This window comes from Emys orbicularis, chromosome 4 (assembly GCF_028017835.1).
Source record: "Emys orbicularis isolate rEmyOrb1 chromosome 4, rEmyOrb1.hap1, whole genome shotgun sequence".
Taxonomy (NCBI): domain Eukaryota; kingdom Metazoa; phylum Chordata; order Testudines; family Emydidae; genus Emys; species Emys orbicularis.
The window spans coordinates 111482919-111554245 of NC_088686.1; the positions used below are offsets into that span (position 1 = coordinate 111482919).

The window sequence follows — 71327 nt, forward strand, 5'->3', positions numbered from 1 at the left end:
TCATCTCTACTTTAGACTTAACCAAAGGGTACTGGCAAGTACCACTAGATGAACCCGCTTAGGAAAGGTCAGCCTTCATCACCCAGGCAGGGGTGTATGAATTCAATGTACTCCCGTTCGGGTTGCAAAATGCACCCGCCACCTTCCAAAGACTTGTAGATGGTCTCCTAGCGGGATTGGGAGAATCTGCAGTTGCCTACCTCGATGATGTGGCCATTTTTTCTGATTCATGGACAGAACACCTGGAGCACCTGGAAAAAGTCTTTGAGCGCATCCGGCAGGCAGGACTAACTGTTAAGGCTAAAAAGTGTCAAATAGGCCAAAACAGAGTGACTTACCTGGGGCACCAGGTGGGTCAAGGAACTATAAATCCCCTACAGGCCAAAGTGGATGCTATCCAAAAGTGGCCGGTTCCAAAGTCAAAGAAACAGGTCCAATCCTTCTTAGGCTTGGCCGGATATTATAGGCGATTTGTACCACACTACAGCCAAATCGCCACCCTGCTGACAGACCTAATCAGAAAGAAACAGCCAAATGCAGTTCAGTGGACTGATGAGTGTCAAAAGGCCTTTCACCAGCTTAAGGCAACACTCATGTCTGACCCTGTGCTAAGGGACCCAGACTTTGACAAACCGTTCCTAGTAACCACAAATGCGTCCAAGCGGGGCGTGGGAGCAATTTTAATGCAGGAAGAACCGGATCAAAAATTCCATCCTGTCGTGTTTCTCAGCAAGAAACTGTCTGAGAGGGAAAGCCACTGGTCAATCAGTGAAAAGGAATGCTACGCCATTGTGTACGCACTGGAAAAGCTACGCCCATATGTTTGGGGACGGCGTTTCCAACTACAAACAGACCATGCTGCGCTACAGTGGCTTCATACCGCCAAGGGGAATAACAAAAAACTTCTTCGGTGGAGTTTAGCTCTCCAAGATTTTGATTTTAAAATACAAGACATTTCGGGAGCTTCTAACAAAGTGGCTGATGCACTCTCCTGGGAAAGTTTCCCAGAGTCAACTGGTTAAAAATTGTTCTTGGAATGGAACATATTGTTAGTTTTTATATAATCAGTAGTATGTCTAAAGGTACATGTGTCTTATTAACTCTGTTTTCTCCTAGAGCTCCAGGAAGAAATCACAGCCAGTGTGGAACCGGACGTCCAACACTATCTGTGATTTGGGGGGCATGTCATAACTATAAAGGGAAGGGTAACAGCTCTCCTGTGTACAGTACTATAAAATCCCTCCTGGCCAGAGACTCCAAAATCCTTTTACCTGTAAAGGGTTAAGAAGCTCGGGTAACCTGGCTGACACCTGACCCAAAGGACCAATAAGGGGACAAGATACTTTCAAATCTTGGGGGGGAAAGGCTTTTGTTTGTGCTCTTTGTTTGGTTGTTGTTCGCTCTTGGGACTGAGAGGGACCAGACATCAATCCAGGTTCTCCACATCTTTCTAAACAAGTCTCTCATATTTCAAATTTGTAAGTAAACAGCCAGGCAAGGCGTGTTAGTTTTTATCTTTGTTTTCTCAACTTGTAAATGTACCTTTTACTAGAGTGTTTATCTCTGTTTGCTGTATTTTGAACCTGAGGCTAGAGGGGATCCTCTGAGCTCTTTAAGTTTGATTACCCTGTAAAGTTATTTTCCATACTGATTTTACAGAGATGATTTTTACCTTTTTTCTTTAATTAAAAGCCTTCTTTTTAAGAACCTGATTGATTTTTCCTTGTTTTTAGATCCAAGGGGGTTGGATCTGTATTCACCAGGAGTTGGTGAAAGGAAGGAGGGGGGATGGTTAATTTCTCCTTGTTTTAAGATCCCAGGGGGGTTGGAACTGTATTCACCAGGAGTTGGTGGAAGGAAGGAGGGGGGATGGTTAATTTATCCTTGTTTTAAGATCCAAGGGGTTTGGATCTGTATTCACCAGGGAATTGGTGAATGTCTCTCAAGGCTACCCAGGGAAGGGAATTAGCTTTGGGATGGTGGCAGCGGACCAGATCTAAGCTGGTAGTTAAGCTTAGAAGTTTTCATGCAGGCCCCCACATTTGTACCCTAAAGTTCAAAGTGGGGAAGCAGCCTTGACAACTCCATATACACAACTTTCAAAAAATACTGTTTGCCTGGCACTGCTAATGACTCCTCTTCTTCCCTGCCACCACCACCAGTCTACCAGGGCTATGCTGGGAACACACTCTATATAGCATCAGCACTGAGTACACGTCTTGTAATCAGCTCTCTATTCTTACAGTGCATATTTTCCCATGGGATGTAGAGGAAGTCTCCATGTTTGAGTGAAGCGAGTCTGGGCAAAGCGCTGAAGAATATAAACTAGACAAAGCACAATCTGGCCCTGGACTAGATGATCTAGCAGGGCCTTTTCCAACTCAAAGCACAGGTGTAAACCAGGTTAGCTCCACTGACTTCTGTGCAGAAGCTAGGCTGACTTACAGTAGCTGAGGATCTGCTCCTAGAAGGCTGTGACAGAGCCAGAAGTCTAGGGATGGTGGAGAGGTTGGTGCACTAGGGGACGTATCTTTTCATGTGCTGTATTTTTATACCTGCCTACTGTATTTTCCACGCCATGCATCTGATGAAGTAGGTTCTAGCCCACGAAAGCTTATGCCCAAATAAATTTGTTAGTCTCTAAGTGTGCCACAAGGACTCCTCATTGGTTTTTTTTAGGGGACGTGGAAGAGAGAGGTTCTCCCTTGCCCTGCACCTTGTGTTATCAGTTGTCCCCCCCCCACGCAAAGGTGGGTTTCAAATGCTACTAAATCAGAATGGTAACTATTGCATCCACTTTTCCCTGGGCCTGTAGCAGTACAAGAATCTGGCCCAGGTTATTTTGGGCCAGTAGCAGCACAAGGTCATGAAGACTAGGACCAGGAGTGAGCCAAAGCAGAGGCCCAGGATGAGGTGAAGGGGAACGCTGGGTCAACTTCCGCAGTAAACAATCCTCGTCTGGGATTGTATTGCAGTTGAGAGGGCTGCCTGTTCCATAGCCTCACGTATGATGTTGATTCAAGGTGACAGGCTCAGCAATTTGCTATTGAGAAATTTTTGTGATGTCAATGGACGCTTTATGCTTTTACAGCCTGAGATCCTTTTATGCAGATGGGACTAATGCTTGGCTTCCTCCATTATCTGATAAACTGTATGTATTCTAAGCCACAGAGACTTCCTTGTCTAACTCCCCCCTCTGCGAGGCAGCTGCTCCATGGAAACCCAGGTGTGGTCATTCAAACACACAGATTCAGCCAAAGTACAGTAGCACCAAGAGATATTAATAGAGACCAGAGGAGATAGATGAAAACAAAGTCCAGAAGACAACTTGTCTGCCTGACTTCAGTGCGGCTGCCTGGGTGTAAATGAATTGGATTTTGCCCCAAATTTGCACCCCAGCTTTTCAATACATGTAAGATTCTGTTTTGCCTTATGATGATGATGAGCGTCTTAAAACAGAGTTCTGCTTTCAGCTACACTGGTATCAATTGGAGTAACCCCACTGAAGCCAGCAGTGTCAGTGAAAGTACAATTTGGCTGCAAGTTTATAAATCAGGAGTGGGTGGGGTTGTGTATTGCTGTCAGGTCTCTAGAAAAACAGACTTATCTTGATGAAACCCTGATACCATAGGAAGCGGAACAAGTGGAATAAACCAGAAGTCATGCTCCACTAATGCCTTGCCCATGATGCATAACTCTCGATGCCATTTGACAAAAGCCAGGTTACTTAATAGTACCAGTCAGTGTCGCTGGCACTAACATGGGAAAACTGAGAGCAGCATGCATTTTACCTTGATAGATAATTGGATTCAGCCACAGACAGAATTGGTGTCGCTCCCTGGAAGTCAACAGAGTGACATTGATTTACACCAGCTGAGAATCTGGCCCAAAGAGTCGATCCCTTTACTCAAGACTTTCTGCTTCCACAGTCTGGAAGCACCTTGTTCCTTGGGGATTGCCAATGGCTGACACAAGTATTGGCTGTGATCGGCCGTAAAGGAAGCAGTGGTATAGTCACCTCTCCACACTGAAGAAAGGTTCATGGCAGTATAAAGGGGGTGCTAGAGGAGGACTATAAGGAGAAGGAAAAACCAAGCTTCTGTGAAGCCAAATCATAAAACATAGCAGGAAGTCTGTGGGTTTTTAACATATCCCATGGCAGCTGGTTCCCTGCCCCTCTGGGAGGATCTGATCTGCTTTCAGGCTGGCTACTGTACTAAGCCAGTTCAGTTTGGTTCTGATGATGTTAGATTATTCTGCTTTCCTCCTATAAAGGGCAGAGAGAACCTGCTGGGGCAAGGGATCACTTTGATTTATTGTGGGTTTAAATGTAGCTGCTGGAGCCAGTGGGGACCAACCCCTACCCTGGGATAGGATTACAAAAGGCCAATACCCATGCCTGGTGATGAGCCAAGAAATAAAGATGACAATCTTATCCGTACTCCTGGATGCCACAGCTTTATTGCAGAGAAATGTGTGGTCCATTTGGCTTAGCATGATAGTGATCAGAGAGCCATAAAAAACCCACCTTGATCATTATCTAAATATGAAACAAGGAGTCTTCTTCTAACTCATGGCCCAGGTCTCCTCTCATTGGCCCAGGTGTGACTCCCACTGAAGAGAGTCGTATACCAGTGTCCCTGTGGATTTGGGAAAGGGCTCTGTGAAAGAGAGTTTACCCTCTTCTGCCCCACCAATAGATCAGATCAATGAACAAATCAAGTGCAATACAGTTCCCAAAGCAGAGGACTATTTTACAGTAGTTGCAGGCAGCAGCACATGCTGAAATCCTCTGCAAATTAATAGGTTTAATCCTTCATTGTGGTTTTTATGGTTAGGAAAATGCTGGATAAGGCCTAGGTCCTGCAAACACACTTGCTTTGCCCTATTGACTTCATTGGGACTATTCCCACGCATAAACTTAAGCATGTGCCTAAATGTCGACAGGACTGGGACCTGGCTTTGGACTCGCTAAGCCACAGTGGGTCACATGCCTATTCTAAATTGCACCAGTGAAAATCAGGAGTAACGGCATTGATATCACAGCAGTGTACCCGCGAGAAGAATCAAGTCTTAAATTAAAAACAATAAAGAATAAAATACTCCATTAAAGTGTTACCAGTTTGCGCAAATAAACATTCCTGACGTAGGGAGGACACGACTAAGCTATGCTACCAACAGGAAATGTGTAATGGTCTTTCCCACTACGCTTGTTTCTATGCTCTCTAGCTCCTCTGGGCAGAGTGAGAGCGGAATGAGCTTGCAGTGAAGGGGGAGGCTGTTAATTTTGCCTGGGGAGTGAATGAGGCTCATTGAGTCTCAGTGGGAAGCTCTGTGCTTGCCTTAATTTTGTGCCACTAAATGGTGGTGCCTCAGTGGTGTAACTAGCACTGGGATTTAAATGAGCCTCCAAAGCAAACCTCTGTGGCAATTGCTTGTTTCATGTCAAAACCAATTAAAACAGACTCTAGTCTCTGCATCATTTTGAAGCAAAACCTGAAGTTGTCACTGGGAACTTCCCCACTAATTAACTTGGGAGGGGTTCATCTGTAGGGAAAGCCCTGGGAAACTCACATCTATTCAGCCGTTTCAAGGGAGGCTTAAGAGTGGCTAGATCACTTCCAATGAGTTCTCCTGATTGCGCCTCAGAAGAACTGGAGTGAGGGGGCAGAAGTATTTTTGGGGCCCCCTGGCTGAAGTAAGACCTGGGAGTAGTGCCGGTGGCCTAATGGCTAAGGCACTGGCCTCTGAAGCTAGGAACTGAGGATTGGACTCTCCTCTGGAATAAGATACTTGATTTAAATCAATATCTGCTCTGAAGGAGATGGTCTAGCTTAACCCCAAGTTATTGGGCCCAGTGCAGGCATTACTGAGTGAAGTTTTATGGCCTGTGCTATGAAGATCAGACTAAATAATCACGATGGTCCCAGCTGGCCTTAAAATCTATTTACTCTACACTTGAACGCAGGAGGGGATCACAGAGAGTATGTTCATGAAATCTGCCAGCCACCATTGTTTGCTAGCAGGCCTGTCTCTCTCACAACACAAAGAACCTGGGACCCTTATTCAGAAAAGTGGCTTCAAATTACCCACAGTTTCCAGACTGGCAAAACTCACTTTGCCGAGCCTATAACAAAATGTCGTCTCCTGTGTCTGCATCCTGGTCAGGTTTGAGGTTCCCATCCGTTGCTTGGAGCTGAGCTCTGTCTAGAATGAAGGACACCACTGGGTCACCGTGCTGACTTCCCTGCTCATCCTCCTCATCGTCCTCATTCTTATCCTCATCGCTATCAACTTCCTCTTCCACCTGGTCTTCAATCACTACAACATCATCCTTGGTGTCTGGATCAATTTCATCCTTAAACCACACAGCTTTGTATCCATCGTCCGCTGTCTTCCTGTCCTTTGTGAGGATAGATTTCACTTCTTTATCGCTGTCGGTGTCCTTTCCCTCTTTGTTCTCTTCCCCGCCCTTGATGGCGGCGGAAGCTGATGCAATGCTGCTCTCCACTGCGGGCTCCGGAGGAAGGAAGCCGTCTGACTGCTGCTGCACGACAGGAGTACCGTTCTCCGAAGTGTCGCTTCTTAGCGACTCGTCGTCTTTCGTGCTCCAAAGAGGATTTTTATCATCTTGGTAGCCTTGGTTACTTAAATCCTCAATGGGATCCTGGGGGAATGGCAAGAGCAGAAATGTCTCATGATTATAGGGGGAAGAAATGAAATGGAAAAAAACCACGTGAGCTTGAAATGCTTGGGCACAGCTCTGCGGACATCAATGGAATTGCCCCCTGATGTCAGCTGAGGATCAGGCTGTCGAGGGGGCCCAGACAGGAGGCATGCGATACCCTGGTGGTAACTTTGAGCTGTAATTTTCCCTCCCTTCCTTTCTACCATCAGAAAAGTTGAATCAAACAGTCTATGGCAGGAGTGCCAAAACTTACTGACCCTCCGAGCCACATATGACGATCTTCAAAAGCTCGAGAGCCAGGGGCGCCTGCGGGGGCTCAGGGCTTCAGCCCCACTCCTGCAGAAGTGCAGAGCCCCAGCAGGTGCATCCCACTGGGCAGAAGCCCTGAGACCCCCCCTCCCCACTGGGCAGAAGCCCCTACCCCACCACCCCGCTGCAAGGCAGAAGTCCCAAGCTCCCCCCACCCCACTCTGGCAGGTGGAAAATGGGAGGGAGGATGTGGAGGGCTCCGTGAGCTGCACTTTAATAGTATAAGAGCCTCATGTGGCTGATGAGCCACAGTTTGGCCACCCCTGCCCTACGGAAAAGGACAGGTTCAGAACAGCTCGCTTTGTTTAAGGATGGGTGGGCAGGATGCAAGACAGTCCAGTGAACTAATCAACAGCAGCCTCACCGCCATGACGACTCCCCTCTTCCATCAGATCTTGAGGGAGAGTGGGTTTTTTGTTTGTTTTTTAAATTGCTCCTAACCCAAGGTAGCCTGGTTAATAGGAAATTTATTAATGGCAGCGTGATTGTCCAGTAGCACCATTACTCCATTTAGGCGTTACTAGCATTTGCTGGGGCTCATTTGTTCCTATGGAAGCCATGACTTGAGTCAACATGTCTCATCTCAGAGGTTTGAAGCAATTACCTGAGCTGCAGGCACTTGATGAGTCTCTCCGTACCACCCCTGGAGTCACAGGACACCCATAAGAAGTGTATCTAATACTTTGCACTTCTAAGGCACCTTCCATCTAAGGGTCTTGCTTTACAAACGTTAGTGAATCTAGCCTCCCGACACTCCTGTAACTAGGGTGACCAGATGTCCCGATTTTATAGGGACAGTCCCGATTTTTGGGTCTTTTTCTTATATAGGCTCCTATTACCTCCCACCCCCACCACCCGTCCCGATTTTTCATACTTGCTATCTGGTCACCCTACCTGTAACAGAAGTATTAGCGCCATTTTGCAGATGGAGATAATGGAAGCCCAAAGAGATTAAAGCCAACATTTTCAAAAGAGGCCACTGATTTTTAGGGTCCTCCATTTCTGGGTGCCTGACTTCTCGATATCTGGGGCCTGACTTCTCAAGTTCTAAGCACTTGTGGCTCCCATTGAGTTCCCACCCCATCTCTTTGAATCCACCTATTGTCTGGCCTCTGATTCTTTGATTCTCTGGGGCCCGGGTCATCCCGCGGTTCTATCTGTACAGTGCCTAGCCCAGGGGCTGAAGCCTCGAAGTGCTATGGCAATACAAATCATCATGACAGTAACCTTATGTGATGTTTGGCTTCCCAAAAATGGAGGCCTGCAAACTCAGTGCTACTCTTAAACTTTGGCCCATGTGATTTGTCACTGTCACACAGCAGGACATAGACCGTGGCTATCCCAGCACCCTGGTTCTTTCTTTAACCCCAAGACACATAGGTGCCGACTCCATGGGTGGAGCACCCATGGAAAAAAAATAGTGGATGCTCAGCACCCACCAGCCACAGCTGATGGGGGGGGCGGGCGGTGGCAGCGGCGGCACCAATCAGCTGATGGGGGGGGAGGGGGAGAGCGGTGGGGGGGGAGGGGGCCTCGAGGAGGGGGCAGGAAGAGGCAGAGAAGGGCAGAATGGAGGTGGAGCATCCCCAGGGAAAAGTAAAAGTTGGCGCCTATGCCAAGACATCATTTCCTAGCTCTAAGGCAACCCTGAAATGAACTAGTTACAAATTAACCACTTACTTCGCCTCTCTTTTTTCCAACCAGACGCTCAATTGTGTTTCTACACTGCTTGCGGACAACGAATCCAAGTCCGAGTAAGGCGATTAGCAGAAATACCGCCAATGTGGCGCCTACAGCAGCCATGTCCTGTGCAGTGTAGCGCAAGTTAGCTCTCTCATCTTTTGTGCCTACGAGGAAAACAAACGGATGTTACACTTCTAAGAATCATTCATACGTGGCCTTTAACGCAAGATTTGATTGTAGGAGGAGAAGACAAAATCACTTTTCTAAGATCAAGGAAAAAGCTCTCCTGCAGAGTGCAAGGGGTGGAATGGACCCATTTAATCTGACAGGGTGTATTGCAGTGCCGTGCTTGAGGCATCGGTTTTTGGAAGGACCCCGAATGGGACTTCAGAACTTTCAATCAATAAAAAGAGGAGGGAACTTACAAAGGTGAATTTCCCATTTAAACGAATGGGGAATTTTTCCTGAGAAAGAATTGCTGGACTGGGACAGGAGTGTTGTGTTGACATTTTGCTTATCACATTTAAACCCAAAAGCGTCCTTTCCTTAACCATGGTTCCTCATCATGGACCTTGAATGAGGTGGGAGCTGAGGTGCCCAATGCTGTGGGGATCGATACCTGTGGCTTAGCAAAATGTCTGTGGCACATTCTGTACAGGGCCGAACAAAAGTTTACACCCATGGTGGGAAGGCAGATGGTGGCTGGAGTTTATTACTTTAAGTTTCAAATGATTAAAAGGCAAGTAGGATCCATTCTCATCCCAGTACCTTCTTATTACTGCCTAGACTGTGTAACTGAATGAGCAAATAAACAGTGGTGTTTCCCAGAGCAGACCTGTGTGACAATTTTTGCATCACAAATTTCCACCAGCAAAAGAAAACCCTTTTTTGTTTTCTTGTGGAAAATGAGGCATCCTTTGTGCAGCGTTCTAGCCCAGAGATTCAGGGCCAAGTAAAAACAGGGAATAAAAAATTACCAGAATAGCATTCCGATCTCTGTTACATGGCTGCAATTTGCACTGACGTCAGTGGGATCTGAGAAGCACCATCTACCCTCTTGTCTATTAAAGGCGGACTTATTGTGCCATAATACAGCTGCCATGCTGATAAAAGCCATGATACTGGCCAGTGTGCTTGTTGCAGTAAAGTGTCTTGGGAGTTGCTTTAAATTGCACTATTTTAAAGTGTGTTTAATCTTTTGTTGATGACAGCATCTCACTCTGATTCTTCATAGAATCATAGACCATCAGGGTTGGAAGGGACCTCAGGAGGTCATCTAGTCCAACCCTCTGCTCAAAGCAGGACCATTCCCCAGACAGATTTTTGCCCCAGATCCCTAAATCCCTAAATGGCCCCCTCAAGGATTGAACTCACAACCCTGGGTTTAGCAGGTCAATGCACAAACCACTGAGCTATCCCTGCCCCCTATATATATCTTATATTCCACGCCTATGGCAAATTGCCAGCTTTTCCTGGCTGTAAGTTTGGGTTACGCTTTCAGCACTCAGCAGGTACAAGAAGCCTAAGGATCAACATCAAAACTGAAATACAGTACTGTACTGCCAGAGGATTCGTCTATTTAGCTTGCCTCTAGGGGTATTTGTTTCTTATTCCATCCTCATTTTGAATTATAAACCAATTTCTTTCAAGTTTCATGATAATTAATAGTGTGTTTTGCCCTTTTGCTGGCATGTTTTATTTGTGGACTTTGAATATTACCTGGGCTGGTGACAGCTCCAACAGTTTATTATTAACGTGACAGTGAAGGACTGGCACTTATATGAAATTTTACTACTTAATTGTGTTTGATACCATGATTAGTGATGGGAAATGCAGCCTGCAGAACTGATGCAAGACTCCACTCTTTCTGATGTCAGTGGCTGTTAAGTTATCCCTTTGGTGCACATGTCCTAGAAATTAAAGTGCACTTCAGCATCCACCTCCCATAAGTTGAGTATTATTAAAATGTACTGTAACTTTTCCACTGACTTCTTCAATGGGCTTTGGCTCACACCCTTAAAGTACACTCCAGTCCTTAGCATACAAATCCCTTGACACCAAAGAACAGCCTTGGGGACAGGAATCAAAGCAATTAGACACAGAACAGGCCTATTGGCTCATTCCTCCTTGCCTTTGCTAGTGCTGATTTGGCCCTCTGAAATATACTGTGTATACAGGAAAATAGGGCAATAGTTCTATCACTTTAAGTACCCCAAGCCAACATATTTTTAGTACCGTGGTGAAACCATTTCATTGCCTAGTTACCAGTATGTTATTTGTTTAAAAATTTGGCCCTTAGTGTCTATTTATCAAAGTCACATCTATGTTTGGGTGCCCCAGTTTCTGATGTTTCAATCTCAGGTACTTTAGGTACCAAGATTTGAAAATGTTGGCCTAATTTTGGCACATAATAACTTGCCGGGGTGGGGAGGGGGAAGGTATGTGTTTGTTTTTCCCTCAGAGAGACTGAAGCACCTGCAACTCCCTCTGAAGTCATTGGGAGCTGGAGGTGCTTAGCATTTTTGAAAATAAGGCCCCATCAGTCTAACTGTGGGCATCCAGAAATGGAGGTACCCATTCTGGCCTGGATCTTGGAGAAAAGCACAGGTTGGAGGAGGGAAAAAATTGGAGAACCTGTTTGTGTGCACGTGGCTAGAATGCTAGCTGCAGCACCTCTGCAAATAGTTCTCTTACTAAAGAGCCAGTTTAGTTTTAGAAACATGAACTCCTCTCATGTTGCTACCCAGAATGCAGTACGTGAAACCATGGTGACAGCGGTCAATCTAGTGAGACCCATAGCAAGGAAGAGAGTATGATTAACAGGCAAACCAAGCAGCACCTAGAAATGGAGCAATCAGGTAGCATAGAGGGACTGGGAAGGCTGGATTTCCACACACAAATCTTTGCCTGAGCAGGGAAGCAGTGGAAGCAATAATTGAGTTCTATACAGAGCTGACCATGGAAAATAACTACGAGAAAAAGAAAATAAAGCTTTTTTTACTACCTCTTTGGTGATAAGACATGAGTGAGACATTGGAACAGCTGATGAAAGTGTTTGTGTACTGTGGTCTCAAGCAGAATGAGACTGTAGAGACAGGTGATTGTTTATTTTTTACCCAACACCAAGAAGCCGAAAAGAGAATAGATGCTTACACTACAGAGCTGAGAACTCTGGCATCCACATGTAACTTTGGAACCATAATTTAGAGACAGAGTCGTTTGCGGGACACCTGATTCCAGTTTACAGGAGAGATTGTGAAGGGAAAACAGTCTACCCCTAGAGAAAGGCTTCCAAATAGCAAGAGCATCTGAACTGTCCAGGGAAAAGATCAAAACAGTGATGGCCATTAGTGCAGAACAAATACACAGACTCAGAAAGCAGGACAGAGACGGACGGATTGAGAACGTAGGCATCATTGTCCAACGTATGTACAGCGCAAAGCAACATAACAAGGAAAAAAGCAGTTGCCCAGCCAATGGGCAGTGTTGTAAGGAGTGTGGGAAACAGAACCACTTTGTCCCAGAGCTGCAGCTCCCCTGGAAAGAAAGAAGCAGCAGTACATGCAGTGATTTGTGGAGGTAGAGGCTTCCAATGAAGAAAAGTACATCTGCAGTGTGACTTCAGCAACTCCAAAGACTGTCTGTCTATGTGCACTACCGAAGAAGGCTTCAGCCATTCAGCTGCTGTATTTGCGACTATGCTATTAGCTCAATGACCAATTCGATTCCAGCTGGATTGTGGAGCCAGCAGCAATGTAATCCCAGCAACAGTGAAACAGCAATATTAGATGGGAGAAATGTGGTTTCATTGTACATCACCAGGACTTGGTCATTCTGAGAACAGGAGGCTGTTGATAAGAAAACTTCTCTTGTTTCGTGGGTATCACTTGGAGTCTATAGTAGTTGATGCACAGTAGCACCAGCTGCTGCTAGGAAGCAGGGCAGTGTAAGCCATGGATTTGATTGTAGTACAACGCTAGAATATCCTCCACATGAGAGAGGAGGAAGAACAGTCAGTAGGGCCCTGTCCAGCATTTTAACAGAATATAAAGCCATATCTGAAGATGGGCACCTAAAGGGCAAGCTGAAGTTAGAAAACCATCCCCACATGCTGCCTGTGAGATCTCTTAAACAGAGTTTTAGCCCTGAGGAATCCACTGACAGAGCAACTGGCAAGTCTGAAAAGAAGCAAGACTGCACAGAGGCATCATTTCACCAGTTGAAACTAGCACAAAGTGGATCAACAGCCTAGTAGTGGTGAGAGACTCTTCAGGTAAACTGAGGATTTGCAGAACCACTTAACAGAGCATTGAAAAGAAGTCATTATCCAGTTGAGGATCTGCTACCTGACTTATTCAGGGCAAAAGTCTTCATACTTTGTGATGTTTAGAATGGGTTCTGGCCACTGAGATAGATGAGCCATTCAGCCCCCTGACAGTGCTGGCATGAAGCTATGATCTGACAGATTCTGTACTGTGGTCCTATGTGTATATATATATATATATAATCCCTATTAGTTCTTCACTCTAAAACACGGAAAACCAAAAAATGAGAAACTGAATTTTTTTCAGAAAACTGAAAATCTCTGAAAGTGAAAACTTTGAATAAATTTCTTGTGGGGGGGGGAAAAATCAAATAAACCCAAAAATTGTTCCGTTTCCAAAACCAGCAGAATTGAATTTTTTTCACAAAAACATTTGCCAGTTTTCAAACAGCTCTATTAAAAACACAGACTACATTATTAGTAGGGAGCAATATAGATAATATAATACAAAATCTTAAAAATTCAAAATGAAAAGTTTCAAAACAAAAAAAATGAAAACATTTTTATTTCAAAAAATGTCAAAACGTCCCATTTTGACAATGTCGGAACCGTTTTTTCTAATTTTTTTCTTCCGAAATTTAAATTCTGGCAAAACGTATCTGATTTTGCAAAGTGATTTTTGACAGAATATGGTTCCATCAAAATTTCTCTGACCAGCTCTGGTCAGCAGCAATGAAGTGCTACCCTCCTGAGTACTGGTAGAATTGTGAGTTGGAGAGGGGTCTCTGAGCCACAATGCCCTTCACGGCTGCATCTGGGGTGGAGCACCTTACACTTAACTGCCTTCAAAGGGCTGTTCCTAAAGTCCCAATCTATTTAGCATGTTTCATCTGAAAAAATTCCAAAGCAATTCACAAACTATATAGACACAGGAGTCCCTTTCCCCAGCATTGAGATGCAGCCACCTCGGGAATGCAGCAGTTTAACAGCACGGGGCAATACCGTGCAACATTTGAGAACAGGAAGTGAAGAAGAATGCTGTAACCAGTAAAAGCTGTACTGGGATTTTAGTTAGGCACTAAAAAGTAATTATCCAGATTGGGCTTTCCCCAGGACATCGGGGCTTAGCCCCCCTCCTCTTGCAAAAAGTGCCATGGGACCTTGATGACACCAAGTGGTCAGAGCCTTGCTGTGCACCCCAAAAAAGTGCTCTCTCCAGTAGTGCAGTGTTCCCCAATAGCATACTGCTATGTTGAGGAATATTGATCCCAAAGGGTGAGTGCATCCTACTGAGTCACCAATACTGCAGCAGTTCTTGAGACTTCCTTGGAAACCTCTCCCATTCGTAAGAAGGACAAATCAGAAACAGACAGCGATAATGAAACTGAATTTGCTGAGCACAGAGATATGGGGGGTGGGAGGGGGGGAAAACGCCTTGATTCTGAGTAGGGTACACATCTATCTACCTGTCTGATGACTGTTTGTGAAGGATGTTTGAGAAGACACGGGGTCTGATGGCCTCGGAGATCTGCTTGCTACTGGAGTTGATGTAAGATGAGGACTGGGCCCGCCAGATGGGGAAGATGGCAGAGCAGTGGATTGAACAGTTCCACCTGGGTTTGTTCCTGTTATGGGGAATTTGGTGGTTCTGGATTCTGAAGGCCCCACTGGATGCATGCTGGATACTCTGCTGGTAGAAGACTTTGTGGTAGCAGGCTTCGCTGTGGTTACAAGAGGAGGGATAAGTGAGCCGGAGGGAGTACCTGTCACAGGCTTTCCAGTGGGCCCAGGTGTGCCAGCATTGTTGGTTGTCATGTTCACTGAAGAAGTGGATTTTGTGGGTCCAGAATTGGCTGTAGAGGCCGTGTTAGTTACTCCAGGTGGTGAAGCTGATGATGAACCAGAAGGTTTTGGAGTGGTGGTTCCTGTCCCAGCAGCAGCAGAGGTGGTGGTGGTGCTAGGGGTAGGAAGAGTAGTTGTACCTGGAGACCCAACAGGTACCCGAGGTGGTGTTGGTTAACTTTTTAGCTACAATTTCATGTTACTTTATTTTTGACAATGGCAAAACATTTTATTCATCTGAACAGAGCAAAAGTAAAGCAGGTGGTGATTGATACAACAAGCCATACAGTTTCAATATAAATAACAGAGAAAGGTGTGTGTTCAACCGGCTGGAGGAGAAGGAGCTAAAATTTCTCCCTCCTTGCAACTCTTTAAAAGTGGAATTATGTTAATGGGCAGGCAGAATTTTAAACCTACTCAAGTCCAGGACTGGCATGAATCTTAAGAATCAGCAGAAGACTCGCGGAGCCATATTTTAAAAGGGCCTCCAAAACGCACCAGCAATATTTGTGAGTGCAGGCAAATCTGCATTCATAAGGGGACTCCTCCTGCATGCGATTATCTGTTTTTGCACATGCGAATACCTGTCTGCATGTGAAGCTGCAGGTGTTTGCCCACACAGATGGGTGTGTCCTCAAATAGCAGGGACATGTTTCAGGAAAACCTTTTACCACTTGGCCTTTCATACCTTTCTGTCATGTCTAAGCACCATTTTGCTGGTGTTGTCCAAACATTGTTATAGTGGTGAGGTAATGCAGGATATCAACTGCAACATTCTGCAAAGTGTAGTAGGATATAAACCAAGAAGGCTGTTTGGCAAGGTGGCCTGGGGTTTCTGACCCACTCCGTGTGCTTAATGTGCAATATTGGTCTGCCTTCATGCAGACTACAAGCTCACCAAGTTTCAGATCTGATTGACTTGTAAATTCTATCCAACAGCAATTGCTAGCGAGTATGAAAGGCACAAACTACCTTGTTCCAAAGAGGTTCCGTGATGGCCAGGGGGCCACATGAAGAGTTCTATGCATTGCCCTGTGGCTACCCTATTCTGCATTAGTCACAGCTCCTTATTAGTAAGAGCTAAAGATCCCAGAAGTTAATGTTCCCTCTTGACCTGAGCGGGAGGCTGCTGGGATCAAGAAGAAGCGCTATATGCTGGGACCTCTTGGCTTCCCTTCTCTTTTTAAAGATAAGAGCAGCTGCCATCTGCTCCTTTAAGCAAACTAGGAAAAACCTGTTAGCAAGGTACCCTTGTGACTCTCACTTGCACCAACATTCAGCATCCCTCTTCATTCTGACCAATAAAATGAAGCAGTACATGATCCTAGCTCTAGTCACGTGGATAAAATACATGGGAAAAGGAAAGTGAGCTGGCAAAGGCTAAATCCCTCGCACTTTGGGTCGGGGAGGTTGAGAGTACACAATGGCTGTTGTGAGTGTTTTAAGGATACACTTGGAGTGCTTTATCCTGCTCTAGCTGGAGGATAGAATAGAGCCTCCCGTGGGATATCAATGGGCTTTGAATTGGGACCATAGTCTCTAATGTGTGATCTGTGTTCTCTAGATTGCCTGGGGCAATGTAAAATAACTCTTTGAGAACCATAAAACAATGGGATGCCCAACGTACCTGTGGAAGGTGTGACCTCCACAGTGATCACAGTGTTTGCCTCCTGCAGACTCTCCTCATCGGTAGCAGTAGCCTATGCAGACATGAGAAGGAGATGATATTGGTTGCTTGCTACATTCATTCATTCATTCATTCATTCTCCAAACATCCCCTGAAGTAAAAGTACTCTGTACACTCCCACAGCACCTCCCGCTTGAGGCACTCGGAGCTCTGTACATATTCTGTAACAATCCTTGCAGCATCCTTTGCAACTGTGAAGTGGGGAAGCATTTTCTTTGCCATTTTACAGATGGGGGCTCTGAAGCATGAAGGGGTAAAGTAACTTGCCCAAATTCACGCAGGAAGTCTGGCAGATCTGGAATCAGAACTCAGATCTCCTGAGTTCCAGTCCTGTGCTTTAAACACCAGACCATATTTCCTCCAGAAATGCAGCAGGGAACAATCCTGCACTAGCAGAAGGATGCACAATGTGACAAAAAAGGCCTATCCTTTAAGAAGACCCAAAGGCATAAGTCACCTTTCTTGCTCAGAGAGGGAAAAAACAAAAGGCTTTATCAGAGGGTTTCAGAGTCCAGAGGCTATATTCCCTACAGCTGGTGCATATACCAAACCACCAAAAGTCTTTATCTCTCATCAGTCCCTTTGGACATAGCTCCCAGTTAAGTCATTGGTGACTTTGTGTGTCTACGGAAGGCAGATTCTTAATTTTAAGAAACATTGCCCCTCTTTGTGTAAACCCTTCTGTGTGCAAGATCGTTCGGAAAAAGCCAGCTCAGAGGAAAAATCCTACACAAAAGAGAGCTCTTAACATTGTTACAACAATCGCAAATAACTTAAAATATTAAGTGCCAGATCCTCAGCTGTTGGAACATGGCACAGCTCCACTGATGCTGATTTACACCCATTAAGGATGAGTCCCTTAGTATTTCATCTTCCCAACAAGAGCTGGTCCGTATCCTAAATGGGAACCTGGTAGATACGAACGGTGTTACTTGCACAGTCAACCTTTTAGCTGGGTCCTAAAGTCTTCCAAGAAGACACATTTTCTTTTCTTTTCTTTTCATTAAATTCTGTGCATATGTAACATCAGGTTTGCAATGATTAGTAGACAGCGGAGCTCGTTGAAATCTTTCTGTCAATTTTTTTCCTGTGAAAAACTGGATTTTTGATTAAACACAAATTTTGTGGAAAATGTCTGATTTCTTTGAAACTTATTAACTTTTCATTGGAAAACTGAAAATGTTCTGGTTTTTAGGGTTTTGTTTTGTTTTAAATGAAAAGTTGAAATTTTCTACCGAAAAATTCTGAAAAACGTGTGTGTGTGTGTGTGTGTGTGTGTGTGTGTGTGTGTGTTTTCATTAAAATTTTCCATGGGCGAGAAGGAAAACCCATTTCTTGACCAGCTCTAGCAGATTGTCCTGGATTTTGCAGGCTTCTCAGGCATGTTGGCTCTATGATCGCTGTTACCTTGACCTCCCTATTGCCCCAGATGTTGTCTCATCATATGTTTCTGTTGTAAGGTCTCTGGGGCAGGGACTGCCATTTTTATGATGTGTCTAGCTCTGATCGGGGACCCCAGATACTCTGGGAGCTACTGTAATACAAATAACTATCCTCTGCCTATCAGGAAAGCTGACATACCAACACTGTTATAGTCGCGGCTGACTGCAGCATTGTGTTTGTCAGGACAAGTCCATCTCTGGTTATGGTGAAATCGCTGCTGTTTTGAATGTTGTACATGATTTGAGGGTTGAGTTTCTGAAAAATTAGATAAAGTGAGTTAAGCATCTGCATTGGCTGTCTGTGTTTTCCCCCAAATTGTTGCCCATAACAATGAGGGAAATTCTTACTCCTATAAAAATGGTTCCCTCAGGGTGAAATTCGCTCCCATGCAAAGAACCAGCACAACTTAATCCTGTTGGGAAGGTTTAAATGGGACAAAAATGTTGCATAAGCCTCACGCTGGGCTTCTGGACTGGGGTGATTGTTGCTGGGTCTATAAAATGTTGTTCCACTGTTGGGTCCTGTTCCTGTCACAGGCTGGCTGGTCCTTTAAAGCAAGCTAGGCTTAGCAGCTGAGCTATCCCACAGCCTCACTGGTGATGCAGTGAATTAGTGATCCCAGCTGTGTGTGATGGAACTAGGGTGACCAGATAGTTAAGTGTGAAAAATTGGGACAGGGGGTGGAGGGTAATTGGCACCTATATAAGAAAAAGCCCCAAATATCAGGACTGTCCCTATAAAATCGAGACATCTGGTCACCCTAGATGGAGCTTAATTACAGTGACAGACCTCAGCTGCAGGGCCTCAGAACGAGGTCCATTTAAATGGAGCTGTGAATTCAGCCTTGAGAGGAGACCTGCACAAGGGGAAGTTGCCTCTCTGGGAAGGGCCTGGGGGAGTCAAGCTGGAAGGCCCACAGGGAGTAGGGTAGGTTCCTATGGGGGACCCTAAGATAGGGTCTGCAAAGAGCAGGGAGATCTCTGTGGGGAGGTGGGGGTGGGGAGGAACCTGCTGGAAGGAAGTAGCATAGGAGAAACTCTGTAGAGGGGCCGAGGGAAGGGGCCAAGAATGTCAGTGGAGCCCGAGTGGGTATTTATTTGGACTTGCAGAGGAAAGGGGCTGAACTTAAGAGGAGACCTGGCTGGAGGGCCAGGCCATGGAAGACTTGGAGAGAGAGAGAGGCCATGGCAGGCCTGAAGAAATGGTCAACAAAGGGTTCAAAAGAGACAAAGCCCACCCTGTGCAATGCTGCATCCAGGCCTCAGGGAGTGCTCCTGAGGTGAGGGTGCACCATAACAGGTACCCATCCTGTGTTCCTGGCTGCCCTTACACCAATTAAAACGGTCAGTCTCCTCTCTTTACCCAGTATCAATCACTCCATTGCAGACAGATAAATACCTATCCTCCCTTGCTCCTATCAGTAATGTCCCCCTCAAGCTGAGCCCTCCTTCAGTGTCTGAGCAAATGATGGGCCTTGCAGTGAGACTGAAAGGCTATGAGATCCAGACTCAGGATTTCTGGGCTTCCCTGTCACAGTGGATGCCATCAGCAGCTTTCAATAGGCTTGATCCAGTTGCCTCTCAAGTCAGTGGCAAACCCTTCCCTCCCATCCCCGACCCCCAATCTAGATCCACACATGAAGTATGTAGAGCAACAGACCAGACCCTTCCAGTTCCTTACATTAGGGAAGTCGTCATCGGCTGCAAAGATCTTCAGGGGTATTGAAGGTGCTTTAGAGTCCATGACCAGACTGAGAGTGGCCAGCCCGGCAGACACCGTCCCTGTGTACCTGGAGTTTTCAAAGTATGGTGCGTGGCTACTTTTAGTGATGACCTTGATCTCTACTGTGGTGAAGGAGTATCTCAGTGCATTGTTGGCCTGGGTGGCCTATAGCGAAAGGAGACAATACAGACACACAACTATTCCTGTTGTTGGTGAAACACAAGAGGACGTGGGGCCAGATCCAAAGCCCATTCATGTCAAAGGGATTCTTTCTATTGATCAAATGAGCTTTGGATCAGGCCCATGATGGGAGGCTGGGATAGAACTAAGTTAACATTTAGAGCAGGGGACTGATGGTTAGAACTGCTGTGTTCTAGTCCAGTCTCTGCCACTGGCTTTCTCTGTGACCTTGAACAAGTTTCTTAACCTTCCTGTGCCTAAAATTTTCCCACCTATCACACGGGAGGTGCTTGAGGCTTAATTTATATATGTAAAGTGCCTTCAATTCTTCAATGCCAAGGGCTACAGAAGTGCAAAATATTACTAGGGTAGGATGATCTGAACCAGCAAACACCGCTATGCTGCATAACACCAAGAGGTTCCACCAGCAGCTGTGTTTACAGCCTGATAATCTAGAGTTTTGCACATATTTTCTCCCAAAAATGGTTTAAAACTCATAACTTTCCTTCGATTATATTCTAGTTGGAAAATGAGCTTGTTCATATGGGCTGATTAAATAACTGCTTTTGTGCACACACAGATCATGCCCAAGTCCTCCAGCACTAGTCCTTTCTGTTAAGTTATGATAATTTTAACCCAAATGGATGGCTCTTTGGTTACGGTTGCTTCCTACGTCCTGATTTGAGGGCACAATCCAGTCATCTTTACACAGGTCAAAATTCCCACTGAAAATCCCAGCAGGAATTCTGCTTGTAGGAATGAGGCAGGATAACACCCGTTTCCAGACACCCGCCGCACACTGGATTCTTCAAGAAGAAAGCGTGTGCTTAATTACTCTTCATCACAAGCCAAAGCGCTGTGGTTTCCTTGACTCCTAGCACATGTAAAGTCACTGTCCTCCTGGGAGGCCAGAACTCTGGAGCTGAGACCTGGGGTTCTGGAATGTCAACAGACTTACCATGACATGCAACATGAACGTGTCTGTAGTATTTGCTGCTTTGTTCATAGTTATATTCCCTGTATCACTGTTCAATAAGAATACATCGTCCTTGTTTCCTAAAGAAAATGGGAAGGTTAATTAGGACTAGTATTGACCACAAGAGATGCTTTAGTAAACGTATCTAGAGCTTTCAGAGATTTTGCTGTGGCTCATGTGTTTTGCACCTTGGCTACGGCAACCCATGACATCATCTCCTTATTGCCCTTGCCAGGCTTTAGGACTGGACACACATAACATGGACACAATGCTACCTCAAAGTGTGGATTCGGCCTGATGAGAACAACAGGAAGACACATGCAAGCCTGATGAAGGAGGTAGGAGAGCAACACTTCTTATTTATTTCTATCGCAGTAGCACTTAGTGGCCCCAACTGATGTATGAGCCCGTCTGTGCTAGTACATACATAGAAAGAGCCAGTCCCTACCTCAGAGAGCTTACAATCTAACAGGACAAAGGAGGTGCTCTCCTCATTTTACCGATGGGGGGGAACTGAAGAACAGAGAGACTAAGTGACATGGCTAGGGTCACCCAGGAAGTTTGAGGGGCTGAGCCAGGAGTTGAATCTGGATCTCCTGGGTCCCAGTCCAGTGCCTTAGTGACAACACATGCCTTGGGAAGGAATGAAGAGATTTTTTTACAGCACTGTCAGCATCATGTTCCCTACTCCGTTCTGTATTGCCATATGGGTATGCAGATAGGCCACGCCTTACAGAACAAATAAAGAAGATCAGAGAACTAACAGTCTGTCTGATATGGATGAATTGTATTTGTCAATCAACTGACCCCTTTTAAAAAAAACAAAAAACAATAAAACTGACTGAAATAATGTGCTATTCGATCATCGAGAAATCAGCTGATTATAGTCAAGCCTTATCTTTTGAAATCAAGACTAACACACAGAATCCCAGTCAGAGCTTTTTGCAATGTACAGTGGTGCGAATACAAAATTCTTGACTAAAAATGAAAATGAAGAGGGTTTCAGGAATTTTTGGTTCAGGCAGGTTGAAGACTAGCTGGAATCGGTGTGACTGGAATGGAAAAAGTCAGCCCCAGCCATTAGGATAAAGATCTGTTTCAACTGAGAGAAAAGAGGCCCCCCAACAAACACTCTGCACTGAGCTCTGGTTGTAGAGATGTGCTGCTCCCTTTCTCCCTGTCTCTACAGTCTAAAGAGACAAGAAACCTATGAGGTTCCCACTATGTGTCCGTACAGCACCTCGCATAATGGAGGCCCTGATTCTATCCTGTTGGGGCCTCTAGACATTACAGGAACACAGGCAATTAATTGCGATAATTATTTTTCTGATCTAGAGCTATATTGCTGTGACTATATATTAATTCTGAGGTTTCCCCCCACTGGTGGGGGAAACTTGGCAATATTACCGATGAAAATGAATGTTTGGGAAGATAGGAACTTTGCTTACCGCCAACAATGCTATACACTATTTTTTCATTCAAAGTGTAGTCAGGGTCGATGGCAGAGAGGGGCCCAGGTTTTAGGATCAGCGGTTCAGTCTGCAACAACAAGGCAAGACTCTTAAAATCAAAACACTAGATGCCTGCAGAACTTTCCAATCCAAGTGATACTTGGCTCACGTGCACTCTGTTACTGGAAAACACAATGCATATTGCCAGGGGTTGACTATTGCAGAACAGAGATGATAGAGAATAGGATTTGGGGTTGTGTAGCTCCTTCCTTGCTCTAGGTATGCATCAAAAGCAATGGACTCTCTGTTGTTGGGAATTTTCAGTCTCAGTGGTTGACCCAGACTTGCCACTGCACTGACTTATTTATGACTGGAGTCAAAAGTCTGCTCATGACTAAGTGATACAGCCGGTACTGGGCATGGCTCTTAGGGGAGAGGGTGACTTATTGTCATAGAATATCAGGGTTGGAAGGGACCTCAGGAGGTCATCTAGTCCAACCTACTGCTCAAAGCAGGACCAATCCCCAGACAGATTTCCCAGCCTCCCCAACATGCATTATTCTGCTGAACATAGTCTCAAATGGTCACTGAGGAAAACAAACCATGTTTGACTGTAACCATCTTCCGTGTGGGGTGTGAAGACATGAAAAGAGCTGTCTCATGGAACAGAGCTGAGCAAACCCCACAAAGGGTCCAGTCCTGCAGCCCGTCCTCGGGCAAGAGAGAGACCAATGTGTACAAGTATCTGATTCAGAACAGATTTTCCAAACGCCTCATGAATTGAGCTGGTCAATGCTAGACAGGGGTTCAGAGTTGACGTTCTAGCATCGTTATTATCGTCCCTCGCTATTGAGAGGGAACTGCTGGAGCTCGCATTACAAAGCCTTCATTTCCCAAAGGGCTTTTTGAGCAACTGTTTTGCTAAGCACATCCACACTGACTCTATGCCAATGCTCTCATCTGTCTTATGATGATAATACCATGCTGTAATCTCAAGCAACAAGCACGTCTGGTGGAGTATGGTGATGGCGTAGATACGGGGTGCATCACATGGGTGCAGCAGGAGCAGGGCCGGCTCCAGGCACCAGCTGAGCAAGCTGGTGCTTGGGGCGGCAGATTGTTGGAGGCGGCATTCTGCCCAATCGTAGGGCGGCACGGCTGCTTTTTTGTGTGTTTGTTTTGTTCTTGTTCCGCTCCGGCCGCCCTGTAGGGGGCGGTGGCGCGGAGAACCAGAGCGCCCTGCAGGGTAGTCCTCTTCCTTCCCTCCCCGCCGACCGGAGCGGAGCCCTCGCGGCAGGCGGCAGGAGGCGGCGCAGCGGGAGGGGCCGCGTGGCAGCGCCCCTGCTGTAGCCCTGGCCGCCCCCTTCTCTCTCTCTCCCGCCCGCTCCCTCCTCCTCTCCCCCCCCAGCCGGTCCCCCTGCACCTGCGCTTTTTTTTTTTTTCTTTTTTTTTGCTTGGGGCGGCCAAAAAGCCAGAGCTGGCCCTGAGCAGGAGGCATCTCTCCTAAGCAGACAAACAACTTTTTCAGAGAAAGGGCCCTGTATCGAGGGCTGGATTGAAGCCCTAGGCACACCCTGACATTGGGGCTGTTCCCATGGCTTACACCCCAGTAGAAGGGTGAACTAGAGGGGTGGTGAAAGGCAATGAAAGGCATGGCGGCAGGATGCCTGCCAAATATGGCAAGCCCCTTCCCCAAGGAGTGGGCCTGGTCTGCTCCCTGACGGTGGCTGCAGGACCAGTTGGCTTCCTCCCCGACGACTGTGCTGCAGACTTATGCCTGGCTGATGTTTTCAAGCTTTTCTGCACACGATGGGAGCTAGGAACATAATAATATAAAGCTGAGGTTTCAACATCACGTGAATCCGGGAATCAGGGCCTTAGGCCTCTGCTCTGATCGGGCCTGGACCATATCTGTGGTGCTAAAGACCTGTCCTGGGATACAGACTGAAAGCATACAGTCCTGTGTTCGCTGCCTACCGTTTTCTCTGAGATGTTGACCCTTCCAATGTAGCCACTGCTGATGCAAACTTTCTTGTCCGCGTTAATGAAAGTACATGGTTGGAACCAGGGCGGTTTGGTGTCGGCTTGTTGGATGTCTATGTTTATTGTTGCAGTGGCTGTATTACCATTTGGTGCCCCGTCCTATACAGAAAATCAGAACATTCCTGTTAGATGCAAGGCATATTTCCAACCTTAGAACCCCCTTCCCTGGAGTCCCTGCAAAATGTAATGGGCCAGATCCTTAGCTGATGTAAACCAGTGTATCTTCATCAATTTTTCAATGGAGCTATGCTAGCTTATACTAGCTGAGAATCTAGACCTGCAACTATTGTTAGTATGACAATTACACCTATATTGGCGGATAGAATACACACCAGGATGTAGCAGCTGTGAATAATGAGATGTTTTGCTCACTTATAAAACTCACCCTTGCATACAAGATTAACTGCATAAATGTATATTTATCATAGTCCAGGGTTTTGCGCAAGTAAATGCTTGGGTTATTAATTCCGTGTATGTTAAAGTAGTCAGTTGCTTCCTGAAAAACAAGGGGGGGGGGGGGAAGAGAATGATAGCTGTCTCAATCACATACACATACTCTGAAATACTGTTAGCTGCTTAACATATATAACATCCAAGGCTGGGTATTTATAGGAGAGATACATGCATAGTTCAACTGTTAATGATTTGAACTGTTTGGTCTCTTGCTAGTAAAATGGAATCATCTCTGGCATCTCAGTATGGATCGTTAGAGGAATTTTGAACATTCTTCTCTCAAAATGATCATAGGGCTGAATTCAGATTTAAATCAGTGTAACAGAGCAAAACTTGGCACATCGCCTTCTACTGTAGTCAGAAATAACGGGCTTGGCTTTGCTCTCACTTGCACCAGCGCCTTTCATAGTGTTCTTCCTGATTTATACCATTCTGAGCTAGACTCTGGTCTGATGGGTAAAATTGTGAGCTCATTTACACCTGTTCAGCTCCATTACAATCCGGGAGGTTGCACAAGTGTAACTGATGCAGAACTTTGACCCCCGTCTGCCCTGGACGTGATTCTCTTATTTTTTTGTTTGAAAAAAAGTTTTTTGTCAATTCCTTTGTTAATTAAAACTTAAATCAAATCAAACAAAATGACAAAACACCACCCTTTATACTCCAGATTGGCATCAGTTTAACGGAATATAAATTATCCATTGGTCTTTCAACAAAATCCTTAAAGATGAAGACTGCTCTTGTGGCTAAGGCCCCGGACTGGGGCTCAGGGGATCTGGATTCAGTTTCTGGCTTTGCCCCAGACTTCCTGTGTGACCTGGGGCAAATCCCTTAATCTCGCTGTGGCTCAGTTCCCTGTCTGTAAAACTGGGATAATCGTACTTCCTTTCCCACTCTGTCTGCTGACCTATTGAGATTCTAAGCTCTTCAGGGCAGGGTCTCTCTCCTTACTATGTTTGTAGTACAGCCTAGTACAATTGTTCCCCAACCTGGTCTAGGTTTCTAGGGGCTACTGTAATGTTGAAATTGAATAGGTGCTTTGGTAATATATTTTTTTTTAAGTGTGAATTTTTGAAGAATTCAGTATCTAAAACATGGATTTCTCTGTTCCACTAGTGCCCTCCTTGCTCTGTCCTTGCCTTAGCTTTCTGGAAATCCCACATGTACTCCAGCAGTTGAATAACCAACTCTTGTTGAAAGTCCCACTTGCCTCCTGTCTCAAAGTTGGTGCCAGTGTAAATCACTAACAAAGAGTTCTATGTTTTTGCAATGAACATACTCACCGGGGTGATCGCTGTAAGTTCATATTGCACGTTGTCCTGGTCAGCATCGCTAGCAGTTACGGTGTCCTCGGGTATAATGATCGTATTCACTTTTGTATCCTGAAAACAAATATGCATGATTATTTTTTCCATTTTGGCAAATGGTCACCTGCTGGATATAGTGTCCTCACTGGTAAATCCTTCCTAGTCTCCTTGTGCTGTATGGGTCAGTGCTCTGGAATTAGAGAGAATCCTCCCACTGCCACCTCTGACCAAGTTTAATTGACATGGTGGTAAAAATGCGGGATGCTCCCAGAGCATTGTCTACACTAGGGTCTTTACCGGTACTGGTGTTGCTGAACTGAGATGGCGCCAGAAGTGTGTATTCTAAAATTCCCTGGTGTAGATGTGACAGCTGCCATCTTGGCTGACACACTAGGGACTTAACCAGAGCTAAAAGCAGGAGCTGCTATAGCTTGAGCTAAAGACCCAAGATTTCCAAGCTGTGGCTGCAACAGGTTCCTCTCCTCTGATCGGTGTGACCAAGAGGGGCAGGCCTCGTGAGAGGACCTGAAGTGTTTTGAAACCTGCCAGGGTCTCTACATGGAAGATGGGTGACACCTGGTGAGCTAAGCCTGCATATAAACTGTCTGGTTTTTTTAGGATACGTCTTCTCCGTGCAGTGCTTTTGTTCTGACTAAATAGTACTTTGCTTTATGAAGACTGGCTGGTTGCTGGTGAACCTTGTCCTTGCCCCTGAGAGAGCAGGACTGCAGGTGCTGAACTAAAGTCAGTTCTGCTGAGGTGAATTAATTGCAGAAATCTGCAGCCTAAGTCTGAAGGGAGAGGATAGTGAGATCGTGCCCCAAGAAAGTCGACCACTAGAGGCCTGAAACTTGGGTGGGATCCCTCAAGGCGGCCAGTAAGAGGTCAGAGGTGCAGTTACCTTAGGAAATGTGACAGTCAGCACAGAGGGGGACCTGTAACATGTACTGAGAAGTGGGTTTCATAGACAAAGCCCCTGGAGAGCTGCACATGTAAGGGGTGCCACTGTTGGCTGCAGTTTGCTTTTTTCTGTGTGCTTTGATTTTGGCTAAATAGGTTAAGAACTGATTTCAGAAGTACTGAGCACCTACAACAAAACAGCTGAAGTCAACAGAAGCAGCAATGGTTCAGCACTTCTGACAGTCAGGTTTAAAATGACTTTGACTGTACGGGCAATAATTCTAACCTGAAATGTCAAGGAAGTATTGTCTTCACCTCATGCACGTCCTCTAATTTTCGTGGACGAGAACAGGTTGCATACATGCTGATAAATCACTTTCCTCTTGCCAAGATTAGAGTCCCACATGAATTGGAATTATCTGATCTGTAATCTTCCCTTTATTATGACAACACTTTAATAAAACCCTTACCTCAGGAACCTTTACAGTGATATTTGTTTCCTTGAATACCGGGCTGTTATCATTCAAATTGCCAACTTGTACTACAACAATCACAGAATTGACCTGGTGGGGAGGTAGGAAGAGGGGAGAAAAATAACAAAAAAGTAAGACCGTTAGGAGCGGCACTGGCTGGTAGGCATGAGACAGTGTGAGGATCAGAATTGGATCTGGACTACATGTGCATTTGGGCTGTAGGCTGAATGAAGGCTTGGGTTTGAATTTGGATATGATGGCACTGAAATCTCATGGGCAGTGGGGGTTTTTTTGCTCTTTCCAGGAGAAGACAACCATGAGAATGAGCAGTTTCTCACAGAGGGTATGTGTTGGGAATAGTTAACATCCAAGCCAAGTGTGGTGTTCTGTTTCTAGTTTCCATCTAGCAATAATATGGCAGCATATTAGAAATTATACTCACCTCTATACCCCCTTTCCAGCAAAGCAGGTTTACTAGTAATGCATCTGCTGTCTGTGTTTTAAAAACAGAAACAAAAAATCTGTCATTTTAAAAAACATCCATTGTGGCACCAACATTCTTCTCAGGTGTGGCTCACTCCAGTCCTGAGGCAGCAAAGTAATTGAGCTCCTGCTTTTGTGCATTTTAAGCACGAGCTTAAATCCAGTTGGGATTTAGGGACAAGTCTTATTTGAACTCAATGGAATTTAAGTTTATGCTTAAAATAAAGCTAGTGAAGCTAATAAAGCTAGTGCTTTGCTTCAGCTGTGTTTACACTTTTTTTTTTTTTTTAAGATATTTTTCTTTCTTCCTTTTACAGGCCTTCAATTAGCTTCTGATCTCCGTTACACTGGTGTCAATGTGAAATCATACCATTGACTTCAGTGGAGTTACTCTAGATTTACACAGATGCAGATAGGATTGGAGACTCTCCGCATGCATGACGCTAGGGCTTGTCTACACTACCTGCCGGATCGGTGGGCAGCGATCAATCCAGCGGGGGTCAATTTATCGCGTCTAGTCTAGACACAATAAATCGACTGCCGAGCGCTCTCCTGTCGACTCTGGTACTCCACTAGGGTGAGAGGCTCAGGCAGAGTCGACGGGAGAGCATCAGCCGTTGACTTACCACAGTGAAGACACCGCGGTAAGTAGATCTAAGTACATATTCACGTAGCTGAAGTTGCGTAACTTAGATCGATCCCCCACCTAGTGTAGACCAGGCCAAAAGTGGGGCAGTGAGAGAGTTCTTTGAGGCTGTTGCTCAGCGAGGTTTCTGTTTATACAGATACCAATGAGCCCAGCCCCTTTCTTCATGGCTACGTCTGTTCCCATAGCCAACACTCTGTCTACCTGACTGCAGAATTAACATCCACCCTGCTATAGTGCCCCTTCATTGCTCCCGCATTACAGTGAGTCTAGCTGGAAATTCTGCAGCAGATCCAGGTAAATTAAACCGAGGTTAATATTGAACAGTGAGTACAATGTCCCCCACAGGGTCTGTTTTTACAGGAAATCTTTCATTGTTCGATATGCTGCAGATTTGTATATTGGGAAAAGCAGGACTGCATTGCAGAAACTATTGAGAGGGTGGGAAGGAGCTGGAGGCTTTTGTTGCTGGGGACAGTTTAGGATTGGCACATTTGCTGGCTATTAAAATAATCGGCAGTGAAATAGTTAACAATGCTGCCATTTAAATTGCCATTAAATTTCCAAATTAGAACTCTACTAAGGTGAACAGAATCATCTCGCAGCTCTAGACTGTCGTCATTTTGTGTATGTATGTGTATGATAGTAAACCAGGCATGGGGAGTATCCGAACTCTATTGAAGTGTATTTACAAGTCTCTTCTTTAAAACCTGCACCATGTTCTCCAGCACACCTTATGGACCTCCTGGAATAGACTTCAGGGGTGGGGAACATAAGAACAGACATACTGGCCAGACCAGTGGTCCATCTAGATGAGTAGCCTGTCTTCTGACAATGGCTGGTGCCATATGCTTCAGAGGGAATGAACAGAAAGGGAAGTTATCTGTTCCCAGCTTCTGGCAGTTACAGGTTTAGGGACACCCAGAGCATGAGGTTGAGTCCTTGACCATCTTGGCTAATGGACATTGATGGATCTATCCTCCATGAACTTATCTAGTTCTTTTTTGAACCCATTTGTACATTTAGCCTTCACAAAATCCTCTAGCAAGGAGTTCCACAAGCTGACTGTGCATTGTATGAAGAAGTACTTCTTTGTTTTAAACCTGATGCCTGTTAATTTCATTGGGTGACTCCTGGTTCTTGTGTTAAGTGAAGGGGTAAATAACACTTTTTTTCTCCACACCAGTCACAATTTTATAGACCTCTATCATATCCCCCCTTAGTCGTCTCTTTTCTAAACTGAACAGTTCAAGTCCATTTCATCTCTCCTCATACAGAAGCCGTTCCATCCCCTAATCATGTTTGTTGCCCTTCTTTGTACTTTTCCCAACTCTAATGTATCTTTTTGAGGTGGGGTGGGTGAATAGAACTGAATGCAGTATTCAAGGTATTGGTGTACCATGGATTTATACAGCAGCATTATGATATTTCCTGTCTTATTATCTCTGCACCTGTAGGCTTTCCCTCAGCAATCAGCGGTGGCTCCAGGCACCAGCGCTCCAAGCGCGTGCCTGGGGCGGCGGGGGGTGCCCTGCTGGTCCCTGCAAGGGCGGCAGTCAGGCAACCTTCAGCGGCATGCCTGTGGGAGGTCCGCGGATTCGGCGGCAATTCAGCGGCGGGTATGCCAAAGCCGAAGGACCGGTGGACCTCCCGCAGGCATGCCGCCAAATCCGCGGGACCAGGGACCTCCCGCAGGCAAGCCGCCGAATCCGCGGGACCAGGGACCTCCCGCAGGCAAGCCGCCGAATCCGCAGGACCAGGGACCTCCCGCAGGCAAGCCGCCGAAGGCAGCCTGACAGCCGTGCTTGGGGCAGCAAAAAAGCTAGAGCCGCCCCTGCCAGCACTCACTTGAAAAAGAGAGAGTTAGTGGGGGGAAAAAGGTTGAATTTACACATACAAGTTCCCTGTTCAGGATACCAAACGTCAGTAAAATAGAAAAGGTGACGCCATTTTAAAAGCCAGCTGTGCTGTGACCGTCAGAGGTATTAGATCATGTCTCTTTCAGGTGACCTGTACTCTAGGAAGAGTGTTTTACAATATTAACTCTTCTGCTAATTGTCTCTTTTTTCCAAATAAAAACTTACCTCATAATCCAAGGAATCGGTTAGAATCAATTCTGTGCCATTAATGGCAAACCATCTGGAGTCGGATGAGCTCTCAATTGTTACTGTGACACCAGGCTTCATTGTAATGGTGGTAACAACAGCCCCCCACAGATTATTCTCATTTATTGTTGGTGTCTCATTTCCTACAGAACATTCTGGAAAAAGCACACAATCATTTGTGTCAGCGTTGGCACAAAATTGTCAGCCAGTTCTCTTTGGATGTTGGAACCGTCAGACTGGATCAGACTCATGGACCAACTAGGTCAGTATCCTGTTGCTGGCAGTGACTAGCACCAGCTGCTTCAGAGGATGGTGTGAAACCCTCTGCAATAGGCTGTTATGGAATAACCTGCTCATAGGGAAAATTTCCTCTGTGCTCGTAGGACTCAACAAATGCGGACTTACCTGTGGTGCTCTGTGCGTGAACTTGTGTTAAGGGCAGCAGCAGAAGGAGCGCAGCAGCAGGGAACTGATTAGAAACCGCCATGCGGGAAGCAGAAGGAAGCCCACGTCTTTGGGCAAATGTAATCCACCACTTTTTTCTCCGTATTGTCACTGAAGCATGCTCACCCATTCACTGCCCCAGGAAGAAAAGAACACTGCATGTCTGGAGCAGACGCCCACTTGCTGCACTTCAACCTTTGCCTCCCTGCTTTATTGTTTAACTTATTTATGACTTATTTACTGGTTTCTGTTTTCAGACTGCAATAAGCGGTGAATTCCACATTCTTCTTGGCTCTGGAGCTCTGTATTTGTAACTGCGTTAGGATTTGGTGTTGAATACCCCCAAATAAACATAGTGGGGTTATGGGCTTTGGCACCTGTTAAGTTGACTGTCACTTCCAGTGCTCCTCAGTGGCAGGTGCGATTGTAATCACCAGAGTGCATGCTGGAGTGTCGTACTGAGCCAATGATTTGGAGCAGAGCTGCACTTCAGATGTACCATAGAGACTCTCTGCTTCATGGTAGGGTGACCAGATGTCCCGTTTTTAAAGGGACAGTCCTGTTTTTTGGGACTTTCTCTTATATAGGCGCCTATTACCCCTCACTCCCTGTCCAGTTTTTTCCCGTTGCTATCTGGTCACCCTACTTCATGGGGACGTTTCATGGTAGAAATAAATGGGCTTAAGCAAATCTTCCATGTCAGATCTCAACTCACTACAGGCCAGCACTGTCCAATGCAGCCCACACCACGTCTGTGCTCAGCTCCATAGCAAGCCGTGTTCTCCAGCACAGCCTCCTGCTTCTCGTTACAATGTGTTGCATAGCTCTCTAGAATGTTTAATTACAGTGAAAGACCTTGGTAGTGCAATGGACTGGGAGCCGTAACTCCTGCTTTGTTTGGACTAGCAGGACGCCTCTGTTCTCCTACTAGCTCTACCGCTTCTTTCTTTGGTCGCCTGGAGCAAATCTGCTCCTCTGTCCCTCCTCCCCCCCCACACACACACATTTGTAAAATGTTCATAAAACTTATCTACCTCAGAGGGATGTTAGAAGGCCTAAATTTTCAAAAGTGACAGTTATTTTTGGCTGCCCGACCTGAGACGCCTTTGAGGGAGGCTGATTTTCAGAGAGCTGGTGCTCAGCACTTTGTGAAAATCAGCGGTCTTTAAACTGTTTCAAGCTGGGCGCCCAGAATTGCTGATCGCTTTTGCAAATGCTGCAGGCTGCCATATCTGCAAAGTATTTTGCGATCCTGCGCTGGAGAATCCTGGCACTGGAGAATTCAGAGTATTTGAATTCTATTATAGGACGTTTCTCTTTGTCTCTCTTTAAAACTACTGGAGTGTGAATAGGTCAGTGACTGCTGTCGATCCCCATATGATCACGCACCATGTCAGAGTATAACGAGTGATGGAGTTACTAACAAAGATGCTATTTAGTGAGAAGATTGCACAATAGAGGAATATGTGCTTTAAAATCTCATTTGTGTAAAGAGGCTCGCTCTGCATTATGGTAACACTAGGGTTACCATATTTTGAGTGTCCAAAAAGAGGACACTCCAGGGGGCCCTGGCCCCGCCCCCAGCCCCGCCCACGCCCCAACTCCACCCCTTCCCCAAAGTCCCCGCCCCAACTCCGCCCCCTCCCCTGCTTCCCGCGAACATTTGATTCGCGGGAAGCCTGAAGCAGGAAGCAAGCAGCAGGTAAGCTGGGGGGGATGGGGGGAGGAGGCGTGGCCCAGTCTGGTCCCCTCCGGCGGCCGGCCCCGGCCCCGGCCCCAGCGTCTCCAGCCTGGCTCGGCTCAGGCCCTGGGGTGCCGGCCCCGGGCCAGCACCGCCAGCCCCCAGCCCAGCACTGCCGGCCTCCGGCCCGACCCCAGCCCGCGGCCCAGTGTGGCCCCGGCCCAGCACCCCCGGCCCCAGCCCAGCGCACCCCCGGCCGCCCAGCACCGCCGGCCCCCGGCCCGGTCCCCGGCCGCCCAGCACCGCCGGCCCCCCCGGCCGCCCGGCACCGCCGGCCCCCGGCCCAGCGGCACCGGATTTTCCCGGACATGTTCGGCTTTTTGGGATTTCCCCCCGGACGGGGATTTGAGTCCCAAAAAGCCGGACATGTCCGGGAAAATCCGGACGTATGGTAACCCTAGGTAACACCCTGTTAAATAGAGACCTGATATTACTGTATGATGTTTCTGTGAACAAAAGCTCACTGTTGTAATCACTATTGTTTTGTCTCTTATTTACTTGGCAAGGATTTGTAAACCTAAAACTTTCTAAATAGGTTTAAAAAAATCTTATTAAAAGGATCTTGAAGTTAAAGGGTGAATGACTGGAGGCTGTAGCAGAAGAATGCATGGACTATTGATTTACTGCAGTGGTTCTGAACCAGGGGTACACGTACCTCTGGGGGTACGCAGAAGTTTTCCAGGGGGTACATCATCTCATCTAGATATTTGCCCAGTTTTACAACAGGCTACATAAAAAGCACTAGCGATGTCAGTAGAAACTAAAATTTCATACAGATGACTTGTTTATACTGCTCTATGTACTATACACTGAAATGTAAGTACAATATTTATATTCTAAACGATTTATTTTATAATTATATTGTAAAAATGAGAGTCATCAGTGTTTCAGTAATAGTGTGTTGTGACACTTTTGTATTTTTGTGTCTGATTTTGTAAGCAAGTAGTTTTTAAGTGAGGGGTAACTTGGGGGTACACAAGACAAATCAGACTCCTGAAAGGGGTACAGTAGTCTGGAAAGGTTGAGCGCCACTGATTTTACTGCCCTTGAAGAGAGGACTGGTCTTGTGGCTAAAGCATTGGACTGGGAAAATGAGAGAGGATGGCTCTCTGTTTAAGGCCTGGACTGGCACTCAGGAAATCGGGGTTTTAACTCCCTGCTCTGTCAGAGTCCCTGGGTGACCCTGGGCAAGTCACTTAAACTCTCTGTGCCTCAGTTCTCCATCTGTAAAATGTGGATAATAAACCTTTTTTGTCATGTCTATTTAAATTGTAAGCTCCTAATGGTAGGGGCTGTTTCTTACTATGTGTATGTACAGCACCTAGCACATTGAGGCCCTCATTTCAGGCCTGGTCTACACTAAAAAGTTAGGTCAACCCAGCTACATCACTCAGGTGTGAAAAATCCACACTCCTGAGTGACGTAGTTAAGCCAACCTAACCCCGGGTGTAGACAATCTTCTGTCAACTTCTCACGGAGGCGGATTACCTACGCCGATGAGCGAAGCCCTCCTGTCAGCGTAATTAGTGTCTACATTGAAGTGCTACAGCGGTGAAGCTGCAGCATTTCAAGTACAAGCCCTTAGGTGAAATCTTGAGGTACTACCATAATACAAATAAAACAGCTTCTAGCTTTTCTTCCCTGCCTTTCCTTTGGATTTTCATCGGACTGCTTGTGACATTACCAGGGTACAATCTGGACTGTGGAACAGCCTGGGATGCCTTTTACACTGCTTCTCTGTGAGAGCAAACACTGCTGGTCAGCTCACGCACAGCTCCAGCATGTAAATTACTCCCAGCTATTCTGTCTGAGTGCTATGGGCAGCTACTCATGTATTACACTTGAGAGCAACACCAGCAAATTCCCAGCCCCAGACATTCCCCCAGAAATGTGCGTTTTGTACAGCCCAGCCCTCTCCCAGAAAACACAAGCTCATATAAATCCATCATTTCATTAATAGAAAATGATATGCACAAATTCTGTTATCTCAAATGGGATTTCCCCAAACACTTCAGTCCAAACACACTGGTTTAGATAAAATAATAAAGCAAGTTTATTAACTACAGACAGACTTTAAGTGGTTACAAGAAATGAGGCATAAAAGTCAGAATTGGTTACAAAGAAATTAAAGGTAAAACGCAGCTAATACCTAACTTAACAAGCTAAGTGAATTCAAAGCAAAAGATCTCTCAGCACATGCTTCAGCAGTCTTACTGGCTGAATTCGTTTCAGACAGGATCCCTCCCTCCGTCCAAAGCTGTTACTTTGTTCCCTAGGTATTGTGGTTGCCGAGGATGGAGAGAAAGGGAGGAATATTTTTGGGGCACTTGTTCCCCATTCTTATTCCCTTCTTTGAGAATCATCTCCAGCTGGGGTTCAGGAGACAAAGTGTAAATTTCTCACTTATGCTGTTTTTCCTGCCGAGGAATGGCCACTTAACCAGGCGATGGTCCGTTTGATTTTGTTGATCCCTGGCTGAGGCATCAGTTTGCCTTTTGTCTCTGAGGAACTGGTTTGTGGCTGCTTCCCCAGATTTGGAATATGTCTCAGTAATGTCATACAGGAGAATTTTTTATAACTTGACCTACAATGTTGCCACACTTATTTTACCAGGGCAATAATGACCAGTGAATTATCCATTTTCAAATGATACCTCACAAGGCATACTTTGTACAAAAGTCACCATAGTCTTGAAAAGGGGGTGAAATTGTGGTTACAGACTGTCACACTGCACATGGCAAAGTTTTCCTAAGAGGAATTTTACAGCAGTGTTTTGTGGCTTGTGCTTGAAGATCAGCAAAGCTTTTATTATACCCAGTATTTTGCATTCTCATGACAAGCCGTTGTCCTCAAGCCTTAATTCCTTTTGATGTTTCTTTGTGTGGCGCACATGTTGGCTAAAGATGTTTAAAAGGATTGATTGCTGTAAGTGAGCCGGTCACGCAGCAGACTGGATTCTCTGTGGGATGCTAGGTATTTACTTCACAAGACAAGGCTGCCACTTTCAGGATAGAGGTCTTGGGGGCTGCAGAGAATATGGTGGCTTTTGTTAGTAAGGTATGATTCACTTATGAGAATCATTAATAGAAAAAAATTCACTGAGAATGAGACTAGATGAGTGTGAAAATAGGCTTAAACTCAGTAACAGAATGGTGAGGTAACAAAGTACCTTACAAAGCGAGGAATTTGAGAGCTCGCTGTGAAATGGTTGATCGATTGTTCATTTGAAGCTTGTTACTTTCCTGACTCTTTGCAATTTGTATCTTAGAATGATATCTATGACTAAACCATTATTATGTCCCCTCTGCAATCAGGGTCCCATTGTGCTGGGCACTGTGCATACACACACACACAATGACATATTCTCAGGGCCAGATTAACCTTTTGTGAGCCCCGGCAGCTGGACCGTGGCCCCTCCCCCACACTCCACCTGCGTTCTGCCCTGAGGCCCCACCCCCACTTAGCCTCTTCCCCCAAAGCCCCACCCAGCACTTGCACGGTGGGGAAGGGGCGGAAAGGAGTGAGCGGTGGGTGTGGCCTCGGGGGGGGGGAGAGGCTGAGCAGGGGCAGGGCCTTTGGGCAGAGCAGGGGGTGGGCCTGGCGCCATTGAACCCGGTACTGGATACTCTGACCTGAAGAGTTCACGTTCTAAACAAAGTGGGAGAAAGGGAGGATTATCTTCACCTCCCATGTTAAACACGGGGAAATAAGGTGCAGAGATGAGGTGTGGGGGCTGGTTGAAAATCTTTGTCTCAATACACTTTTTCCATGCAAAACTGGAATTATGATTAAACAAAACCTTTGGAAAGTGGCTGCTTTCTCCAAATTTCTGATTTGTTTTTCAGCACTTTTGTGGTTTTATGGAAATTCAAAACTTTCAGCTAAAATTTGAACAAAACTTCTTGTTTTAATCAATCTTCCATGGGGGGTGGGAACTCATTTCCCAATGACTTCTAAGGGTCTGTCTTCACTTACGACTTGGCTACACTTGCGAGTTACAGTGAATTAAAGGAGCCCCCTAGCGGGCGGACTAGCTCACTACCCGTCCACACTGGCAAGGCACGTAGAGCACTCTGACTCCATGGCTAGAGCGCTCCTGGTGCTCCACCTCAGCGAGTAAAATAACGTTTTATGTGCTCCCACTGGAGCGCCCCAGCATCAGTGTGAACGAGGTGTTGCATTACTGCGCTCTGATCAGCCTCCGGAAACGTCCCATAATCCCCTTAAATCAAGTGACCACTCTTGTCATTGTTTTGGATATGCCCTTTGAAAGCTCCGTTTCTGACAGTCGGCTGCTTATCTGCTCTGAGACAAAGCAACCATTACTGTGGAATGCTGTGTGTGAGAGAGAGAGAGAGGCGGGGGGGAATGGGAGGTCTGCTGCTGTCTGAACTTACAAGACAGCATGCTGACATGCTCTCAGCCCCCCAAAAACCCACTCTCTCTCCCCCCACATACACACAACACACTCCCTGTCACACTCCACCCTCCCCACCCCCCATTTGAAAAGCACGTTGCAGCCATTTGCATGCTGGGATAGCTACCGCACTGCTCTCTGTGGCCGTTGCAAGAGCTGCTAACGTGGCCACGCCAGTGCACTGTCAGTGTGGACAGACTGCAGCGCTTTCCCTACTGCACTCTACAAAGGCTGGTTTAACTCAAAGCGCTCTACATCTGCAAGTGTAGCCATGCCCTGAGAGTTAATCTGGGCTCTTACTTGGGTGTCACCCTTAGCCTGTCTCCCTTCCACACACGTGGCGCTCACTGGAGTTTAGTGGTGCTTTCAGCCCAGACTGGCTGACTTTCCTAGGGCTTTAGGCTAAAACCTGAATGCTGCTTTATCTCTGGCTGGTAACCTGTCCACACTGCAGTGCAGATGCAGGCTAAATCCCTGAGTGCTGATAGTCCTCCAGTGCCTTCCTACAAATCCCCCCATGTTCCAGAAGGACAAACTCTCTCCTACAATTCACTGGGGAAGAATCAGAGTGGATCAGTTTACTGCAGCGCAGAGAACTATGGGATGTGTCCCCAGAAACCATAGTGACACATGTGGGTGGGCGCAGCACCAGTGAGGGGATGGTAGCTTGGGTAAGGGTTTGCAGTGGGGCTGCTTAAGGGTCTGTTTTTGCTACCCAGGCTTAAGTGACTTCCTCAAGGTCATACAAGTAGTCTGTGATGTGAACCCAGGTTTCCAGAGTCCCAGTCAAGTGGCTTAACTGCTGGAACATCCTTCTTCTATAACTCTGACTAAGGAGAGTATACGCTGTACTAAAACAATAATCAGTTTAGCCACAAGCGGTGGACTTTCTTCTTGCTGAAAAGACCAGGATCTCTGCAGTCTTTTATTAAATGCAGAGAATAGGATTTAAGTGGTTCCAGGTGGTAACAGACAGAACAAAGTAAGTCACCAAGCAAAATAAAATAAAATGCGCAAATCTATGTCTAATCAAACTAAATACAGATAAGTTCCTCACCAGTTCCAGAATGCTCCCTTTTACAGGCTAATCTCCTTTTAGCCTGGGTCCAGCAATCACTCACACTCCCTGTAGTTACTGTCCTTTGTTCCAGTTTCCTTCAAGTATCCTGGGGGGGTGGAGAGGCTCCTTCCTTAGCCAGCTGAAGACAAAATGGAGGGGTCTCCCATGGGTTTAAATAGACGTTCTCTTGTGGGTGGAGACCCCCTCCTCACTCCTATGCAAAGTCCAGCTCCAAGATGGAGTTCTGGAGTCACCTGGGCAAGTCACATGTCCCTGCATGACCAGGGTCGGCTCTACGTTTTTTGCCGCCCCAAGCAAAAAAAAATTTGGCTGCCCCCCGTCCCAGCCCTGGGCTCCTCGCCGCACCCCCCTGCTGCCCCAGCCTTGGGCTCTCCCCACCCACTCACCCACACCGCCTGCCGCCCCAGCTCTGGGCTCCCTCATTCCCCCCCACCATTGCCCCCCACACACACCTCCTGCTGCCCCAGCCCTGGGCTCTCTCCCCCCCTCCCCAACCTGCACCCTCCTTCCGCCGCAGCCCTGGGTCACTGGTAACTCGCTCCCAGGGCAGGTCATTCAGCAGGAGTTTTAGATGTGCACAGAACACAGACAGGACTGGTTCCCGCATGGTTACAGAACTGCAGTAAAGTGGAACAATTTTCAACTTGTGTGATTGGAGGATATCTGGATGCATATTATAAGACTGTCCTACATAAACGAGGAAAAGTTGAGGTGCCTTTATTATTCTTTTCTTCCACTCTTTCTTTCTATGGGGAATTTGCCAATGCAATATCACTGTCTTCCTTTTAAACAAACAAACAAAAAGGCAATGGCTGTTGAAAATAGCAATTCCAGTCCTAATAACCATTGGGAAGCATTTCTTGCTCAATTTTATCCTACTTTTTCTACAGCAAGTTACAGTGGATCAGTATATTTGATTTGGGAGAAATGAAGTAACAGCTGCCCAAACTGAGCTTGAGCACTCCTGAATTTTGAGGTGTTCAAATCTGGAAGGCAGGTGCTGGGGGGCGGGGGGGGAAGGGGGCTGTGGCTCCACGGGGAAGCACGGCAGCATATATGCAGCAGTGTGTCTGGCGCTGCACGGAGCCAGACATGCTGGTCTGAGTGGAACGGTAAGGGGGCTGGGGGGTTGGATGGGGCGGAGGTTCGGGGGGGCAGGCAGGGGCAGGGAGAAGGGGGGGTTAGATGGGTCAGGGGTTGGGGGGGCAGTCAGGGGACAGGCAGCGGTTGGATAGGCATGGGAGTCCTGGGGATTTGTCAGGGGACAGGTAGGGGGTAGGGTCCTAGGGGGGAAGTTGGGGCGGTCTCAGGAGGGGGCAGTTGGGGACAAGGAGAAGGGAGGCTTAGATAGGGGTGGGGTCCTGGGGGGCAGTTAGGGGCAGGGGTCCCGGGAGGGGGTGATCAGGGGACAGGGTGCAGGGGGGGTTGGATAGGTTGGGGTTTCTGTGGGGGGCAGTCGGAGGGAGTGGATGGGGGCAGGGTGGGGCTACCCTCCCTCCCTGTGGAGTGTCCTAATTTTTGAATGTTCAGATATGGTATCCCTACCCTTCAGAGTGCAGCTCTCCATTCACAGCAGGCTGCAGCATGAGGTCTCAGCTACCTCACTCCCTCTCCCTCTTTCCTGTTGGTAGTGGCCAAGAGAATGCTGGGAAATGTAGTTCTTTCCCTGCTCCAGGGCTGGCTCTATAGGCAGGGAGCTAACCAAGGAACTACAGCTCCCAGGGCCCCCTGTTGGTTCTCAGCTCCCATGCTGGATCCCTGCTGCCCCTGCAAATAGGCTGCCTCAAGCACGTGCTTGCTTTGCTGGTGCCTAGAGCCGTCCCTGTGCATGACTCAGTCTTTACAGGCCGAAGCCATTGTCCACATGGTATCTTGTATGTCTCCAGGAAGACTTCTTATGTGGATTGGAGCATTCCAAGGTGCATTGTTCCCCAAGTGTTTCCTGATCAGGTACTTAACCTTGCAAATTCCTTCCTAAAGAAGCTGACCAAATGCCTCACAAAGCTTACTTAGAAACCAAGCAAGCATACAGCCCATATTCTTAACCTCAAGTAGAAAATGATATATATATACAAATAGGATGAATAGATACAGTAAACCATAACCTTTACAGAGATATGTTACATGGCACAGGCAGCACAAAACATATTCCAGCTATGTCATACATACATATATAAGCACCCCCCCATAAAGCCTTATGGGGTACACTGTCACAGTCACTTCTTATTTCTGCAATGGAGTTTGAAAGCAATTTCTCATAATGGGGTTTTCAATACAGAAGGGAGTGTGGGAAATCTAATCTGAAACTCTCTTCTCGATATGCACCCCACTTGGCAAACCTTATGGGCATTCTTCTGTCTTGAGGATTATTTTTTGGTGGGGAGGGTTGAGTAATACATGCTTTTTTGCCTTGTGTTTTGCATGGAGTCCTCTGCTTCTTTACATGCTCCTGTTGGTGATTTCCAATCTAACAACAATTCTGAAGCTGCTATTTGCTTCTTCCATCTTAATCCTTGTTCTACGCTTGGCAATATAACAGCACATCATTTTTACATCATTTTTCTTTCTTTTCCTCTCTCTCTTAGTAGGTGCCTGCATCATCCAAAACTCAGCTTGTCTTCTGGTGGGAGACAGAGTCATATAAAGAGGAATGTAACCTCGTTCCCTTTGAATGGGTGCAGAATGACAATGCCTTGTATTCACTGCTCTTCACCTGGGCCAAAATGTTCAAACTTGGGGACCTAAAGTTAGGCCTTGTCTGCACTTGGGGATAACCCTGATTCGTACATCGGTAGCCAGCACTAGTGCTGACCCTTAAATGTAGATCTAATCAGGATAATCCTTGTAATCAGGGTAAACTCCAATAAGCTCAGCTGGTCCAAACCCCAGCTACACTGAGGCACCTTCCTCACCAGGAATGTAATCATCTCTTAACTTTGCTTTTTAGCCACTGAGTTAGCTGGCACCGTGGGGCAGTGCAAGTCCCATTCAGCATCATGTCTAGCTGGCACAATGCAGAATGTGACTTGACTGACTGGTCACCGCAGACAAGGGCAAGGTTAGCATTGTGCCAGCTAACTCCATTGTTAAAGCACGTTTAAACATGATTACATTTCCTGGTGAAAACAAGCTCTTAGGGGTTAACACTAGAACAGTTGCTGGACTCTGGCTGAATTCAGGCTATGTCTGAATATAGGCAAGCTTTGAAGAGTCCAATTCCATGTTTTAGGCACTTAATTAAACATTTAGGGCTGAATTTCAATGGGATTTGGGCACCTAATTCACTTACGCTGCTCTGAAAATCCCAATCAAGGTGCTGTCAAAGCCAGGTTTGAAAATTTTAGCCATGCTGCTTTTAGTGGTTTAATCACATAAAAATTCTTCCAAAGATTCCTTTGAGATTTTTCTAATGTTTTTGTAATAGAAAGTTATAACAGCATGGTTTCCCACATGCTGCAATAAAAGGAAGCTGGCCTGTGAGACGTGGAAATGGTTCTTTAGTGCTACATTAAGGGAAAGGACACATGTTTGTGTAAGACTAACTGCTTTGTAAATGTCTCTGAAAGAAAAATGAATAGTAGTTTTCTGATGAGCTACATCATAAACACTCTTGTAGGCAACAAGGAATGATCTTTACAGTATGGTCTTTAGCTGCCTAATGTTTAGAGATGATAGTTGAATTTAGTACTTTTGCATTAGAAGTAGATCACCTGATCTTTACCAGGAAAGAGCATCAAAACCATGCAGTGTGACATAAGCAGCATGCACAAACTTGAGTATTAAGAATGAATTTCTGCTTTTCGGTTGGCTACAGTGCCTGTTTCTAACTGCTAGAAGACCAGTACCTGTAAACAGAAGGGCAGAATGGATTGGAAATTGATCCATACATAGCTGCCATCAGTGTAGTATAGTTCTCAGGGAGATCTTTGTCACAAAACCCACCACCCATCTGATGTTTTCTGCTTAAACAAAAGCACTGATCTCTTTGTCTGTGTGATGTCTCCTGCTCTGTCTTTCTAACATTGGGGTATCAGAGTAATGGTGAGTCTCTCGCTGAACAAAGAGGGCCAGATCTTCAGCTGGGCTAAATCCACTGACTTCACTTGAGCTGTGCTGCGTGATGCCAGCTGTGTGTGTGTGCGTGTGTGTGCGCATACACATACACATATATAGATATGGGGGAGAGAGGGAAGGACAATTCTTGCCCTGACCTAGCAATCCCCACTGTGCTATGCATACCAGCCTTGCTGCTGTATTCTCAACTGCTTCCGGTGCTTGACCAGAGGAACCAAAACACAAGCCAAAGCACAACAGCTGCTGAAGAACCTTTATTAAAGTTTAGAATCCGGCCTGGAACAAAGTATTGTGTAAGCTGCTTCCATCATTCATGCACCATCTACTAACCCCACCCTCTATTTTACACCAATACACACAGTGCCCTTGATTACATGCTTTACTGTTATTTTGGCAATTTCTGATCCCATCATTTACCCTTGAACCAGATTCAATAGCTTCCTTATTTATTTGTAGGCCGCACACGGAACCCCCCCCCCCCCATGCTGTAGTTTAAGGAGAGGTTTGGCTGCTGTTGTCCCCTTCACTTCTAGTCCAATACAGACACTTCTTCCTTCATCTCTTCAATCAGTGGTTTGGAGGCTGGGCAAATGTATTGGCCGGTCATCTGAGTGGCTTCTCTTGCATCACTCTCTGACAGGCTGTAGTAAGACAAACAGGGAAGTAGTCCGGGATTCCACAGGGGAAGTGGACTAGAGGGTGGCAATGAGACTGAGTTACAAAGTTAAGGAAAAAAGTAAAGTGAAACACCTGCCAGTTGCCCCAAATTATCATCATCCACCTGATGGTGGCAGACTACAGCCAGAGTAGGTCCCGTTGTACTAGGCACAGTACAAACACAAAATACGAGGCAGTTGCTGTCCCAAAATACTTACTACCTAAAAGGACAAGCTGGACAAAGGGTGGGAGAAGGTAAGTATTATCCCCATTTTACAGATGGAGGAGCTAAGGCACAGAGAGGCCATGTCTACACTGCAGGGACTATAGCGGCATAGCTACAGCATCATAGCTATGCAGCGAAAACCCTGTAGTATAGACACATCCTACTGAGACAGAAGAGGCTTTTCCTCTACTGTAGGAACACCACCTCCCTGAGCGACAGTAGCTAGACCGACAGGAAGCATTCTTCTGTCAACATAGCTATGGCCACACTGGGGGTTAGGTTGGCATAGCTTCGGCACTCCCGGGGTGTGGATTTTTCATACCCCTGAGATCCATCACCATGGCGACCTGAGTTTTGAGCGTAGGGCTACATGACTTGCCCAGGATCACACAAGAAGTCTGTGGCAGAACCAGAAACTGAGTGTAGATTTCAGGGCCGGCTCTAGGTTTTTTGCCGCCCCAAGCAAAAAAAATTTTGGCTGCCCCCCCGTCCCAGCCCTGGGCTCCTCGCCGCACCCACCTGCCGCCCCAACCCTGGGCTCTCCCCCGCCAACCCGCACCCCCCTGCTGCCCCAGCCCTGGGTTCTCCCCCCCCCAACCCGCACCCCCCTGCCGCCCTAGCTCTGGGCTCACCCCTACCCCCCCACCATTGCCCCCCACACACACCTCCTGCTGCCCCAGCCCTGGGCTCTCCCCTCCCCCCACCTGCACCCTCCTTCCGCCGCAGCCCTGGGTCACTGGTAACTCGCTCCCAGGGCAGGTCATTCAGCAGGAGTTTTAGATGTGCACAGAACACAGACAGGACTGGTTCCCATATGGTTACAGAACTGCAGTAAAGTGGAACAATTTTCAGCTTGTGTGATTGGAGGATATCTGGATGCATATTATAAGACTGTCCTACATAAATGAGGAAAAGTTGAGGTGCCTTTATTATTCTTTTCTTCCACTCTTTCTTTCTATGGGGAATTTGCCAATGCAATATCACTGTCTTCCTTTTAAACAAACAAACAAAAAAAAGGCAATGGCTGTTGAAAATAGCAATTCCAGTCCTAATAACCACTGGGAAGCATTTCTTGCTCAATTTTATCCTACTTTTTCTACAGCAAGTTACAGTGGATCAGTATATTTGATTTGGGAGAAATGAAGTATCAGCTGCCCAAACTGAGCTTGAGCACTCCTGAATTTTGAGGTGTTCAAATCTGGAAGGCAGGTGCTGGGGGGGGGGGGGGGGCCTGTGGCTCCGCAGGGGAGCACGGCAGCATGTATGCAGCAGTGTGTCTGGCGCTGCGCGAAGCCAGACACGCTGGTCTGAGTGGCACGGTAAGGGGGCTGGGGGGTTGGAGAAGGGGTAGGGGGTTCTGGGGGGGCAGTCAAGGGACAGGGAGCAGGGGGGGTTGGATGGGGTGGAGGTTTGGGGGGGCAGGCAGGGAGAAGGGGGGCTTAGATGGGTCTGGGGTTCGGGGGGGGCAGTCAGGGGACAGGTAGCAGTTGGATAGACACGGGAGTCCCGGGGATTTGTCAGGGGACAGGTAGGGGGTGGGGTCCTAGGGGGGAAGTTGGGGGGGGTCTCAGGAGGGGCCAATCAGGGGACAAGGACCAATGGGGCTTAGATAGGGGGTGGGGTCCTGGGGAGCAGTTGGGGCAGGGGTCCCGGGAGGGGGTGATCAGGGGACAGGGTGCAGGGGGGGTTGGATGGGTTGGGGTTTCTGTGGGGGGCAGTCGGAGGGAGTGGATGGTAGCAGGGTGGGGCTACCCTCCCTCCCCGTGGAATGTCCTATTTTTTGAATGTTCAGATATGGTATCCCTACCCTTCAGAGTGCAGCTCTCCATTCACAGCAGGCTGCAGTATGAGGTCTCAGCTACCTCACTCCCTCTCCCTCTTTCCTGTTGGTAGTGGCCAAGGGAATGCTGGGAAATGTAGTTCTTTCCCTGCTCCAGGGCTGGCTCTATGGGCAGTGAGCTAACCAAGAAACTACAGCTCCCAGGGCCCCCTGTTGGTTCTCAGCTCCCATGCTGGATCCCTGCCGCCCCTGCAAATGGGCTGCCCCAAGCATGTGCTTGCTTTGCTGGTGCCTAGAGCCACCCCTGGTAGATTTCCTGAGTCCCTGTCCAGTTCCTTAACCACAAGACCACCCTTCCCTCTCCCAAGGGGACTGGGATGGTTGATTAAATGCCAATAAGAAAAAAAAATGAGACCACCTTTGTGGCAATGCCAGTAACTTTAGAAATTAAATAAGAATGACCTGACTTAGGCCTGGTCTACACTGGGGGGGGGGGGGGGAGAGAAATCGATCTAAGATACACAACTTCAGCTACGAGAATAGCATAGCTGAAGTCGACATATCTTAGATCGACTTAGAATCACTTACTTTGCGTCCTCGTGGTGCGGGATCGATGGCCACCGCTCCCCCGTCGACTCCGCTTCCGCCTCTTGCCGTGGTGGAGTTCCGGAGTCGACGGCAGAGCGATCGGGGATCGATTTATCTCGTCTACACTAGACGTGATCCGGCGGGTAGTGTAGACGTACCCTCAGAATATTTCAAATTCAGAAAAACTAAATAAAGATGGTATAGAAATTGAGTTAAAATAGTTAGACTTTTCTACAAGAAGTAGAAGATGGCTTGGTCCAGAATGTTAGTTCCAGCCTCTCTACAATCAGAGAAATATTTTATTTACCCCATATTATTTAGTTTTAATAACTACCTCATACAGGGTTTTTTTTTTAGCCATCGATCTCAAAGATAGGTAAGTGTCAGAAGGTGAAACTGAGTGTTGTATGCGCTTATATCTCCAGAAGCATAACATCAGAATTATCCTGAAGAATTGCATAGAATTTAAGTGCATTTCTATGGTGCTAGCTACATGCTGACTTGTGTTTCAGCTATGGAATTGTCCCTGATCCCTATGCAAACAACCTCTCATACATGCAGGCCTTGGCAGGATGACACTGGATGTAAAAATTTGTGACAGACCCAAAATAAGAGCCAAAGCAACAATAAAACATTCCAGGAGGAGATGAGGAATGATGCAGGTTTGATTTAGTTAAAAATGTGTTTAAAACTTTCTCTGGATCAGATCCTCAGCTGCTGTAAGTCCATGGAGGGCAGTTGAGCTATTTTGATTCACACAGCTGAGACTCAGTCCCAGCAGCTTTAGTGTTAAATGTCACTGATGATAATAGTGAGGTGCACCAAGGTTCTGTGTAAAGTTCAGGCTGTGACCCTGTGAATGCTGCCTTGTGGTAATAGTCCCATTGGGATTCATGTGAGCAGAACCCTTGATAAGTATTTGCAGGCTCAAGCCTCAACTTTGAGTCTAAAATGAGTGACCTATAGTACCCAGGCATGAGATGTCACCATCTAGCATGTACAGAATCCAGTTCATTTTCCTCTCTCGTACATTGTCTTGTGAGGCTAACCATTGCCTCTATGAGAATTTAATAGAGATCCTATCACCGGATCACATTTATAACATTAGACCTAAGGAATTGGCCTCAGTTGCATTATAATTAACCCCCATTATTTCAAAACACTACAAACCTTAATTACCACCCCTTGAGTCCGTTGGCACAGAACTTGTCAGCTCAGCTGTGCATTTTTCCCCTTGTGTTGAAGCTATGAGCTAAAAACCCAGTTCTGCAAAGCCCATAAGGGTAGGATTTTCCAAAGTGACTTAGAGCCTGATTTCTAAGGTATTTAGGTGCCTAAAGATGCCGAGAGGCTCCCAGTGGGATTTTGAAAAGCGGCTAAGCCTAACTCATAACTGAAATCAACAGGCCTTAGGCATCTACAATGCTTTGAGAATGACTGAGGTGCCTAGGCACCTATCTGCATCTTTAAATGCCCAAATAACTCTGTAAATGCGGTCCTATGTCATGTAGTCAATAGGATTTGTGCTCCTAAATCACATAGGTGCTTTTGAAAATCCCATGCTAAACACATGCACAGCTTTGCTCATGTGAATCGTTCAATTGAAGCCAATGGAAGGAAAAGAGAAGTGTAATAGAATTAGACACGTGAGCCTGGCTAGCCCGTTGACAGAACATCAGCCTTTGCCAGGGTTCAAGTTCCTGTTCAAGTAAATACTTTAGCCCAGGAGTGGCCAACCTGAACCTGAGAAGGCCAGAATTTACCAATGTACATTGCCAAAGAACCACAGTAATACATCAGCTCCCCTCCTGCCCGCTGGCAGTCCTGCCAATCAACACTTCCCCTTCCCTCCCCTTGCCTCCCACCCGCCACAATCAGCTGTTTCACAGTGCGCAGGAGCCTCTGTGGGGGAGAGGAGAGGGGGGATGAGCGAGGGCATGGCAGGCTTGGGGGAAAGAGCAGGGGCCTTGGGGGAAGGGGTGGAGTGGGGGCAGGGCCTGGGGCAGAGCAGGGGGTTGAGCAGTGAGCACCCCCCTGCACATTGGAAAGATAGCATCTGTAGCTCCAGCCCCGGAGTCAGCGTCTATGCAAGGAGCCACGTATTAACCCCTGAAGAGCCACATGCGGCTCCGGAGCCACTCAGATGCTATGATCATGAAGGCCATAGAAGTACCGTGATTATTCTTGCTGATAGGGTAGAAACATACCGTACATACCTATCATTCAGAAAGCTCTGGTATAACCACATGAAGCAAAAGTCATCGTAAGAGCTGCCGGTCTCATGTGTCCTTGGTATATCTGTATGGATTAATCCTTCAGAGCCGTCCACCTCATCACTGATTTGGAGGAGGGGGGAAGAATATTGTTAATGTCACCCATGCCACCTGCTTGTGGGGAATGTTTTTCAAGCAAAAGCTGAGCTGCTGTGAACAAGATGTGATCTGACATCTTGAGTAAAGCCAGTTCCTGAAGGTTACACTGATTCCCCTGTATCTTAATATTCAGTGACAGCCTGTTTCCTTCTATGTTTCCAAAAGATGTCATGATATATGGCACCCTAGTGTTCCTTAAACCAGAGAAGTTTAGTAAAGAAAATAGCTACAAAAACTGACACAAACAAAACAAGTTCCCATACAGCTTGAGTCCCAGTTTTGGCTCCCTTATTTAGCAAGGACTGCATGCTGCCTGGAACGCTATATAGCACACAGAGACATTTAGTGGCTGAATAATATACTGCAAGTAAGCATGGCATTACAGGGGCTAACTCCATTGTGTTCACAGATTGGCACCGGTTGCCTTGCCACCTCCTGCTAGGCTGCAGTTGTGATGTGTAGAAGCAGTGACTTCTGATGACATATCAAACTGACCTCCCACATACTTCCCTGCCTGATTATTGATGGGTTGTGCTGCAGCTGGGTGTGAAGGCTTATTGCAGTGGTGACATAGGTGAAGGCACATGTGCCATTGAAAATTATATTAATTTTCTGGGGCAAAAAATTTTGGGCCTTTAAATAACTTGCTGCTGCTATTCTGGGAGCTCAGTTCTGTTCTAGGGAGAGGAAGCCAATACAGCAAAGACAAACTGCAATGCCGGTAGATGCTTCCTCTCCAACAGAAATCCACTTTGCTGATCCTCTGAATGGGGGCAAATTGTGCTCTGATCTCCTTCCTGGCTGCTGATGGCAGTATATGTACTAGCCAGCTGGAGTAGGGGGCTGGATATGCTCAACAATTAAGCCAGCATTCCTCCCAGTGCATTCTTGTGTAGTGTGGAAGGATTCTGCCTCATTTGTAGTATTGAAGCAAGAGGAATGATTTTTCCTTCCATGACCATCTTTCCCTTGCACACTAGCAGAGGACAGGCTATAGTTAGATAGCTGAATCCTGCTATGCTAATGATTGTATTGTACAAACTACCACATCTACTTCGGGTACGTATAGGTGCACTTTAGGGGTCAATGAACCTGACAGTGTCTCTAGCTACACCTCAGCTGGGGAACAGAAGTGGCAGCAGAGAGAGGCTGTTAGAGTTGGTTTTGGGTGGCTTATCTGTCCCCTAATATACAGGACACGTTTACGTAAATATGAAATTTGAGATATGGAAGTGAAATCCAGGATTATCATAACCTCATCTGACACAACAGGCACGATAAGACAGGGAAACAGTGGCCTCAATCTTGCAACTTCTCTTTATAAACTGTCCTTCTAATCCATTGTAGATGTTAGCTCTGGAGAAAGATGCACAGTATCCTTACATGGCTAGAGTTACTATATGGGTCAATGGTCACAAACTGGGGTGAACAGGGGAGAAAAGATGGGGAAATAGTGATGCCCTGAGAAAAGACCACCAAGGGATGGCTTGCTCTGTCCCTCAGTAGCCCTGCCAGTGGGAGTTCCTTTCCTTTCCCTTCCCTTGACCAGGTATGGTCCATGGGGATTACTTAGTGGAGAGACCAAGCCTGAGGCTTTGGAGTATCAAAAAGGTACAGCAAAGTAAGGAAAAAATACTAAGTTTTCCCCTTACCTTCCTCTGAGATTCTGTACATGGTGTAGGAAAGCCTTTAGTTTAGTGAGCTTCTCTTTCGAGCCCAAGTCATTTTCAGCATGATCAATAAAGCCAGAGTCTTCCACCTGCCCCTCCAGTCCAGATGATTCGGGAACACTAGTACACAAGAGTACAAATATAGAAAGCCAAAGCTTATTCTTCAGTCTGCTCATTACTTACCTACTTAGTTCTTGCACTATTCCTCCTTCATTTGCTGTCGTACCAGTTCTTAAAGACAATGATCCTGAGCTGGTGTATATTGGCAGAGCTCCACTGAAGTCAGGTTTATATCAGCTGAGGTGCTGACTTTTATGTGAGAATGGCTACATAGAAATATAGGGCTGGAAGGGGCCTCAAGTGGTCATCTAGTTCCACCCACACCCTCCCCACACTAAGGCAGGACCAAGTAAACCTAGACCATCCCTGACAGGTGTTTTGTCTAACCTGTTCTTTAAAGACCTCCAATGATGGGGATTCCACAATCTCCCTTGGTAACCTGTTCCAGTGCTTAATTATCCTTGTGAAAAAGTGACAAAAAACTAGTGAGAAATTTTTTCCTAATATCCAACCTAAATCTCCCTTGCTGTAAAAAAGCATAAAGCATGCCAAAACTCAGCTCAATCGTTGTGCTGAATGTTATCTTTGTAACAAGCTAAGATAAACATGTATCCTGCTCAACTCAGGCAACAAATTTTAATTCAAATTGGTTTGTTCGGGTGCCCTAAAAATCACCGGTAATGGTCTGCGCCAGTAAATTATGGAACCGTTTAGCAATGAGCCAATATGTTGATTCAGCTCAGACTTTACCGAGATTAACCTGATTTTTAACCAGGGGTCAGATCCAGCAAATCCCAAGGAGTTTAGTGGGAGCTGCAGGTGTTCTGCACTGCTGGAAGTCAAGGCAAGTGTTTGAAGGATAACACTGCTTCTCAATATTGCCTCTCTTCCTCTGCAGCATGGGTATGGGTCACATGATGGGATCATGTGGGCACATCTCACCCAATCAATTCCCTGCCATTGCAGGGACCTCAGATAATGGTGCACCTCAGTCTCCCCTGTTCTTTGCCTGTGGCACACCACAGTTTAGTCAAATCAAAGCATTACAGGAAATGAAAGTTATTGGGCTCAATGGAGGGGTATTTGGGTGGAATTTCATGAGCTGTGCTATACAGGAGGTCAGACTAGATGATCAAATGGCACCTGGGAAGGAACTATTTTGTTATCTGAGGAGGCTCTTTCCTTGAGGAAAGGGCCAGGACTGAATTAGGCCTTAATGCTTCCATTGATCTTTGTGCTCTAGTTATTTGCTAGAGCCCAGGGACGGGGCAGGGGTGGATTGTATTGTACTAAGAGCCTAGAGGCCTTACTTAGTTTGGGGCCCATTGCACTAGGTATTGCATGGACACACATGACCTGACTGACTTCAGGGGGAGCTCGGTAGCTCAACACCTCGGCTGATAGAAAAAGAGTCTCTGCCCTCTGTATATGAAAATTGATATAAAAGGCAAGACTTGACAGGTGGGGCAATGGAAAGGGCATTGGACGGGTACTTGGGAGACCTCTGTTCTGTTCCCAGCTCTGCTACAGACCTACTATGTGACCTTGGGCAAGTCATTTCACCTCTGTTTGCCCACCCACCCTGTATCTGCCTGGCTTATTTAGACTGTAAGATCTTCAGGACAAAAATCTCTCTATTGTGACTGCACACGCGTCTTATGATGAGATGTGTTGGGCAACCTTAATAGGTGATTCTACCAACTTTGCCTGTAATAACACACAAGTGGGCAGGGTCATGTTGCAGAGCGGTGTTTACATGCTTGTGACTGTACATCAGACACAGGCAGTCAAGGAAGGCTCAGCAGTAGTAGTGAGTGGGCAGGGAACAATACAGAGCTAGCTCTGGTGTCTGAAGCTTTCAGAAGTCCGGGAAGTTACACACTGCTCTCTCTCCCTGGAGGATGGGCACCTTCACTCTGTTTTCTGGGTCCCTGTTTTCTAGCTGTAAGCTGACACCTGTGACAGGTTGAATTGCCAATAAGTCACTTTCCTTTCCCAGTATATGTATTTGTTACCTGCGCTTGTAGCCCACCAGAGACTTGATTAGTTTCTGAACCTGAGCGTTTCCTCTCATCTTGCTGAGTTCGCTGGTGAACATGCCATCAGAGTGCCTCTGGTACCTGCGCTTCGGGAAAGAGAGAAAATAAATGTGCCTGACCTGAGGCTGCTCTCTCTGTTCTAAGGGACTTGGATTACATCTGTAATTGCTGCACATCTGGGCCTTTCCTGCTTAGATAGGCTCCTGCTCCCAACACTGTGTATTGGGATTAGGGTGACCAGATGTCCCGATTTTATAGGGACAATCCCGATTTTTGGGTCTTTTTCTTATATAGGCTCCTATTACCCCCCACCGCCTGTCCCGATTTTTCACATTTGCTGTCTGGTCACCCTAATTGGGATTGACCCACAGGATCAGAGCTTAAAGGAGAGACAAGCTGCCTCTCTTGTGTGTATTAATTATGCACTGACGTAGGTAACTGAAAAGGAACAGTTCTAGACTGGCATATGGCTAACTCTAGACGACCTATGATCAAGCCAGCTGTTCATATTTAGAAAGGATGATTTTTTTTTTTTAAATAACGGTGCTGTTTCCTTCCCCACAACCCGCCACCCCCGCCACCGGCCTGGCAAAAACATCATCTAGTTGCATGAATTTCAAGGGAGTTAAATGGTGTGTCGCTTCCCCCTGTCCCTTAACGATAGCTTTGAAATGTTTGCATCTGTATAAAGATACAAACCTTGGGCTAGATCGTCACTTTACCACCTGCCCTGGGTAAGTGGCCGTGCGCAGTTGTGCTGGCCCAGGAGCACACCAGGGAGGGAATTGCGACTCTCAGACTTGCTCCAGGGAGGAAGCCGCCTGCTACCGGACTACACCATTAGAGCAGTTCCCTTCCCCCTTCACACCAGCTCAGCTCAGCCTGTGGGGGAGCCCTCGTCATGGACCGAGACCCCATTGTGCTAGGCACTGCCCAGACAGAGCAAAAATAAAAAGGTCCCTGCCCCAAGGAACATACAGGGTAAGAAACCCTTCTAAGCGATAACCTTTCCCCCCCCAGGTGTGCAGGCACATTGGGTGAGTGATGATGTAGCCCCTTAGTCTTACATGCGATGAAGAGGAGAAGGCAGCAGACTGTCTCTGCTTTTTCCCTTGTTACTTCAGGCTTGGAATTGTAAGTGTACAGCGACACACCACGCCTCCGTTGGCATAGACACCCAAGGGGAAAGGGGATGTCCTTATTCCAGCCGTCCTCAGGCAAAACTCCCTCCCAGTGCGTTCAGAGGGAGCTACGCCTGAGTGAGCTCTGCAGGGCTGATGAATGAGCTCTCTAGAGTCAGACTTGGTTGCATGCAAGGCAGGATTTGTCCCTGAAGCACTAGGGCTGGATTCTGCCCCATGCTGGCTCCCCTTTGGGCTGCTCTGGCTACCAAAGATTTCATCTAGAGAATTTGAAGCTGCCCTGAAGCAGCAGTTGGGGATTCCCGTGTGGAAGGTAATCACCTATGGCTCAGCTGGCTTTATGCCACTCGCTCCTAGCCCCCCCTCTTGTTGGAAGTAATGAACCATTAAGAGCCCCTTGGGGGGGCCATTCCAGTGTGTGCCAGTTAGAGCAGCCCTGAGACGGCTTTAGCTTTGCAGCTGAGCTGGCTTCTGGGTGCTGTCGGGATGGAGGGTTCAGGAACCCAAGGTGCACCTGAGGATCTGGCCCCAGATTTGGAATCAGGCTCCAGAGAAGGCCAGGCAGTTTACTTGCTAGTATTTGACTGGCTGGCTCTCTAGACCCAATCTATAGTCTCTTTTTTTGAGGCTCATCCTGATCTTTTTACACTTTGGAGTTCAGAGGTCACAACAGAACGAAGCAGGGAAGAACCAGTATTTTTTACCTTTGATTGAGGCCCACGAGAGATTTGACTAATTTCTGCACATAGGCATTTTCATTCATCTTGCTGAGTTCACTGTTAAATACCCCGTCGGCATGTCTCCGAGCCCTGGGAGTTTAGAACAGAAAACCAAAAATGGGCGCAATGCCATGCTTTGGATGGGGTGGGTGTTTAAAACCATCCCTTTGGGAGAGGGGGGAAGCTGGGAGGCACGACCATAGCTAGCCATTAATAGAAACCTTGGCCCACAATGGGAAACGGGAGCGTTCCAAGTAGGGGTGGGGGAAGGAGGGTAAAAAGGCAAAGGTTCAAAACATAAAAGGAGCAAATATTTAAAGATTTAAATATATTTTAAACTAATTAGAAAATAAAAATGTCTTATGTTCCTTTCTAGCTAGATTTAGAAGAGCCGGCCCATCATCATGTGTGATGGAATACACCCCTGTGTTCACACCCTACACACTAGTGTAGTAATCTTTCTACAAAGTATGCCTTGTGAGGTATCATTTGAAAACTCATAATCTGCTGGTCAGTTGTCCTGGTAAAATGAGTGTGGCAACATTGTGTGTGAAGTTATAAATCCCCCTGTATGACGTTATTAACACATGTTCCAAACCCCACAGCACTGCCCAGGCAGAAGTCAGGTCTGTCCTAAACAAAGGAATGTGTGCTTGCCTGAATTTCCATTTAAGCAGTAAACAGAGTCATCAAGCAGGGAGGGAAAACAAAGGAAGTTCAAACAGGTGATTTAAAAACCAACAGGGAATATCCTTCCTCACAGACTGTTTGTGGCCTGGGTCTCAGCTGGGAATGTTTTTCAAGAGGGGGACTGAAATTATAAAAAGGAGGGACAAACACCCTCAAGGCTTCCTGTGTGATGTTGGGTGAGTCGCTTAGCCTTTCTGTGCTGTAGTTCTCCATCTGTAAAATGGGGAAGGTACTGTCCTATCTCCACAGGGGTGCTGTGAGGAGAAATACACCAAAGACTCTGAGGTGGTAGGGTAATAGGGTACATATAAGTACCTGAGAGCAGGGATGCTGGAACAATTTTTATAGTGGGGGTGCTGAGAGCCACTGAACCAAACTGTAAGCCCTGTATATAATGGAAACCTCTTCAAGTCAGGGGGTGCTGCAGCACCCCTAGTTCCAGCACCTATGCCTGAGAGAGATGGGATTCTCAAGATTGGGCCACTAGAGTGACTCTTTGGGGCAAGGATCTCTATGCCTACTGGTCTAATGAAGTACCTGGCATGCTTTGGCATTATGTAAATCAGGTAATGGTACTTGGTGTAGCAAAGAACTTCTTCAAAACAAAAAACACACCTCAGTTAAATGGATGTTTAACTGTAAAGAAATGTCCAGTGTGCACATACTATCACCCCTCAGGGGCTGTAGGGTAAGACCCTCAGGGGCTCTACTTCAGTGGAGTCACATTGATTTACCCCGGCTGAGGGCCTGGCACTACCCATGTTTTGTCAGCAGTTGGTTGGACTAAACTAAACTAATCTATACAAAGGCACTCTTAGCGTGGAATGAGAGTATGCACACAGGGAGCGAGCGCAGAATAGCTATTGTGCTTTAAATTAATACCCTAGCTATTTTGTACTAATTTCCCCATGAATTCGCTATGTAGACAAGCCCTAATTTAGTTACACTGATGCAAACTTTTGTGTAGGCACTTAAATTGGTTGAAGAGTGAATGGGTCATTTCAGTTTAGCTTATTCTGTTCTGACTGCCAAAATAAGAGTGTCTGTACAAAAACTTGCACTGGTTTAACCAAATCAGTTAAAAAAACAAACAGTTGCAACTTCTGTATGTAGACAAGACCATAGTTTTCTAGCTGCTGGATCCTTAGAACAGAAAGGCATGGAAAGAAGAAGGGGAATGGAGTCCCAAAAGGATTCTTACCTCTCCAGAGCAGGAAGCGTTGCTGAGAGCTGAGACAGGACAACCACAGAAATAACTAGCTGCCAGAGTCCAGTCAGCAAGGAGGCCATGATGTCTCCTGAAATGAAGCACTAGGTTTTGTGAGCAGTAAAATGAATGACCCTGTTATTTGTTTGGAACAATTTACCGGTTGCACTGCACCAGATGTTGCTGTATTGCTACGTTAATAACACCATTGTAATGACATAAGGCAGTTCTTGCCAACAGAGAGAGCATTCTGCGAAACGTAAAGGACCCAAATAATTTGCCCAGCCAGTAAATTACAAGCTGTTTGTATTCTGTATGCCCCAGTGAAACCAGTTTGGATGTTTTAATGTTGGGATTCAGTGCAATATAGAATGACTAGACTGGTAATACATCTGGGGCATAACACAATGGAGCAAATCCCACTCTGTTGTAACTGGATCTAAGTCAAAACTCCAGGGATGAATTTATATTTAGAAATGGGAAGATTAAAAAAAAAAAATTCACCACCACTGAACACATTCAGCTGTCAAAATACCTATAGGAAATCCAAGTCTAATATTTCAAACTGTCAGGCAAAAAAGTATATGCAACACTATAATTCATCCGCACAAGCTGGGGGCTTGCCAGTGCTCATAGCCATGTGCAAGCATCCACTTGACACTAGAAAGGGGTGAGTAGCCAGTCTCAACATCTGCACCTTCAATGAAAATCTTCAGGCAGATGTTTATATATTATTGTTTAATTTTTTTAAAAACCCTGAAAGGTGATCACCTGCAGTTGGAGCATGAGATGATTTATGGACATTGGGGTGTAGCCATAGCATAAATAAGGACAAATCCCTCAGAGAAGGCAAGATCATAGGAAAGTAGTGGGAAGAGAAGCATGTTCTACTCCATGCTGATGGAATGGAGAAGGAGGAAGTGGACAGTGGCAGCCTGCAGTGAGTGCTTAATACATGAGAGGTTCCTTTCAGTGAGCTCTGTCTAAGCTGGCCAGATATGTACTGGCCTCCCTGTTCCCCAGAATCCCACAGAAAGAATTCCTCAACTTCACTAAATTCCAGTTAGAAGGATCACCCGTGAACCAGCAGACACCCAAACAGCTCCTTTCCGAAGCCCATGCCATGAGCACAAATTCCTTTAGCTTACTGCACATCTCATGGATGGGAATGTCTCTCTCGTATATAAGCAGTGGCCCATTCCCCTTGTGTATGCTTATTTTCTACTGCCTGCTTCTCCGGCTGTCGCCATCCTGAGCTGTACTCGTTATGCACTGCAGGTGATTTCACAACTTTATTGAACTTAGTCATTTGCGAATGGTACCATGTGTTCTTATATGCCAGTAGATGGCACACTTTCTATTAATTATATCCATATCTCACCGTTACGTGGGACTTTCACATAGAACCCATGAAACGTTCCCCAGTCTCTTTCTGTACCTTGTTATAAGTGTTTATAAAAAAGGAAGTAGACACATGCACTAATCTAGACTTTACATTGCTCATCAATGGTGTTTAGAAAGGAAGGATGGTCAAGCGGTTAGGGCTTGGGAAACCTGGAGTCTAGTCCCTGCTCCATCACTGATTTCTTGATGTGAACCTGGGCAAATTACTTCGCCTCTCTGTGCCGCTGTTCTCATCTGTAAAATGCAAATAATACTTCTCTACCTCACAGAGGTGAGCTGAGGAAAAATAAAGATTGTGATGTGCTCAGGTACTGTGGTGCCATTGGATAGATAAATTAAATCACTATCCAGATCAAAGATATCATGGTTTTCTGCTTGCAAAGAAATAGATCCTAAATTTCAAAATAACACACATAATTTTCTCCCAAATGTCTTGGGTTCAAAACCCTCAGTGCATATCTGTGTGTGTGAGAGCTAACAGCAGAATACTTCTGCAGAATTCAGGGTCCTCATGCTTGGATGCTCATATCAGAATCTGAGCAGACAGTATGAAAGATATTACTTAAGGTAGCATCCAGTTTGCTAGGAGAGCTGTGAGGAGGACAGAAGTTCTGTTTCACAAAGGATTTTGAAATTTGGCTTTGTTCCGAATCAAAATGAAAACCAAACATTTTTGAAATTGTTTCTGAAGGAAACTGATAATACAGAATTTAAAAAAATTCAAACCAAAAAGTCCCTTCAAAACAAAAAATCAAAATGTATTGTTCTGAAAATGTCAAAATGGGACATTGTTGGAACTTTTGCCCCATTTTTCTTCTGAAACAAAATTCCAGCTAAATCAACCTAGTTTTCAATTTTGACAGAACTACGTATTCTGACAGAATATGGTTCCCCTGCAATTCCTCTGAGGAGTTTACTATCCAAGGAGAGAGAAGGAGAGAGAACCAAACGGAACAGGAACAATGGACAATTTGCATGCAACATATATGCAAACTAACTAGATTCACCATAAGCAACACAGCATGTGCAGAGGGGAGGGGCCTTGCAGATGAGTTCTGGGAGGTTGTACTCTGCACAGGGAGCCCCATGGAAGAAGGCACAGAGATGACTGGTGAGAAGTTGACAAACAAGGATCAGATGTCATTAGCCTCTTCGCCTCTTCGCATGCATACAAATCTTGCTATTGGTCAGAAAATTATTCAGCCCTCTCTAAACCCCTGATTTTTGGAATTGACTCACTGCCTTGCTCTTGCCCTGCCACATGAAGAATTTTCATTTACCTAACATTCATTTTTAACAGCTGACCCACTATTCTCTTACTATAACCAGGGGGAATAAAAATCATGAGCTAGGGCCACTGGATAACCATATTCTGCATTGCAAAGAAAGAGAAAACACTGAGATTCATGAGAAATGTGCCCCTCTGTCTAGTTCATCTCCCATTCAGCACCATTAACAAATGTCAGCATCGATTTTCAATACTTACGGTGCTATGTTCACGGAGGGCTTCTTCACTCTCTCACACCCGCGATGTGCCACTAATCCATCGTTGCCTGCATCCCCTATAAATATTCAGCCCTTATCAGGTGCACTAAATTAGGTAAAGATGGAAATGAGAGTAACATTTATTAATGGCATTGATATCCTGGCTGAAATGTATTTTTAATTGCATTGTAAACTCAAACAGGTAGGTACAGCGGTTTGATTGACCATTTTGCCAATGTATGTTGGTTCCTGTTTCGGGCATATAATAAAACTAATTTGTCAGACAAACATCCCTGGACTGATACTGATGATATCAGTAATGACTAATTGGTTTTGAATGTCACCAGCATGACCTCTCCTAGCTTTAACTACCTGCTTGATGGGGCTTTAATACAGTTTTTCCTCTTTTTGTTAGAGTTTTGTTTGCAAATAGCCAAGAGAGTGTGTGTGTGTGTGTGTGTATACCTACAAGGAATGCTCTTGATATTGGACATATATTAGAATAATTTGCGTTAAGTAATTGTCAAGATTCAGTATCTGCACAGTGGGTGAGGTTCTGGAACACCCTCCCAGTAGGAGTTGTGGAGGCAAACAACCTAATTGAGAGCTGGAAAAATGTATGAGTGCAGTTGCCTGATGGAGTTGCTTGTGATGGTGGGGGGCCGGGCTGGGACTCACTTATGTTCCTAAAGCTCATGCTTCAAAGTTTCAGCTGGCCACCAGCAGGGGTCAGGAAGAGATTCTCTGCCCCTTACCCCCCAAATGTTTTCTGTGAGGAATTTTTATGTCCTTCCTCTGAAGCATCAGGGATGGCCACAGCTGGAAGTGGGATATAGGATGGGGTTGGCCGGGGCTCTGGGGTGGCACTGAGGTGATGGGCTGGCTGGTCCCTGCTCACATGTGCAGGGTCTAACTGATGGCCATAGGTGGGGCTGGGAAGGAGCCCCCAGATCAGCTTGGCAATGAGCGTGGGTTTTTTTTTTTCATCCTTCTCTGCAGCATGTGGGTGGTTCACTTGTCAGCATTATCTGAGTATATCTCAATCATTGCCCTGCTGTTGCAGGGGCCTTGGGCACTGGTGCACCTCGATCCCTCCTATTCTCTGCTTCTATCACATTATTGTCTAGTCTCCTGTGGGCTGTAATACTTTAGGTCTAATTTCAGTTGCTGGGTTTAGTGTGCAGGAGCTGCGTAGTGTTGGTGATCTGTGATACACAGGGGAGGTTGGACTAGATGATCTAGTGGTCTCTTCAGGTCTTAAATTCTGACTCATTTTAGGGCAAACCTTGACTGGTCTTAACTAGGAATAACTCTGGCTTTGGAATAACAAGGCTGTTGCTGCTGAGACTGGAGTTGCCTGGACAGACCTGGGAAGAGTCATTTCCTGGAATAGCAGAGTTTGCTGCAGCTCAGCAGTGGGCTGCCTAGTTAGAATTGTGTGGGGAATGGGCACGGGCCTAATCAAAATACACTGACGTCAGTGGAAAGACTCCTATTGACTTCTGTGCCTTTTGGATCAGGCTAGGTTCAGTCAATGTTCTTAAAGGGCTGGAAAGAGAGAGAAAATAGAATTATGCCCTTTTCTTGCATCTTCATGACATATTAGGTAGCTTGAAAGTATTTTTCATTAAAAAAAATGAATCTCCTTGTCCTCTACCACAGAAGTTTGAGGAATATTAAGTCTTGTCTTCACTGTTTTTTTCTGGAGGATTCTTTGGAGGAGTAGAGGATTGGAGCTTTCTCAGCTCTCAGTTGAAGAGATGGAAGAGACCTGAATTTTCACAAAGAGATCTTTTATCCTGACTATTTGGCACACATTAGAGTTAAATGAGGGTTAACAAAAACAAACAGATAACAGAGTTATAAATAACACTGGTCTACAATTTTTGAGAAGTCGTCTGCTTCAGAGATAAAATGTGCTATTTATTATGTATTTTGATGTGCTGAATTCAAATATGACAATTAAAACAACTGATTGGCTACTGTTTCTGAGATATTTAAGTTTTTACATTTTATGTCTATGTATATTGTGTAGATAGTAGAGTTTTAATCATAAATTGTAAACCTAGGTCTTTTCATGTGTTTATGGTTGCTTTACATGATAATATTTCACCTGTCCTGTTTATGTAACACTTTAAAAATCAGCAAAAGGGTTATATAAATAAAATTTATTATGAAACAAAAGGCAAAAAACTATTATGTACATAGTTTAGTCCTTCTTGGCTTGTCTCTTGTATTCATTAAATGGAGCATCTCTTGTCACTGTTCAGCAATAGTCTGCAAGCATTGATGGGCTCCATTTGCCCTGTTAGCGTTTCTCCATTGTTGCAATGTCCTGGTGAAATTGCTCGCCGTGCTCGTCGCTCACTGCGCCGCAGTTCGGTGGAAAAAAATCTAGATGAGAGTGCAAAAAATGTATCTTTAGTGACATGTTGCAACCAAGGCTTTTGTATGCCTTGAGGAGGTTTTCCACCAACAACCTGTAGTTGTCTGCCTTGTTGTTTCCGAGAAAATTTATTGCCACTAACTGGAAGGCTTTCCATGCCGTCTTTTCCTTGCCACGCAGTGCATGGTCAAATGCATCATCTCGAAGAAGTTCACGAATCTGAGGACCAACAAAGACACCTTCCTTTATCTTAACTTCACTTAACCTTGGAAATTTTCCACGGAGGTACTTGAAAGCTGCTTGTGTTTTGTCAATGGCCTTGACAAAGTTCTTCATCAGACCCAGCTTGATGTGTAAGGGTGGTAACAAAATCTTCCTTGATTCAACAAGTGGTGGATGCTGAACACTTTTCCTCCCAGGCTCCAATGACTGTCAGAGTGGCCAATCTTTCTTGATGTAGTGGGAATCTCTTGCACGACTATCCCATTCACAGAGAAAACAGCAGTACTTTGTGTATCCAGTCTGCAGACCAAGCAAGAGAGCAACAACCTTCAAATCACCACAAAGCTGCCACTGATGTTGGTCATAGTTTATGCACCTCAAAAGTTGTTTCATGTTGTCATAGGTTTCCTTCATATGGACTGTAGGACCAACTGGAATTGATGGCAAAACATTGCCATTATGCAGTAAAACAGCTTTAAGACTCGTCTTCGATGAATCAATGAACAGTCTCCACTCATCTGGATCGTGAACGATGTTGAGGGCTGCCATCACACCATCGATGTTGTTGCAGGCTACAAGATCACCTTCCATGAAGAAGAATGGGACAAGATCCTTTTGACGGTCACGGAACATGGAAACCCTAACATCACCTGCCAAGAGATTCCACTGCTGTAGTCTGGAGCCCAACAGCTCTGCCTTACTCTTGGGTAGTTCCAAATCCCTGACAAGGTCATTCAGTTCACCTTGTGTTATGAGGTGTGGTTCAGAGGAGGAGGATGGGAGAAAATGTGGGTCCTGTGACATTGATGGTTCAGGACCAGAAGTTTCATCCTCTTCCTCTTCCTCGTCTGACTCAAGTGAGAATGATTCTGGTGCATCAGGAACCGGCAGTCCTTCTCCGTGGGGTACTGGGCGTATAGCTGATGGAATGTTTGGATAATGCACAGTCCACTTTTTCTTCTTTGACACACCTTTCCCAACTGGAGGCACCATGCAGAAGTAACAATTGCTGGTATGATCTGTTGGCTCTCTCCAAATCATTGGCACTGCAAAAGGCATAGATTTCCTTTTCCTGTTCAACCACTGGCGAAGATTTGTTGCACAAGTGTTGCAGCATATGTGTGGGGCCCACCTCTTCTCCTGATCTCCAATTTTGCAGCCAAAATAAAGGTGATAGGCTTTCTTAACCATAGTGGTTATACTGCGCTTTTGTGATGCAAAAGTCACTTCACCACAAACATAGCAGAAGTTATCTGCACTGTTCACACAAGTACGAGGCATCTCTGCTCACTTTGGCTAGACAGAAATGTGTCCCTTTGCAAAATCAAACACTGACAAATAAGAGAGCACGACACTGTATGATTTCTAGAGCTGATATAGGGCAATTTGTTCAGCAGAGTGATGTAAGCTTCGTTATGATTGCATCATCCAGGACTTCTAGGAATAACATGATGCAATTCATATCATGTATGACACAATACCAGCTTCAGATTGCATCATTCATTGTTTTGCCTAAAAAGCAAGTACTGTCCAAACCCAGTCATAGATTTATTCATAGATCCAGTCAAAGATGTATTTTAGTCATTTCTGGTTTAAATTGAGATCCCTTCCCTTTATAACTCACTTATCCTCCGCCATTCCCAAGTCAAGGGTCGTATATACTGACCCAATAGCATATCTTGAAAACTAGAGCCAATCAACAATTTTAAGCATCATTTTCGTTCTCAGTGACCCAGAATTAGTAAAGTTTGACTACATTTATTTCAGAAGCATTGTGGCTGTAGAGCAGTGTAATCTGACGGAGGGCCAGAATGTGACTCTAAGGCACAGCCTTGAACAAGGAATGGTGTGTAAATTTCACCACCCTGGGAGGAGCCCCCGGAGGCATTTTGACTCAGACGCCCTTCTTAGGCACGGGAGCTGAATCATGGATGTACAAACCAAGAAGAAAAAAGCGTTCTGGCTTCTTTTAACATCAGAGGTAGCTAAAAAGGACCCAAGCAATTTTCTCCTTTTCCAGGGCTCCTTTAATAGTCCTGAATTTCACACCATCTTTGATGGAGCTCGATTAGTGTTTTGCAAAGCCCTTTGAAGCACTCAGATGAAAGGCACAAGGAAAAGATTCATCATGATGATTAATTAAATGGCCCCATGATGGCAGCAGAGGGTGAGTAATAGGAGAAAGCTTTTGGATGCTTGAAGAGTGACTGCCTCTGAGACCTGGGGTAACTGGACTCACCTACCTTCCTACTAAAAGTACATTTTCCCTTCTCACCAGCACCGGATGAAAGGGCTGTGGAGAGCTGGAGAATGCAGAGCGTTCTTTCAGCATCTGTGGATTCGAAGAAAGTCTTTAAATAGAGGGGTATTCTCTCCTTTTAAAGTTCCCCTGTTGTAGGAAGCTCTCTTTATAGCATGAAATCCCCTAGCTTTTCTGAAATGGCCTCCTCGCTGGGTAAGAGGAGTCCCCCACGGGCATCTTAGAAGATGTGCCAAATGCATGGAGTACTGAAATGCCACCTGTGGCCACCACCCTCATTTTTAATATGGAAGTGCCACTCCCAACTTGCAGCGTTCCGAGTTGAGGTGAGAGCTCTGGCTCCATTAGACTGTAATAATTAGTGTAGCACCTCGAGGCCCCAAACTAGATCAGGGCCCCATTATGAAAGGTGCTATACAAACATATACTAAGACGTTCTCCCTGTCCAAAGAGTTTACAATCAGAATAGACAAGACAAAGGGAGGATTGTTATTCCCATTTTACAGAGGGGAACTGAGGCACAGAGAGATTAAGTGACTTGCCCCAGGAGACACATGGAATGTGGCAGAGGCAGGAATTGAAACCCACATCTCCTGAACACCAGTCCGGTGCTGTAACTGAAAGACCCTCCTTCCTCTCATGAGTATGTGGTACAAAGATTTATGTAGCAAAAAAAGTACATGTGGCTATTTGAATGGCTGTAGGATGCCATTAGACACAAGGGCTTGTGCAAAGTGCAATGGATACATGAATAAAACAGATCCCAAAATCAAAAGCTTACTGACAAGAAAAGAAATGACTTCCTACTCCAAAATTAACGCCCAATCCTGCTCACACTGAAATCAATGACATAACTCCCACTGACTTCAGAGGGAACACTAACAGGACTATACTTCCACAGAGCAGAGATTTAAAAGATGGGAGAATGTACCAATCTAAGCCATGGCCAGACCCTTAGCTGATGTAAAATGATGTAGTCAATGGGACATCGCTGATTTACCCCAACTGCAGATCTTGCCCCATATCTTCCTCTCCCCCTTTGAGTAAGCATTCAAACTTGGGATGAGATTCCCAGTGAGGCACAGGGAATTTGATTAATTCTTGGCTGTAATCACCATAATCTAACCCCAAATCACTGTACAGGCATCATTACAATGAAAAGCTTCCACTCATTTACTTTAAAGAATGACAAAGGAAATGAAAATTATAGCCCCTGCCTGATTCCTGCTCTTCAAATACCCAACGTGCACACTGAGAAGCATGAAATCTGCAATCTGTGGCTGGGGCTGAATTGATACTTTCTTGATGGCTGTCATGCATATCTACAATCCACTTATCAGGGTCAAACCAGCCTCATGTCTGCCCCAAGTCAGCCTCTGTCTGGGAAAAGGATGAAAATGATTTGCTTGGAGATTTCACATGGGATGGCTTTTCTTATCTTTTGCAAAGAATAGGATCAAAAGCTTTGTGTCTTTTTTTATGGGAGGCTGGTGCTAGCGGAAACTGACCATAAACCACTGATTGCCGTTGTCAAACACCCCCCCAAGAATATAGAGATTATTTTTTCAGCTACAAACGTAGCAAATTTGAACACAAACATGGGGGCGATTTGGTGGTCACAGACACATGCTAAAGAATTTGACAGAAGGGCAGTGGAACGAAATCTGGAGCTAGGTATAGTACATGTTAATCTGATTCAACAAAACCTGTCCAGTATCACATGAAATGTGGACTGTGATTGCTAGGCCTACATCTCATGCTGAGACCCTGGAGAAAATAATTGAGGCTATTACAGCGTGTCCAGGGAAGTATATTCCCAGCCCCTATTATCAATTTATGGTGGAGCTCTCAGTACTAAATGGGTTGTTATTTAAAGTCACTAGGATGGTGTTACAGAAAAATGTTTAAAAGGATCAATTAAGGTAATTTAGGGATTGAAGAATCTAAGAGAAGGTCCAAAGACGTTTTATACTGGCCTCAAATGAACAGCAACGTTGAAGAAGCTGTCAAGGTTTGTCGTATATGCCAAAAATACAGACCAAATCAAGCAAGAGAGCCCATATTAGTGGCACAGGAAAAATTGCTCCCCTGGAGCAAAGTAGGCATAGATTTGTTTACATTGTCTGGAAAGAAAAATATGTACTTGTCCTTGACTGTTATTCTCACTTCCCTGAGATAGCCTCACTGGACGATACTACAGCTAAACAGTGATTATACGTGTCAAATCTGTTTCTGTGAGACATGGTATACCTGACATAGTAATGTCTGACAATGGCCCGCAGTTTAGTGGGCATGATTTTAAAGTGAAGTATGGGTTTCAATATGTAATCTCTAGTCCCCATTATTCCCAACAGGTTGGTGGAAAATGGTGTCATAATAACAAAGCACCTACTGGAAAAGGCTGTGGAGTCAGCTTCTGACCCATATTTAGCCCTGTTCAATGATCGAATGGACCCAGTGAAGGATGGGTTGTCACCTACTGACGTGTTCAACAGAAAACTGAAAACAAAAATGCCTGCACTGTTAGAACCTGATGCCAGAGCACTGGGGGCTTGAAGACATATACATGGATATGGCTAAACAAAAACAATATGATTGTATGTCCTGGGAGCTGCCACCACTTAGTGAAAATGACACTTGTGCGTAATCTATGGCAGGAAATGGCTACAAACACCAGTGGTATCACAAGAGGCAGCCCCAGGATCATATGAGGTTGGCACCCCAGACGACACCTTCTCCAAATCCCAGAAGGGAGGGAGATAAGCGGCACTGAGAAAGTCTCAGACAGATGACAACCACAGCAGGTTGAAATGGCTAACCCCAGGAAACGGCACAACCAGAATTCATGGACTTACTGCTGCCGGACAGCAATGGGGCTGACGTCTCAGGGGAGCCCAACAGGTCTATGCAATGGCACAGTGCACCTCAGAGACTACTGAACATTGCTACTTAGTTTAGTTAGTAGGCAGGCTATAACTATTTGACATTCTGTATTATGTTAATGTTGATTGTTACGTTTGTCTGGGGAAGGGAGATATGAGGAACTGTACCTTTAAGAGGTTCTGGCAAGAGCCCATTGGAACCCATTGTGATTAATAGATTTATAGATTCCAAGGCCAGAAGGGACCATTGAGATCATCTAGTGTGAACCTCCTGCATAGCACAGGCCAGAGAACTTCCCCAAAATGATTCCTAGGGTATGTCTTTTAGACAAACATTCAATCTAGATTTAAAAATGGGCAGATAAGGAGACTCCACCATGATCCAATAAGTTGTTCCAATGGTTATTTTCATTGTTAAAAATTTATGCAGCAGCAGGCCAATAATAAAGAGCTCCTTGAAGTCAATGGAAAAACCCTCTTGATTTCAGTGGGCTTTGCATCAGGCCTTCAGTGAAGGGTGCGTTGTCCTGTGTTGGCGACACGGGAGGTTACCATCTGTAGAGCAACTGATAGCTTTGCACAGTCTCCTCCGGCATCCTGCCCTTGCTGGGATCGCTGACAGTTTGAGCACATGCACGGAAAGCATGGAGAGACCTGACGTAATCTTCATTACTTAAATCCAATTAACGTGAGCTAATATGGCTGCAAATGTTCGGAGTGCTGAAGCTGGCTTCCCACTCAGCCGGAGAAATGGGGCCCTACAGCTGAGCCAAGGAACAGCCTTGTTTGCGTGGGGAAGAGGCAGTGGAGTGGAATGGGAGGGTGGGACAGGCTGACCAGAGTGAAAAACATTGCTCTGTATTTCTGTAATGAACAGCAAACAGAGGGTGCTCTCGGCAGAGAAGGAGCCTGTCTAGTGATCAAAGACATGGGACTGGGGGTCAGGAGAGCTGGGTTCTATTTGCAGTTCTGACACTGGCTCACTGTGTGACCTTGGGCAAGTCACTTTGCCTCTGTGCCTCAGTTTTACCATCTATAAAAATGGAGTTGATGATGATAATGATTAGTCTTCTCGGGATTTTAAGTTCCACAGGGAGCATCTTCCACCAGAGACTATTTAATGTCCCCTCGGAAGAATGGCATGCTCACAGTTCACTACCCACTACCTCCCCCATGCCAGCACTGCCCTGCAGTGTCAGCATGCGGGAGGCAGGCTAAGGTCATTAACCCAGCTATAAGGGGATCAAGCATTCAGGCCATGACTACACTAGGGAATTTTACTGAGCAAATACCAGTGGGGGCCCTAGTGTAGACATGGCTCCAGTAGCTCCCAGGATTTTTATCATTATGTCAATTAAACCTGCTGAGGGTGTTAAAATGGATCCAACTGCAAGAACCTGGTGCCAGGAGGAATTCTTTGGTAAAATGCCCTAGTGTAGACAAGACTGAAGAGACTAAGTGCAGGAAGGGGCTAAACATTTAGGCAGCTACTCCAAGGGGTTTAGGAAAGGGGGAGAGAAATGTCATTCATGGAGCAAAGCAGCTGAAAAGAGAAGAGGGTCAAGACTGATTAATAAAAAAAAGTACTGTAGCCCTGGTAAGGGGCCTGATTCAGCTCCCATGGATGTCTATGGAAAGACCCCCGCTGACTTCAGTGGATGTTGGATCATGCTCATGGTAGGCTGTCAAATGAGGAGTAGTGGCTTAAATGGGATGTTCAGTCCTGAAGATAGCCTGCCCCCTGAAAAGCCCTCACCCTGACACAGAACGGAGGGGAATATCCCATCCTGATTCACGTGCAGGACTGTACATCTGGGAGAGCGGCTTTATGTGTTTATGCTGCTCACGTCGGGACTCGGCGCCAGTCCTGCCAGCCCTCGCTTGTGTGAGCACCATTCCTGGCCTTGGTGTGAAGGGCAGCACAGCCATCAGTCAAGATGTTTAAGGCTGTGTGACCCCAGGAAATCTTGATGCCAATTGGCAGAGACCCCAGGAGTCATAGGGCTATAGGGATCCCTGGGTTCACCAAAAGGATATTGTGTAAGGACTGTAATGAAAGCCTGTGTCACACCGATCATCATATCATTGCAAGATGACTGTATGGGGAATATGTGAGGAGTTATGGATATATGTTGGAAAATTATGTTCTCTAGGCCTTGTAATTAGTTAAAGGGAGGTCCCTCAAAGGTATGTACCCTGTGACAAACTTCTCCAGACAGGAGGTGGGAAACACTTACCTCCCTGCTGGACCACAGTGTATTGTGTGTCTCACAATAGAAATCTATACGCATACTGAGCCAAATGCTGCTGAAGAGCATGGGGCGACTTCAGAAGGAAATGATCAGGAAGAGGTAAAAAGTTGTGGGGAGGAAGTCTGTTTTGAAGTGAAGATCAGCGGTCCGGTCTGGTATATCTGTGGGTGCACAGAGACACTCTGGCATCCTTCAATCTGTGAAGACAAGCTGCCAGTGGGCTTGATCTTATCAAAAGTGGGATCTTAGCCAACCTGGCTGAAAATGCTGGGAAAAGGACTTGGAGTAGGCTCTCTCGTAGGAGACAGGGAATGTCCTGTGAGTTAAGTTTAGGCTGCAGAAAGCGTGTTATGATTTTATTGTATATGTAACTGTTTGTTTCCAGTGTTCGTATTTACTATCATTTGAATCTCTCTGTTCTTTGATAATAAACTTATTCTCATTTTCACTATAAATATTGCTGAGTGCTGTGCGTTAAGCGGAGTGGTCATCACGAGTTAAAACCTGTACGCTGGTGTGTGCTGTTCCTTTGGGAGGAGCGAATCTGAGAGCTCTGTGAGTGCTCAGTGGATCCAGGGCTGGGCACTCCAGGGGGACATTTAGAGGACTTGGGGGTTGGTGGGTGCCCATTGCTACCCTGTGCAGAGAGGGCGAGGCCTGTGGAGACCTGGAAGCCATTGTTTGTGTTGCTAGAGGCTGGGGGTTTCAGGGACCTGACCCACAGCAGGCTCAGACAAGACCTCCTCACGCTAAGGGCAGCTGGTAGCAAGGTGCCTCTCAACCTGCGGGAGCATCACAAAGGCCTTGTTGCTGCTCCCACTGAGCTTCTCTTGAGGCAGGTGGGAACAGGAGTGGGCTCTGAAAGGGAAACTAAAGAACAAGTGCGGCAGCAGGCTGGGTTTGCAGCCTCAAAAGCTGGCATGCTGCCAGTCCTGACTCTAGCAATAGAAACTTTTTTGTACAATGCAATGACCAAATTATATAGCATGTTGGGCAAGGCGTGCTGCTGGCTGAGAGGAAATTCCATGCTGGGTAATCCCCTTGCAAACCTTGAAATTGAGCCAGTTGGTCTCACACTGGAACTGTGCCTGCTGGGAGTGCCGAGCCCAGAGCGGAGAATGTGCATTTCTCTATTCCAAAAGGAAGGATGGCTCTGTGCTGAGTGCACTGGATTGGGACTTGGGGATTTATACTATCACCCATCACCATGGCATCTGGGTGTCTTCCATGTTAAATCAATAGCAATAGCCAAGTCTCTAGTGGAATCCCCATGGAGGCATTTTGTTTTAAAAATTTTCCATTAATGCACTTTGAAGGCTGATTTGTTTCAGGCGTGTTGGTTTTGGGTCGGTTGTGGTTTAGGAGTTAAACAGCCCCTTAGCCCGAACCCAGCGAGCCTGCGTCAGCTGGCCCGGGCCTGCCAGCTGCAGGTGTCTAATTGCAATGTAGACATACTCTCAGTCTCTCCAAGCCAACAGCAGCCTGGAAGGAAATACTGATGAGGACTGTGCTTTCCCCACTCTGGTGGCAGTGGTGTGATATTGAGTAGGGGGCCCGGTGGTCCATTTCACCAAGCAGCCCAGAGGGGCCTGAAGAAGAGCCTGCTGTGCAGGGGCAGAGGCTGAGCTCACATCATGCTGCCACCAGAAAAAAATAAGCTGCAGCACTAAGTTGCCAGCTGGTTTGCTGCTCATGAAATAAGCAGGGCATCCACAGTGCTGCCAGTTCCTGTGATTTTCTAACAAGTCTCATGATATTTGGTATTTTTCTCAAAACCCCAGCTCCAATGGTTGTGTGAGAATCTCAGCTGTCATTTAAAAACAAAGTTTCTAGCCCGAAAACATGACCCAAGTGCACCCTAACGACTCAGAACCAGAAGGAAAAGAAAAAGAACCCAACACTGGTTATTTTGTAAAAATTGCATGATTGTTAAGCTGATCTCATGAATTTTCTAGGTCAGACTCTTTAATTTTGAATGCTTGTGTAAGCAGAGTCAGGATAAGCTCTACCCTGACATCTGGTGGTGAATTATGGCGAGGGTGGAAAAGAACTTCAGGGGCTGATCTTGTTTGCATAGGCACACCCACCCGCCTAGCCTGGGACAACAACAACTGAAAGTGGTTACTTTGGCTGGTGTGGGATCCCCAGTTTCTCTGTTATTGGGGCAGGAAGAATAAAGTGTTGTTACCCTGATTCTGTGAATCAAGGCCAGTGGAACTGTTGTATGACAGAGGGACTCACCAGTAACTAAGTAGCACTTGCTAGACAAGGGGCATGGGTTACAAAACCCAGTGAATTGAGAGAGGTTGGGGATAGGTATGTGTACCTGATGGCATGGGCCCCTTTTGAGGGCCTGGAACACCAACTGCACTACCCCTCTCTCCACTGTTGAATAGCAGAGCTAAGTTTGCTTCCATTAGAAGTCTAGCTAGAAGTTGCTGAACTGAATTCACTTTGGGCCAATGGTGCACCAGCACTAGGGCTCCCCTATTACAAGCTGAAATCACTAAAAGAGCTGAAATTGCTGAGCTGAGATCACTGAATGCTGTGTTAACCAGTGGGGGAGCCTGAAGCTATATTGCTAAGCAGCTGGCAGAGCCGAGCAGTTTGTGGGACGGTTGGAGCGGCCCATGGAACGGCGAGCAGAGCGGAGCCATTTGCGGGGGCAGCTGGAGCGGTTCATGGGATGGCTGGTGGAGTGGAGCGGCTGGCAGAGCTGAGCAGTTTGTGGGACGGTTGGAGCGGCCCACGGAACGGGGAACAGAGTGGAGCAGTTTGCGGGGACGGCTGGAGGAGCGGCGCGGCGCGGCTGGTAGAGCAGAGCCATTCGTGGTAAAGGCTGCAGCAGAACTCCACGGAGAGGTGGGACAGTTG

General features: G+C 46.1%; 2 protein-coding genes across 2 annotated transcripts; both read right to left on the reverse strand.

The window, feature by feature from the left end:
• Nucleotides 1-6127: 6127 nt before the first annotated feature.
• Nucleotides 6128-31229, reverse strand: CDHR5 (cadherin related family member 5). Its single transcript, XM_065404513.1, has 15 exons — nt 31061-31229; nt 30635-30810; nt 27864-27914; nt 27419-27511; nt 26025-26123; nt 24674-24784; nt 24223-24387; nt 22243-22333; nt 20777-20874; nt 19597-19803; nt 18055-18171; nt 16414-16486; nt 14411-14926; nt 8678-8844; nt 6128-6667 (listed from the first exon to the last, which is right to left on the reverse strand). The coding sequence occupies exons 1-15, from the start codon at nt 31227-31229 to the stop codon at nt 6128-6130; spliced, it is 2673 nt and encodes an 890-aa protein (XP_065260585.1).
• An 11712-nt stretch (nt 31230-42941) lies between these two features.
• SCT (secretin) lies at nt 42942-55645 on the reverse strand. The gene is made up of 5 exons (XM_065402434.1): nt 55557-55645; nt 53651-53755; nt 51781-51885; nt 47880-47999; nt 42942-43053 (listed from the first exon to the last, which is right to left on the reverse strand). The coding sequence occupies exons 1-5, from the start codon at nt 55643-55645 to the stop codon at nt 42942-42944; spliced, it is 531 nt and encodes a 176-aa protein (XP_065258506.1).
• Between the last annotated feature and the right edge of the window lie 15682 nt (nt 55646-71327).

Excerpts from the sequence above, each read along its gene's own strand:
- CDHR5 (XM_065404513.1), bottom strand. The coding sequence starts at position 31,229 with ATGGGTGAGCATGCTTCAGTGACAATACGGAGAAAAAAGTGGTGGATT. Across the intron at positions 30,811-31,060 it reads TCACGCACAGAGCACCACAG|AATGTTCTGTAGGAAATGAG; the intron begins GTAAGTCCGCAT and ends TGCTTTTTCCAG. Across the intron at positions 24,785-26,024 it reads AACTTACAGCGATCACCCCG|GAAGCAACTGACTACTTTAA; the intron begins GTGAGTATGTTC and ends CTTGTTTTTCAG.
- SCT (XM_065402434.1), bottom strand. The coding sequence starts at position 55,645 with ATGGCCTCCTTGCTGACTGGACTCTGGCAGCTAGTTATTTCTGTGGTT. Across the intron at positions 53,756-55,556 it reads ACGCTTCCTGCTCTGGAGAG|GGCTCGGAGACATGCCGACG; the intron begins GTAAGAATCCTT and ends CTAAACTCCCAG. Across the intron at positions 51,886-53,650 it reads CTCGTGGGCCTCAATCAAAG|GTACCAGAGGCACTCTGATG; the intron begins GTAAAAAATACT and ends CCCGAAGCGCAG.